At 48.0% G+C, this 71,604-nt stretch overlaps 1 protein-coding gene across 4 annotated transcripts; it reads left to right on the plus strand.

The window, feature by feature from the left end:
- The first annotated feature begins 3,418 nt into the window (after window positions 1-3,418).
- Window positions 3,419-54,286, plus strand: MUC4 (mucin 4, cell surface associated). 4 transcript variants are annotated; one of them, XM_059687524.1, is made up of 25 exons: window positions 3,419-3,610; window positions 26,847-26,975; window positions 27,236-27,376; window positions 28,664-28,797; window positions 29,656-29,820; window positions 30,615-30,773; window positions 31,829-31,959; window positions 33,573-33,661; window positions 36,144-36,320; window positions 36,501-36,626; window positions 37,690-37,809; window positions 38,202-38,410; window positions 38,909-38,978; window positions 39,411-39,578; window positions 40,147-40,248; window positions 40,623-40,856; window positions 41,919-42,059; window positions 43,861-44,042; window positions 45,240-45,399; window positions 46,264-46,443; window positions 46,855-46,928; window positions 48,076-48,140; window positions 48,226-48,452; window positions 50,340-50,502; window positions 53,672-54,286. In XM_059687524.1, the coding sequence occupies exons 1-25, from the start codon at window positions 3,529-3,531 to the stop codon at window positions 53,862-53,864; spliced, it is 3,621 nt and encodes a 1,206-aa protein (XP_059543507.1). In that variant the 5' UTR covers window positions 3,419-3,528; the 3' UTR covers window positions 53,865-54,286. The 4 variants fall into 4 exon arrangements, with proteins under 4 accessions (XP_059543507.1, XP_059543505.1, XP_059543506.1 ...); XM_059687522.1 differs by lacking the exon at window positions 3,419-3,610 and adding an exon at window positions 25,064-25,807; XM_059687523.1 differs by lacking the exon at window positions 3,419-3,610 and adding an exon at window positions 25,064-25,807 and having other exon boundaries at window positions 48,229-48,452.
- The last annotated feature ends 17,318 nt before the right edge of the window (window positions 54,287-71,604 follow it).

Here is a 71,604-nt window from a genome sequence, read left to right on the forward strand (position 1 = left end):
TTCCCAAAATGAGGGCCTCCCACTTTGGTTAGCTTAGAAAAGAAATCTCCCTTTAAGATCTTGACTTTGCTGTCCAGAACTCAAGCTGTGTCTGTTCAAGCCAAGCCTGTGTCTTCCTTCCATGTGAAAAAGTTACAATCTTATCCTTGCTCCAATTTATTTATATCCCAAGTCTAGACTGAGTTCTCTTGCCCCCACCTATGGAATGTCAACTTAAACCTGGGTGAACCAAGTCACATGCAGGCCTAGGAGGTCTCCCCCAGATGGAACTCAGAGAATCTCCTTGTTTCCTCCCCTCTTCCTCACCCTTCTCTGTCTCCATCAGATGCCTTGGGAGGGGAGAAGGAAGAACAAATAGATAAAGAGAGAGGCATTTATCACAGAGACCTAAAAGCATCTGAACTCTAGAAAAGTTGCAAATTGAGACCAAGCTGGGCTCAAAGGGAAACTAAGGCCCTTGCTGCTTTGGCTCAATGGACAGAGTGTTGGCTTGTGGACTGAAGGGTCCCAGGTTCAATTCTGGTCAAGGGCACATGCCCAGGTTTCAGGCTCAATCCCCAGTAGGGAGTGTGCAGGAGGCAGCCAATCAATGATTCTCTCTCATCATTGATGTTTCTCTCTCTCTCTTTCTCCTTCTCCCTTCCTCTCTGAAATCAATAAAAATATATTTAAAACACTGCTGTGTTACATTCAGTTAAAAAAAAAGTGTGGGGGGGGGGGCTAAGAAGGGAAATGGAGGGGGCGGGGGTAGGAAAACATAAATTAGATTTGTACATGCCAATGTCATAAAACCCAGAGGGGACACAGGGAAGACCCTGGTATGCAGATGGGTCAGGGCATTTTTTTTCAGACTCTGCTTCCTCCTGCTTCCTGGCTTCCCTCGTTGGTTTCTACCTGTCAGGATGAAATGAGGAGCCACATGCCCTCTACATGTGTCTTAACATTTTACCACTTAGCACTTTAACGTTTATGAGCTCTTTCTAGTCTCACAACTTTTTGGGTAGGTGCTATTTGACACAGACTCTTTGCTTGACCAAACTTTAGACAAGCTCCAGCACCTTCTCTGAGGTCCATCTGTGCACTTATTTGTACAATCCAGTTTTAGCAAGAACCCTGCTAAGTCAGTTTAGCAGGAGTGTCCTCTCCTCAATATCTGATCACCCACGTTGTCTGATCAGGGTCCTCATCTTCCCCCATTCCCCAGACAAAGTCTGATTTCTCTGACTTGTCATCAGCAAAAAATCCTGTTAGGTTGGTTTATCCAGAATCCCCTTCCCCCTGATGTTTCTTCCTCTTAGTAATTTTTTATTCACTGGCTCCTACCGTGCCCCTTGGCTATAAATTCCTGCTTGCTCAAGCTGTATTCGGAGTTGAGCCCGGTTCTATACTGAGGTCCCTTTTCTCCTACTGCAATAGTCCTGACTATAATTTCCCCATGATAATAGTCCTGAATAGTTTTTACCACAATGACTACTATCCAGCCCTGGCTTCTTCTTCTTCTTCTTTTTTTTTTAAATATATATTACCCCTATTTTATAAATGAGGAAAGCAAAGCTCAAAAAGGCTGTGACTTGCCCGGCTTGCGTGGCTCAGTGGTTGAGTGTTGACCTATAAACCAGGAGGTCATCGTTCAATTCCTGGTCAGGGCACATGCCCGATTTGTGGGCTCAATCCCAGTGTGGGGCATGCAGGAGGCAGCTGACCAATGATTCTCGCTCATCATTGATGTTTCTATTTCTCTCCCCCTCTCCCTTCCTCTCTGAAATCAATAAAAATATATTTTAAAAAAAGAGGTTGTGACTTGCCTTGGGTGGTGGAGCCCACGTATCCTGGGTTGGAGTCTTGGCCACCACAATAGCCTCTGGAGAACGCTCTGTGCCTCTGGCCTTCCTTGCATTGAAAAGTGGGAGGTTATCTGTGCTGGGTCAATAAGATGTCTCACTCTCTTACTTTAGTTTAACCTGAGATGCTTTCTTCCTCCTCTTCTGTAGACAGGAAACTCTAGTGCAGAGAGTGCCACCGAACAAAACACACAGCAACTTAATAGAACTCATGAGCAAGAGCTGACAAATATATATATTAAGAAGGCCAAGTTGGGCCTTGGCGTCTCTGAAAGTTCTCTTCAGTGATATCCTCCTATGTTGTCCAGGTGCCTAAAATCCCTCTTTACCTTTGTGAGTTTCCTGCTCCCAGGAAAGAAAAGATCAGCTCGTCCATGCAGAGGCGGAGGGACTGCTGGGGGAGGACCATGCTCCTTCTCTGTAGTATCTGCTTTATAGCTGCAAGGTCCAGCCTTTGGGCCTCAGCTGTCCTTGGACTTCTAGCTTCAGAAAGCAAGTAGCCAACAGGGTGGGGTCTTCATGGGTCCTCTGCGATGGCACCACAGTGTCAGGCATCTACCTCTCCTTGGGCAAGGCTAGTTTTGCCTGGGAATGTGGAAACGTTGATTCCTCTTCCTGGACTGCATGGTGTCTGAGAGCCTGAGCTCCCTGCTCTGGGACCAATCACTCACAGACCCCACACGCAGAATCAAGTCCGGCGGAACCAGAAGCTTCTCACTGGGCAAAGGGTGGGGGAAGGCCTCGGTTGTTTTCCTTTGCAGAGCTACACCACCTGCCTTCTCTCACCTTCAGAACTCTGTTCGGCACACCCTGTCTGGGGTTCTATCCCTGCTTGGTGCCTGTGAATCCCAAAAGGTCAAAATGAGGTGACCTGAGCTTCAACATCTCCATTAGTACCCTCACTTCCTCATGGGGTTACAATTCCTTCTTCCCAGTTCTAACCTCCACCCCACTACCCATCCCAGACGCCTCAAGCTACTCCCCCAAGTTGCCACGGGCTCTCCAGACCCTGTCTCTTCTTATCTCAAAAAATCCACTATCTGGCCAAGGTCTACCATATTCTTGGCACTGAGCAGATATTCTAAGCCCAACACTCCTTCCCCCAAGTCTCATACAGGGTATTTCTGAGTCCTACCTCTCACCTCGATTTGTTCCCCCCACTCCCCATGTTCCTTAGGGTCTCCTCAAATCTCACTCTTTCTGTTTCTCATGCAGCCCTGAACTCACCCCTGCTTGGCCCCTTTCTTTCTCATTCTCCCCTGCCTTCTCCTGGGATGACCCAGCTCCGGCAGTACAGGGGCAGCCCCTGGGGAGGCAGGAGAGAGCCCAGGATCTCAGGCCAGAGGGGGGCCATTCATTTCCAGTGTTCCCTGGTTTCTAGTCCCTCCCACCCCCTCCCATCCCTCCTCCTACTTGGCTCAGGCTGACGAGGAGAAGAGCAATCACTGTATAGCGTGTTTTTTTTTTCCTGGTGGGGGAAGGGAGTGGAGATTGAGGACAGAAAAGACTGGGCAAGGATGATTGGCGTGGCCCCACCTTCTTTTGTTCTCTTTCCCGGGTACTCTGGCCCCTCCGGGAAATACACCTGTTTCAGGCAGGCAGCCAGTGGGGACAGGTTCACCTCTGCTTCTCACAGCATTGCTCCACGCTTAGTCCCCGGGGAGCCCGAAGGACTTTCTCTGGAGCCATGAGGGGGACTCATTGGAGGAGGGTCCCCTGGGTATTCCTGAGCTGCTTATGTTCCTGCCTCCTTTGGCCAGTGGTCATGGGTAAGTGATGCACCTGGGGCAGCATTCTGGGGGCTGACGGGTCACCAGGGAAGCCGGAGCATGTCATGGGGTGGAGGAGAGAGAGAGAGAGAGAGAGAGAGAGAGAGAGAGAGAGAGAGAGAGAGAGGTGTAAATGCTAGAGAGACAGAGAAAAGAGAAGATAAACACAGAGAGAAGGAAGATATCTAAGGGTCAGGAGTTCCCTGGTTTGGGGAAACCCATTGGGAGAACTGGCACTTATTTTGTGGAGAGAAAAAGACAGGTAGGCAGAACTATAGAAAGATGAAGAGAGAGTTGAAGAGAGAGATTGACAGAGAAAAAAAACCCACATGAGAACTAGGTGACAGAATCAGAAGAAAAATTTCTATAATTATGTAGAGACAGATGAAAAGACAGATGAGAAACAAATGAATCAAAACAGACACACAGAGGGGAGAAACATCAGAGGAGAGAGGCAGAACTGAACGGCAGAGGCAGGCTGGCGGGAGAAACAAGCGGGAACGGGAGGGCAGCTGACATGAGGGCACTCAGCCTTTTGCCTCTGACCTTGGCTTTAAACGCCTCTTCCTGGGCTAATGTCCTCAGGGGAGGGCTTTCGCCCTGGTGCTGGCCTTGGCCTCCCCCACGGCCCCTCTGTATATGGAGCTGGCGTCGGGTGGAAGCAAGGCCTGTTGATGATGTTCCCTGACCTCTCCCCACCACCTTCCAAGCTGCCCCGTCTGCCCTAGGACCAGGCTTTATTCTGTATCTCTGGATGTCTGAGTCTTCTGAGAGGATCTGGGGCCCAGGAGATTGTGAGGGGCCAGGAACCCAAACCAAAGAGAGGATCACAGCGCCTTCTCCTGCTCAATAAGGCTGGGGAGGCTCTCACCAAGAAATCCTTTCATGGGTAGTGGGTTGGAAGGAACAGGCTCTCTTACAGATAACAAGAGACACAATGCTGGTGAAGGGAATGGTCTGCCTTCTTCACAATGTTTAAAGGCTTGGCTAAGAGGGAATGAAACAACCACCACCCCCCCAACCCCTCCCCAACCAGGGCTCCCTTCCCCCGACTCATCACACAAGAAGGAACCTTTAGAGCCAGGCCACTTGGCTTGTCCTGGGTCTTGTCCTGGGAATAAGATAGAGGGATGTGAAGAAGGCGTGTCCATGGGGGTCCTGACCGTGGGCAATGGGGAGAAGTTGGCTTGGAGTTAGGCATTTGGGGGCCTAGATTTGGTTTTGCCACGAACTGATCTGGTCCCTGTGACTAGGTCCTAGTGTGTCTCTCTCCAGGTCTCAGTTCCTCTATATAAAAAGTGGAGTGGTGAATGGCATGGCCTGCAGATTCCTAAGCTCTTAAGTTTTGATTTTCTGTGATTTAAAGTCAGTACAAAACGTGTTTGGTACCAGCTCCACACATGGCCCTGTGTTAGAGTCCTCAAGCTCAGGAAGAGCCAGGAAGTCTGTGGAGAGGAGCCTAAAGGGGCAAGAACTGGGATGGGAGTGGAGAGGGAAAGCGAGGCGGGGAGCGATGGGCTGTGAGGGATTGAAGGACCATGAAGGTGAAAGGGAGTCCCTGTGATAACCCTGGAGAAGGGCAGGGATGCCCTGGAGCCCTGAGTCCTGTGCTTTATCGAGGGGACAGAATGGAGAAGGGCCAGGAAAGGTGGTGGCTGTGGGTTGGGAGGTGGCCTCCCAAGCATCTGACTGGGAATCAGGAGGACTTTGGAGGAGAAAGTAGTCTCCACAGAATGGGCAGTTAGCCTCCCATATCTTCTCGTGGGAGCTTCTGGGAGAGTGGAAACTGGTTGGTACCATTTTCTTGGATGCCCGAGGAGGCTCATGAGTGACCTGCCTATATCTGAATCTAGGGTCTGTTTCCACACTTGCTTGCTGCCAACACCCTTGTCCAGCCACCCCTGGAGCAGGCATCAGAGCCTCTGCCCAGGCCAGAGGGAGAAACCACAAAGGCGTCACAGTGGTAAGGGCTTCCTTAAGGAAAAGCCCCGGCTCTTGAATGTGAAGGAGGAAAGGAGGTGAAAAAGGTGGGCTAGGCAGGGGGCCAACTGGAATTCAGTGGCTCCTGGTAGGAATGCTCAGAAGGAAGCCTGGCAGCCCTGATTCCATGCCCTGCAGTAAAAAAATGGGGTCAAAATAAGCCTCAGGCTATGAGTGGTCCAGTAACCAAGGGGCTACCACCCTGTGGGGGCCACAGGGATGTTATGGGACTGTAGCAAGGGCAGGACAGGGGACATCCCTGATCACAGAGGGCCCCAGAGGGAAGGGTCTCCTGCTCTGCCTCTCAGAGGACCTCCAATCTGTTTGTTGGTCTGGGAGAGACCTACCCAACTTGCCACCAAGGGAACCAAAACCCTCCACAGGCCGTCTTCCCCTTCATCTACTCCCTCCCCTCCAGAAGCTCTCACTGGTCTTGGGGACATCCAAAAGGAGTGAGTTTCTGAACAAGAGGTCCTGTCAAGAAAATCAATCCAATTTAGGCCAATTGTTCAGCAAAATGTACAGTGAAAAGCAGGAATTTCAAATCAGAAGGCCCCATGTCAGGGTTGCCACTTAGCAGCCCAGGGAACATGAGAAAAGTCCCTTCAATTCAGTGTTTGCATTGGCAAGATGAGTCAAATGGGAAGAGGCTATTTCACTGGCTCGTGGAGAGGATAAAATGAGGTAGTATTTGGTGTAAATGGAAGAGCCATGAAATCTTGTTTGAGACAGGAACCGCTCCGTTCTAGAGTTGGGAGATTGGGGGTGAGGAGGGTGATGGAGCCGGGAACAGAATGGGCACCTGTGTTGGCTCAGAGGCATTTTCTTTCGTCCAAGAATCCTTGAACCTTTGAAAACAAACCCTGTCCTTCCTGTGGGGTTGCCAGGGCCAGCGTGGTTTGTCCAGAAGGTGGCTTATCTTACGCTCGGACTGAATGCCAGCTCTGCCACCAGTCAGAGGCCCCGCTCTGGCTGACACGGTGCCTCATGGTTCCTTGGCTGGCAATCTCCTCCACGCCCTTGGTTTCTGGGCACAGCTCCGGAGGCAGAGGCTGTGCTGGCGGTGTTTTACAGGCGAGCGATATCTATCTTCATTGCCAAGGGAGGCCAAGAAGCGGTTAGCCTTTTATGTGCTCAAACAAGTGGTTTGCTTCTGTGCCCTCTGGTTTCGTGAAACTGCGGAACATTCCAGATAGGCACGTAATGTAGCTCTTAGAGCCGCTTCCTCCGAGGACCAGGACTGAAGACGTTGTAGGCTGTCTCTCTTCCTAGTTCCAGACTTTTGCCTCTATAGTTCATCTTCCTTCCTACTAAGCTGGACTCATGGAAAGCAGATACTTAGTCATCGTTGTATCGCCCCCCACACCCCAGCACAGCGCTGCGGACTGGATTTGATGTGAACTCAGGTTATTGGCTCTTCATAGAAGCTGAAATACTAAAGATTTTCTGTGAGACTCTAACCAGGCCCCGGAGCTGGGCACCTGTGCTTGTGCCTGTGGCCTCTGTAGCCTTGGCCTTGCTCGCGCAGAGGGCACTGGCTTGGGCTGCAGGCAGCTCCCTTCTCCACGTGTGCATTTTAAAGGTCTACACAGACACCTGCTCTCTACATAGATACCCCAACTCAAGTTGCAGCTTGAGTTCTAAAAGTGCTGTTGATAGTGGGTTTGGAGGAATTCAGAATAGGGAAGCGTTTGGAGGTATTTACTTGCTGAACTTCTACTTGTGCCAAGCGTTTTGGACACAAAGATGAGTAAGTCATGGTTCCTACCTCCAAAGCTTGTTTAAGGTCACACAGCCCATAAAAAGGGCACCTGGGACTACAACCCAGTGTTCTCATTCCTCATTCCCTGGGTTTGCACTGCAGCTCACAACCCTTGACAAACACACCTCCACAGCAGCCCAGCCCATCCGTGAACAGAAGCATGCACCACCCCTGCTGAGATATTCATCCATCATTCATTCATCCATGCACTTGCTAATTAAACTACTGCTGAAGCAGTGCCTACCATGTAGCTGGCATTGTGCTAGGGCAGCACTGCGTGTGCCCAGTGAGGAATGGGACAGGGCCCAGCCTCTTGTAGCTAAGCTCTAGCATACAGTGCGACATAAAATAATGACAGAAAAATTCCCAGCTACAAATGTAGTGTGATAAGTATTATGATAGTGTTATAAGTATTGAATGAATACTATGGTGAGAGTAAAATAAGGAGACTTTGTTTAGATGAGTGAGTCTAGGAAGGCCTCTCTGAGGAAGTGTGGTGCATATGAGCTCAGTCCTGAAGGCTGAGTAGGAAGCCAGGGGGAGGGGTGGGCATGGGGGGCGGGAAAGCCTGAGCCAGGCAGGGGAAGAGAGGCTGAGTCCAAAATGAAGCTGACCCTTTAGAGGACCTGAAAGAGGTCGGCAGGTGCTAGATCCTGCAGGGCCTTGTAAGCCATGGGATGGGTGGTGGATTTTAAGGAACTAAAATGGGCAGTGATGGGCTTTAGGTAAAGGAGTCTCATGACTGGATTTGAACCTTGGAATAATCGCTTTGGATCCTGTTGGGAAAACAGATTGGAAGAGGGCCAGGGTGATATGGGAGACCAGATAGGAGACGGCTGCAGGAATTCGGACAGAAGATGCTGTGGTTTGGCCTGGTGGTAGCAGTGGGGATCTGCAAAGGGAAGGGATGAGTGTGAAAACAATAGTAAATGGAAACTCTGTCCTCATAAGGACACAGTCACAAGGATTGCTGCCTTTGCCAGGATTCCTGAAGTTTGTAGAGACCAAGGTAATAGGCAGCACAGAGTGCCATTTATTGAGCTTAGGTATCTAGCTAAGCACTTTGCATACATTACCCAATTGGTATTGGCATTATCTACCATCATCCCACTTTTTATAAAGACCCCAAGCTCAGAGAGATCACATAACTGGCCCAGTCACACAGCTAATGTTGGTCAGTTTGACTCTAGAACCCATGCCCTTAACCACTCCATGGTCTGTTAATTGTCCATCTCAAGCTCAGAAAGGGCCTCGTTAGGGGGTGTCAGAAGAACCACATGTGTCGGGAATCACCAAACCACAACAGTTACTACAACATAGCTTTCCTGCTTCATTCCCTTCTCCCCAAGTCAAAGTCCAGCTGAGCTATGTTCTGAGGAAACTGGGGTATCAGAAAAGTCACTGACATCGTTACAGCTTTCTCACGTATCCCTTATTAGTAAATGGAGCCACCTCCTTTGAGCTGCCCTCAAAAATTTAGGTCAATAACATTGAGGAAAACAATTTAGAATCCACCCTGCACAGTTGGCGCCAAGGCAAGAACCTTATCCCTTTTTGCCAACTACATCACTGAAGTCACACTTCAAACAATGCCTCCTGACCAGACATTGCTTTACCTTTGATATCACCACAGGTCATTTGACCTAATTTCTCCCAGCATGTGGTGTGATAAGCACCACGGTTGCCCCTGGTGATAACCCTGGAAGCTCCAGAACCAAGCCAACAACATCAAAACCCAGCTTTGATTATATGCTCACCAGCACAGGTCCAACTTTCTTTTCCCCCAATGCCTTCCTCTCCTCAAAAGTTCAATCTCCAGCCTCCACCATCTTGGTTTTGGAGCTCATCTCTCCCTGGCTCCATCCAAGGCAGGCACACACCCTCCTAGCCTAGAGTTGCCCCCAGGAGTTTGGCGATTCTGCAGCAGTGCTGGTCACACCTCCCAGGCTCCAACCATCATGTTGGGTTCCTCCTAGCTCCAGTACCACTGTGGCAGTCAAAGGAGAAACAGGTGTAACCTCAAACCTCAATCTCACTGGTATTGGCATTATGTACCATCATCAGCTGAAGGAACCAATGACTAGGAGATGGGGACACAAGACTTCATTTATTCAACAGATGTCTGTGAAGTAATTTCTGTGTTTTAGCCACTGTTCCAGGTGCTGGCAATATCATGAGATCAGTTATCCTAAGGCAGTGGTCAACAAACTCATTAGTCAACAGAGCCAAATATCAATAGTACAATGATTGAAATTTCTTTTGAGAGCCAAATTTTTTAAACTTAAACTATATAGGTAGGTACACTGTTACTAACTTAATTAGGGTACTCCTAAGCTGGTCTTTGCTACAAACGTCCTCAGTCTGGTTGAGGTACCTTCACTGAGGTCGACCCCTTCCAACTCTCCCATCCACATTCATCTTGTATACTTGTTTCGTCTATCTCCTTTCGTTCATCCTCTCTATATGTCCAAACCATCTCAACATACCTTTCTCAATCCTCGACACTACATTTTCTTTCACTCCACAACGTTCCCTAAAATTAACTTAATAAACTTTACTTGAAGTTTTAAGTCAACTTCGCAGTGTACGTGCATGCCCGCACATGGTATTTTGTGGAAGAGCCACACTCAAGGGGCCAAAGAGCCACATGTGGCTCGCGAGCTGTAGTTTGCCTACCACTGTCCTAAGGGCATTTTGAGGTAGCATTTTTCCTCTTCTTGAGTTCTAAGAACAATGGAGGAAAAATACCCAGTAGTCACAGCGCTGGTCAGTTTCTGTTTCCTCTAAGATGGGAACACAAACCCTGACCACAGAGGGGCAGAATCCTGAAACCACCCACAGCCCAGGAACCTCTCAGACATGTCAGTCTTAGGACACCAAGAGTTTCTGAGGTAATGACAGAATCTTCATCCTTGATCCTGGGAAGTGAAGATTTGTATGTGAGCAACAGTTTGCACAACCTGCTTCCTCCTCCATGAGAGGGGCTGAGATCGCATCCCGACATGATGAGGGGGGGTGGCTTGTGTGTGGGGGTTGGCTGTGCCAATCCTGAAGCTGAGACACACAAATGGCTCAGGGCTCTCTACACAGGGCAGCGAGGCTGGTGGTTCTGCCTCCCCCTCCAACTTCACACCTTTCAGGACACCTGCTGAAGAGTCCATGTTCTCTTCAAAGCTATCCTTGCAGTTAGGTGCTTTCCTTGGCTCTATACTGCCCTAGGCACAGCCTGGCAAAGAGCCTCACCAATCAGGAAATAACAGCAGAAAAGTGAAACTTTGTGGGTGATGTGGCTAATGGGTACCTGGAATAGCTCAAGACAAACAGACCAGGCACTAAGAACAAGCCTCTGCCCACAACATAATCGTGCATGACACAGGCTTTGTTTTCTCTGCAGGGAGTGACTGTACCACTCTGTGGCAATGTTATCTCCCCCATCATCACCATTTCTGCCACCACTCCTTTATCTAAGTCAACAACACACCCACTGTCTCCTCATACCTGTGGAGTCACCAGAGGGCCACACAGGAGACATGCTGCCTATTGGCACCATCACCCTTGTCATCCTGCAGCCGTGAGAGCATTAGGACAACTGTTGGACATCTCCCACCAGACACAGTTCAAGGGATAAGAGCTGAGTGACTTCAGTGGTAGCAGAGAAATCCACGGAGGACCCCAGGGCTCAGAGTGAGGAATGCCACGTCTCAGTGCCAGCTCCGGGGCCCTCACTGTCCCTGAGAGAACTTCTTAAAAACTACCCATCTTAGGTGATGTCACACATGTCTGCTGACAATATTCTTATCACTCCAAGGGGTCAACACCCATCACAACTCACTCTGATATCATCACAGAAAGGAAGACACTAAGAAAATTGGCAGAAATAGCCTGGTGTCACATCGTTTGATCCTGAAAATGTGCCCCCAGACTCAGACCACTGAGCATGTGGCAGGCCAAGAACCCAGGGCAGGTCAGTCACTATTTCTCCATTTCTTACGTCAGCTCTTTTGAGGTAGGGTTAGAAGAGCCCAGCTGTGGAGAGGCCATGCATTCGATGACTGTCCCACAGCTGAGCCACAGCTCACAACTTCCAAGTCTTTACTCTTGCCTTTGAGCCCCAGCCCTGTCATTTATAAGCTATGTAATGTTGGACAAGTCACTTAACCTCTTCAAATCTCAGTTTTCCACACCTGTTCAATGGGGGTACTATTAACTAAGAGAAACTACAGCAACCTATACAAATATGTGTTATCAATATTTGTATGTACCTAGTGAGAGAAGTACAAAGAAACCTGTATTCTCAACTGTATGAGCCATTAATCACAAGTCAATTGATATAAAAGAACTCAAAGTGAAGATTACGTCTTCCACAGAAACTGCCTATGGGGTAGAAGTGCCTTGATAATGAGCATTCCTCATTATAGAAATGTCCTACAGTGCAAACAGACCTATTGACGAGACTCTTACACACTTCTCAGCCACAACCAGAGGAAGGTGAGCCTGCTCAAATGGCCTCCCTCCGAGGACACATGCTTCAGGACTCTGGTTTTCTTATCACAGTTGTGAGAGGATTACAGGAACAGTTCCAGTCATCATTCTCTATGGCTCTAGTAAGGCAACTAGATCCATGCCCTAAGGATCCAAGCCTCTGTATTCCAGGGCAGCCAATAGGCATTTTCTACAGCAATCTCTGCTAAGGAGGTGATATACGAAACTCTTTTTCCTGGTTCCATAGCTAAAGAACAATTCAGCAGTGGTGTGTTGGAAGCTAAGAATCAAGGTAGAGAATGGGGAAGTCAGGAGGAGCAGTTAAGAGGCTGTGGCAATAGTTAGAGTAATGAGCCCTGGCCAGTGTGGCTCAGTAGGTTGTAGCATTGTCCCATACACTGAAAGGTTGTGGGTTTGGCCCCTGGTTAGGACACATACCTGGGGTTCAATCCCAGGTCGAGGTTCGTGCAGGAGGCAACCATTCGATGCTTCTCTCTATTTCTCTCCCTTCCTCTCTCTCAAATCAATAAGCATGTCAACAAAAAGTTAGAGTAATGAGGGTAACACAAGAGCCCAAGAGACCATGATGGGAGAAATAATTTGGAGGAATAATAGTTGCTGCCAAACTATGATGTTGGGGACAAGGAAGAGGAAGGAATCAATGATGACTTAGGGGTTTCTGGCCCTAATACCTGGGGGACTGACATTACCAGTTAGGAAATCACTCGAAAGGTGAGTCTGGAAAATGAGTGCGAAGTCAGGGTAATATTACAGATTTGTAAGGCATGAAAGTAGATGTAATTTAACCAGAAAAAAAGGTGTAGAAGGAGAGGGAAAGGACTGGAGATGGTACCCAGAAGACTGACTTCATCTGTGGGATGAGAAGAAAAGAGAAGTGGCAAAGAAACAGGAGGAAAAGGGAAGGTGTTGGGTGGAGAATTGTCCAGCTCTAGTGGGGGCAAGACTGTGCAAATATCAAGGAATACTGTTCAAGGAAAGAATATTGAGGTAGTTGCTCAATAAATATTTGCTGAATGAATGAATGAATGAATGAATGATGCCAAGTTTCAGAGCTACTAATGGGAACTGAGAAGAAAATTGTTTTTGGTGATTAGGAAGACATTTTTTTGGTAACTTTTGAGGCAAGTGTTTTCAGTGAGGTGCAGGTACATTTTGCGGGTACATTTTGAGAAGTAGAAGATGAAAAAGGGGATGCTCATGGTTGAAACAAAGATGGGGATAAGGAGGACACAAGACAGATGAAAAGGCTTTTATTTTAGGTTAAGAAAGACCTAAATGTGATTTCCAGTGGAAGAGAAGGAACAATGCAAAAAGAGACTCATTGACAGAGAGAAATGATGGACTACACCATCCAAGGATGGGGGAGGACGGGGGAGGGAATCAGACAGGACACTGTGTGTGTGTGTGTGTGTGTGTGTGTGTGTGTGTACAGCCTTTCAGTGGAGACTGAGCCTCTCTTTTGGTGTGGGATAGGGGGCCTGGTGAAGGCAGAGACATTTCCTGATATAGAAGATTCTAGGACATCAAAGGAAATGAAGTAAGGTGGCTTTGGTCTTTTCAGTGAAGTAGAAGTTGAAGTATCATAGAGAAAGGAGAGAGAAGAGAAGAGAATCTGTTTCTCTCAGATATCAATTTGTCACAGTCAAAAGCTTAGCTCTCTGTTCTGCAAATATGTTATGAATTTGGCCAAGGGGAGATCAACAAGCATTGGCTATCTAACACTGATGGAAACTGGGTAGCCTGGCTTGCATTTTGGTAAACGATGAAGTCAGTTTGTTCCAGAAAAGCTGGAGCCCCCTCCCTCCATGGTTTACTGGCCTATGAATAACCTAGTCAAGCTTAGTAGAGTGGGTTAACTGCGAACTGTTTCCATAAATAGCCGAACAATCTGTTGAAGGAGTGGCTTGAGAGGTATTATTTAAGTGGTGATGAAAGACAAATACAACGCTGTAGTTTTGCTGTAACTAACACTAATCTCTTCCCTCTAGCAACAATCCCAACAGATTTAGAGACTTGTTAAGACTGCACCTACTCCCCTTCTTACACAATAAAACTGTCATAGACAGGAAGTGGCCCACCTTGCTATTCCCTAGAGAAGCATCTAATCAACTCAGCCCAGGACTAGCAAGTTCTTTAAATAAAGATTCAAAAGACAGACACAGCCTTGTTTGACGAGATTTAAGATTTGTATTACCAAGCAAATATTTTTCAAAGGGGAAGGATCTTTGGAACAGGTATATTCTCATATAATGCTAATGGGATTGTAGACTGGCATGACATTTCTGCAAAGAAATTTAGCAATGTGTATTAAGGGCATGAAAATTTTTATAACAGCATTAACCAGAATTCTACTTATGTTAAGAAAATGAGCTGAACTAATAAAAACCAAACAAAATCTTATACACAAAGGTAGTCATCAAAGCTTCTCGTATAATAGAGACACATTGAAAATAGTAAGTTAATTATAGGCTATTCTTATGATGAATATTATTTAATGTATAAAGGTGATGTCCAATGTTCCAGAAGGGGCATGGGTGCATCCGTGCGCGTGCAGGCACACACACTCACACACACACACACACACACACACATCACAAGCATACTAGCAACACAATAGGACAAGTATAAAGTAAATTTTATTAAAGAAAGGCAAGCAAAGAAGCAGTATAGTGCACAATCCCCAAGCTCTCATTAGGCCACAGAGAGGTGATTACAGTTGGAAACACTCAGGGAAGTGCTTCAGGACCGAGACCTGTGCTGCTGGGGCATGGGAATGGCAACAATGAAAGGATTCGGGTGGAGGACATGGCTTTGCTGGAAAGGGGGCCCTCCAGAGCCCAGCAAGGGGAGTTATTTACATGCAACACCCAAGATCTTGCTGTTGGGCTTAGCTGGTCCAGTCCCCTGGACCCAGCTCCTCCATGTGTCCAAAAAGGGAAAGAGACAAAAAACTACCATCCAAGAGTTGTCTATCCTCAGGCTATGTTTACAAAAAATAAAAACATGAAGAAATGCTCATGATATCAGGTAAAATTTAAAAACAGGGTATTAAGTTATAAATACTGGGTAAGTTAAACTATCTATATTTTTAAAGCATAGAAAAAATCCTAGAAAGACATAAAAACAGTGTAGTTGTCTGGGTAGGGAGATTACACGTTTGGCCTCTCAATTATCTATTTTGCAATTTGTATTTAATGAGTATGTCTTCCTTAATATATTTCATGGCATATAATCTTTTTAATATGCTGCAGAACCTGATTTGTTGCGGTTTTATTGAGGACTTTTGCATTAATTCATAAGGAATGTTGGTCATAGTGGAAAGTATACTACTAGTGGGGTTGTTGTTTGTTTTATAGTGTCTTTGCCTGGATTTGGTATCAGGATATTGCTGGCCTAAGAAAATGAGTTAGGAGGTGTTTCTTCCTCTTCAATTTATTGGGGAAGTATGAGAAGAATGGTGTTAGCTCTTGTTAAAATGTTTGGTAGAATTCACCAGTGAATTCATTAGGTTCAGGGCTTTTCTTTGTTGGGAATATTTTGATTGCCGATTCAATCTCTTTACAAGTTATAGGTTTATTCAGACTTTCTATTTCTTCTTGATTTAGTCTTAATAGGTTTTGTGTTTCTAAAACAAACATTGACCATTTTATCTAGATTATCCAATTTGTTGGTGTATAATTGTTCAGAGTACTATCTTATAATCCTTTATATTTCTGTAGAATTGTTAGTATGTCTCCTTTCATTTCTGATTTTAGTAATTTGGGTCTTCTCTCTTTTTTTTCTTATTTCATCTAGCTAAAATTTTGTCTTTTTGTTGATATTTTTTTTAAAAAAATAGGACTAGCTGGTTTTGCTCAGTGGATAGAGCATTGACCTGCGAACTGAAGGGTCCCAGGTTCGATTCTGGTCAAGGGCACATGCCTGAGTTGTGGGCTCAATCCCCAGTGGGGGGCATGCAGGAGGCAGTTGATCAACGATTCTCTCTCATCATTGATGTTTTTCTCTCTCTCTCCCTCTTCCTCTCTGAACTCAATAAAAATATATTTTTAAAAAATAACTTTTGGTTTCATTGATTTTCTCTATTGCTTTTCTATTCTCTATTTCATTTATCTCTGCTCTAATCTTTATTATTTCCTTCCTTCTGCTTGCTTTAAGTTTAGTTTGTTCTTTTTCTAGTTCCTTAAGTTGTAAAGTTAGGTTAATTATTAATATTTCCTTCCTTCTTCTTCTTTTTTTAATCTTCACCTGAGGGTATGTTTTATTGATATATATTGATATTTTTTAAGAGAGAGGGGTAAGGAGAGAGAGCAAGTGAGAGAGAGAGAGAGAGAGAGAGAGAGAGAGAGATGGATTGGTTGCTTCCATTATGCGCCCCAACTGGTGATCGAACCTGTAACCTAGGCATGTGCCCTGACCAGGAATGGAACCCACGATCTTTTGGTGTATGGGACTACACTTCAACCAAGTCACACCAGCCACAGCCTTCCTTCTTTTCTTTTCTTTTTCTTTTTTTTCTTAATTAACCTTGCCAGGGGATTGTCTATTTTTTCTTTAAAAAAAACAATTTTTGACTTTACTGACTTTATTTTCAATTGTTTCTGTATCATTAAATTCTTTCCTTTTCTTAATCATACTAGAGGCCCAGTGCACAAAATTCGTGCACAGGTAGAGTCCCTAGGACTGGCCAGCGATCAGGGCCGATCCGGGCCTTCAGCTGCCGGCCGGGGCCTCCCTTCCCCAGTTGCCAGCGGCTAGCTGGGGCCTTCCTTCAATCTGCGCTGCCCCTGGTGGTCAGCACATGTCATAGTGAGTGATCAAACTCTGGTCTCCTGGTCAAACTCGCAAGGGGACAATTTACACATTAGGCTTTTATATATATAGATCCTTCATTCATCTTTCTTTTCCTTATTTCTTCCTGATGTTTCTAGTTCACCTTTTCACTGAGGGTTCCAGCTTTATGCAGAAAATATTCAATTTACAGTGTCCTGATTTAAGATCACTGTCTTCTTTCCCCATACAGGGTTAAAACTCAAAACACTAGATGTCAGAAAACTGCAAATTTCATAAACGCACTAACTTACCATCTTAGTTTTCAATTCCTTCAGCCCAGAGTGTTGCCCTTCCCTTCTTCTGATCTCAGCTCTGCATTTAGAAAACATGTATTGCACATTATCTGGCATTTGCAGGTTTTGTAGTTAAAGGCTTATCTCTTCTGCCACATTGCTGGAAATGGAGCTGTATTACTTTTATAAACAAACAAACAAACAAACAAAATCTTTACTTACAAAATTGGACTGGGCTCTCAAGAAACTTTTTGCTGCTGATGTTGATTTTTACAGAGGTGATGCAGGCTCTGAAAGATGCTAACTGCCAAGAACCTGTAATAAGTTTAGTAAGTTTGGCTTGTCAGTAGCTTCTGTCTGGTGACTCAAAGGCAGATGAAGGATGAATGCGCTTGTTTATGCTTGAGAAGATGAAATAAGGTTAATAATAATTGCAGAGTTATTATTGAATGTTTTTCAATCCAAACTTTATCTGGAGAAACCAAGTTTTGGAACTTTATTGAGGAGAGAGCAGGCACAAGATTTGCTGTCCTGTAAACAAATCTACTCATAATTTCAAATAAAGGAAGTGCCTTTTAAAGTTGAAGCACAGTCATTTCGGATTAAATAGGGATCCAAGTTTCTCCTAGCACACTCTGAAGCTCAGTCCATGCATTCATGCACACCAGCTGAGAAGTGTATCACCTGTAATTAGTAACTATTTAAGTATAGATGTTTGCAAGTGAGTCACTTATTTTTAATAAATTAGAGCTGGCTGAGGCTTTGTCTGTAGCTAGTGTGAGTGCAATAAAATATTTCAAACCAAACAGCTTGGTATTTAAATATTATGCATAGCAAATAAATTGAAAACAACAACACTGGACATGATCAATTAAATTAACATAATGTTATGATGTGACCAGGGCTAGGGTATGCGCACTTACATAAGTTTTTGCTAGATTTGGACAAATGTAAAAAATGTAAAAAAAGGAGCCCTAGCCAGTTTGGCTCACTGGATAGAGCAGTGATGGCGAACCTATGACACGCATGTCAGAGGTGACACGCGAACTCATTTTTTTGGTTGATTTTTCTTTGTTAAATGGCATTTAAATATATAACATAAATATCAAAAATATAAATCTTTGTTTTACTATGGTTGCAAATATCAAAAAATTTCTATATGTGACACGGCACCAGAGTTAAGTTAGGGTTTTTCAAAATGCTGACACGCCGAGCTCAAAAGGTTCGCCATCACTGGGATAGAGCATCAGCCTGCAGACTGAAGGGTCCCGGGTTCAATTCCAGACAAGGGCATGTACCTCAGTTGCAGGCTCCTGGTCCCTGGTCAGGCATGTGCAGGAGGCAACCAATTGATGTGTTTCTCCCATATCGATATTTCTCCCTATCTTTCCCTCTCTCTTCCACTCTCTCTAAAAATCAATGGAAAAATATCCTCAGGAGAGGATTAAGAAAAAGAAAAGAAAGGAGTAGAAACTTAATTTGCTTTTTAAAAATTGCTATAATTCACATTGAAAGAGTTAATACTCTCTCCAACCATGGAGTTTTAAATGGTCTGATTACCCTTGTAGTCTAACGTTGCCTTCTTCCTCATAAGCAAGACAGCCGTGAGTTGTTATATTCCTGAGGTGTTTTTATTGTTTTTACTTAAAGATTCTTCAAGTGGCACGATTTTGACGTCAGGTGCTCCTCAGACAACATCCCATTCAGGTGAGACAACAACTTCATCCCAATCTAGTGTCAGCAGCCCACCTCTGACAACCTCAGGAATCGTGTCAGCACCAAGCTCACCAGAGACCACTGTGGGAACAACGAAGGACATCACAGTCCCTGGAACTGCAACTTCCACTGAAGCCACCTCAGAATTCCCACAGACAACTCAAGTAGGTGGACCAACAACAGCGCCCTTTTTGAGCACCTCACCTCAGGAAACATCAGCATCTTCAGAGAGCGACCACACTGAGAGCACTGGCACCACCAAACCACCACCCGCCAGCACCATCACAGAAATGAGCACATCAACCCCTTCATCTTCTTCAAGTGGCACGATTTTGACGTCAGGTGCTCCTCAGACAACATCCCATTCAGGTGAGACAACAACTTCATCCCAATCTAGTGTCAGCAGCCCACCTCTGACAACCTCAGGAATCGTGTCAGCACCAAGCTCACCAGAGACCACTGTGGGAACAACGAAGGACATCACAGTCCCTGGAACTGCAACTTCCACTGAAGCCACCTCAGAATTCCCACAGACAACTCAAGTAGGTGGACCAACAACAGCGCCCTTTCTGAGCACCTCACCTCAGGAAACATCAGCATCTTCAGAGAGCGACCACACTGAGAGCACTGGCACCACCAAACCACCACCCGCCAGCACCATCACAGAAATGAGCACATCAACCCCTTCATCTTCTTCAAGTGGCAAGATTTTGACGTCAGGTGCTCCTCAGACAACATCCCATTCAGGTGAGACAACAACTTCATCCCAATCTAGTGTCAGCAGCCCACCTCTGACAACCTCAGGAATCGTGTCAGCACCAAGCTCACCAGAGACCACTGTGGGAACAACGAAGGACATCGCAGTCCCTGGAACTGCAACTTCCACTGAAGCCACCTCAGAATTCCCACAGACAACTCAAGTAGGTGGACCAACAACAGCTCCCTTTTTGAGCACCTCAATTCAGGAAACATCAGCATCTTCAGAGAGCGACCACACTGAGAGCACTGGCACCACCAAACCACCACCCGCCAGCTCCATCACAGAAGTGAGCACATCAACCCCTTCATCTTCTTCAAGTGGCACGATTTTGACGTCAGGTGCTCCTCAGACAACATCCCATTCAGGTGAGACAACAACTTCATCCCAATCTAGTGTCAGCAGCCCACCTCTGACAACCTCAGGAATCGTGTCAGCACCAAGCTCACCAGAGACCACTGTGGGAACAACGAAGGACATCGCAGTCCCTGGAACTGCAACTTCCACTGAAGCCACCTCAGAATTCCCACAGACAACTCAAGTAGGTGGACCAACAACAGCGCCCTTTTTGAGCACCTCACCTCAGGAAACATCAGCATCTTCAGAGAGCGACCACACTGAGAGCACTGGCACAACCAAACCACCACCCGCCAGCACCATCACAGAAGTGAGCACATCAACCCCTTCATCTTCTTCAAGTGGCACGATTTTGACGTCAGGTGCTCCTCAGACAACATCCCATTCAGGTGAGACAACAACTTCATCCCAATCTAGTGTCAGCAGCCCACCTCTGACAACCTCAGGAATCGTGTCAGCACCAAGCTCACCAGAGACCACTGTGGGAACAACGAAGGACATCGCAGTCCCTGTAACTGCAACTTCCACTGAAGCCACCTCAGAATTTCCACAGACAACTCAAGTAGGTGGACCAACAACAGCGCCCTTTCTGAGCACCTCACCTCAGGAAACATCAGCATCTTCAGAGAGCGACCATACTGAGAGCACTGGCACCACCAAACCACCACCCGCCAGCACCATCACAGAAGTGAGCACATCAACCCCTTCATCTTCTTCAAGTGGCACGATTTTGATGTCAGGTGCTCCTCAGACAACATCCCATTCAGGTGAGACAACAACTTCATCCCAATCTAGTGTCAGCAGCCCACCTCTGACAACCTCAGGAATCGTGTCAGCACCAAGCTCACCAGAGACCACTGTGGGAACAACGAAGGACATCGCAGTCCCTGGAACTGCAACTTCCACTGAAGCCACCTCAGAATTCCCACAGACAACTGAAGTAGGTGGACCAACAACAGCGCCCTTTTTGAGCACCTCACCTCAGGAAACATCAGCATCTTCAGAGAGCGACCACACTGAGAGCACTGGCACAACCAAACCACCACCCGCCAGCACCATCACAGAAGTGAGCACATCAACCCCTTCATCTTCTTCAAGTGGCACGATTTTGACGTCAGGTGCTCCTCAGACAACATCCCATTCAGGTGAGACAACAACTTCATCCCAATCTAGTGTCAGCAGCCCACCTCTGACAACCTCAGGAATCGTGTCAGCACCAAGCTCACCAGAGACCACTGTGGGAACAACGAAGGACATCGCAGTCCCTGTAACTGCAACTTCCACTGAAGCCACCTCAGAATTTCCACAGACAACTCAAGTAGGTGGACCAACAACAGCGCCCTTTCTGAGCACCTCACCTCAGGAAACATCAGCATCTTCAGAGAGCGACCACACTGAGAGCACTGGATCCACCAAACCACCACCCGCCAGCACCATCACAGAAATGAGCACATCAACCCCTTCATCTTCTTCAAGTGGCACGATTTTGACATCAGGTGCTCCTCAGACAACATCCCATTCAGGTGAGACAACAACTTCATCCCAATCTAGTGTCAGCAGCCCACCTCTGACAACCTCAGGAATCGTGTCAGCACCAAGCTCACCAGAGACCACTGTGGGAACAACGAAGGACATCGCAGTCCCTGTAACTGCAACTTCCACTGAAGCCACCTCAGAATTCCCACAGACAACTCAAGTAGGTGGACCAACAACAGCGCCCTTTTTGAGCACCTCAACTCAGGAAACATCAGCATCTTCACAGAGCGACCACACTGAGAGAACTGGCACCACCAAACCACCACCCGCCAGCACCATCACAGAAATGAGCACATCAACCCCTTCATCTTCTTCAAGTGGCACGATTTTGACGTCAGGTGCTCCTCAGACAACATCCCATTCAGGTGAGACAACAACTTCATCCCAATCTAGTGTCAGCAGCCCACCTCTGACAACCTCAGGAATCGTGTCAGCACCAGGCTCACCAGAGATCACTGTGGGAACAACGAAGCACATCACAGTCCCTGTAACTGCAACTTCGACTGTAGTCACCTCAGAATTCCCACAGACAACTCAAGTAGGTGGACCAACAACAGCGCCCTTTCTGAGCACCTCACCTCAGGAAACATCAGCATCTTCAGAGAGCCACCACACTGAGAGCACTGGCACAACCAAACCACCACCCGCCAGCACCATCACAGAAATGAGCACATCAACCCCTTCATCTTCTTCAAGTGGCACGATTTTGACGTCAGGTGCTCCTCAGACAACATCCCATTCAGGTGAGACAACAACTTCATCCCAATCTAGTGTCAGCAGCCCACCTCTGACAACCTCAGGAATCGTGTCAGCACCAAGCTCACCAGAGACCACTGTGGGAACAACGAAGGACATCGCAGTCCCTGTAACTGCAACTTCCACTGAAGCCACCTCAGAGTTCCCACAGACAACTCAAGTAGGTGGACCAACAACAGCGCCCTTTTTGAGCACCTCACCTCAGGAAACATCAGCATCTTCAGAGAGCGACCACACTGAGAGCACTGGCACCACCAAACCACCACCCGCCAGCACCATCACAGAAATGAGCACATCAACCCCTTCGTCTTCTTCAAGTGGCACGATTTTGACGTCAGGTGCTCCTCAGACAACATCCCATTCAGGTGAGACAACAACTTCATCCCAATCTAGTGTCAGCAGCCCACCTCTGACAACCTCAGGAATCGTGTCAGCACCAAGCTCACCAGAGACCACTGTGGGAACAACGAAGGACATCGCAGTCCCTGTAACTGCAACTTCCACTGAAGCCACCTCAGAATTCCCACAGACAACTCAAGTAGGTGGACCAACAACAGCGCCCTTTTTGAGTACCTCAACTCAGGAAACATCAGCATCTTCACAGAGCGACCACACTGAGAGCACTGGCACCACCAAACCACCACCCGCCAGCACCATCACAGAAATGAGCACATCAACCCCTTCATCTTCTTCAAGTGGCACGATTTTGACGTCAGGTGCTCCTCAGACAACATCCCATTCAGGTGAGACAACAACTTCATCCCAATCTAGTGTCAGCAGCCCACCTCTGACAACCTCAGGAATCGTGTCAGCACCAAGCTCACCAGAGACCACTGTGGGAACAACGAAGGACATCGCAGTCCCTGTAACTGCAACTTCCACTGAAGCCACCTCAGAGTTCCCACAGACAACTCAAGTGGGTGGACCAACAACAGCGCCCTTTTTGAGCACCTCACCTCAGGAAACATCAGCATCTTCAGAGAGCGACCACACTGAGAGCACTGGCACCACCAAACCACCACCCGCCAGCACCATCACAGAAATGAGCACATCAACCCCTTCATCTTCTTCAAGTGGCACGATTTTGACGTCAGGTGCTCCTCAGACAACATCCCATTCAGGTGAGACAACAACTTCATCCCAATCTAGTGTCAGCAGCCCACCTCTGACAACCTCAGGAATCGTGTCAGCACCAAGCTCACCAGAGACCACTGTGGGAACAACGAAGGACATCACAGTCCCTGTAACTGCAACTTCCACTGAAGCCACCTCAGAGTTCCCACAGACAACTCAAGTAGGTGGACCAACAACAGCGCCCTTTTTGAGCACCTCACCTCAGGAAACATCAGCATCTTCAGAGAGCGACCACACTGAGAGCACTGGCACCACCAAACCACCACCCGCCAGCACCATCACAGAAATGAGCACATCAACCCCTTCGTCTTCTTCAAGTGGCACGATTTTGACGTCAGGTGCTCCTCAGACAACATCCCATTCAGGTGAGACAACAACTTCATCCCAATCTAGTGTCAGTAGCCCACCTCTGACAACCTCAGGAATCGTGTCAGCACCAAGCTCACCAGAGACCACTGTGGGAACAACGAAGGACATCGCAGTCCCTGTAACTGCAACTTCCACTGAAGCCACCTCAGAATTCCCACAGACAACTCAAGTAGGTGGACCAACAACAGCGCCCTTTTTGAGTACCTCAACTCAGGAAACATCAGCATCTTCACAGAGCGACCACACTGAGAGCACTGGCACCACCAAACCACCACCCGCCAGCACCATCACAGAAATGAGCACATCAACCCCTTCATCTTCTTCAAGTGGCACGATTTTGACGTCAGGTGCTCCTCAGACAACATCCCATTCAGGTGAGACAACAACTTCATCCCAATCTAGTGTCAGCAGCCCACCTCTGACAACCTCAGGAATCGTGTCAGCACCAAGCTCACCAGAGACCACTGTGGGAACAACGAAGGACATCGCAGTCCCTGTAACTGCAACTTCCACTGAAGCCACCTCAGAGTTCCCACAGACAACTCAAGTAGGTGGACCAACAACAGCGCCCTTTTTGAGCACCTCACCTCAGGAAACATCAGCATCTTCAGAGAGCGACCACACTGAGAGCACTGGCACCACCAAACCACCACCCGCCAGCACCATCACAGAAATGAGCACATCAACCCCTTCGTCTTCTTCAAGTGGCACGATTTTGACGTCAGGTGCTCCTCAGACAACATCCCATTCAGGTGAGACAACAACTTCATCCCAATCTAGTGTCAGTAGCCCACCTCTGACAACCTCAGGAATCGTGTCAGCACCAAGCTCACCAGAGACCACTGTGGGAACAACGAAGGACATCGCAGTCCCTGTAACTGCAACTTCCACTGAAGCCACCTCAGAATTCCCACAGACAACTCAAGTAGGTGGACCAACAACAGCGCCCTTTTTGAGTACCTCAACTCAGGAAACATCAGCATCTTCAGAGAGCGACCACACTGAGAGCACTGGCACCACCAAACCACCACCCGCCAGCACCATCACAGAAATGAGCACATCAACCCCTTCATCTTCTTCAAGTGGCACGATTTTGACGTCAGGTGCTCCTCAGACAACATCCCATTCAGGTGAGACAACAACTTCATCCCAATCTAGTGTCAGCAGCCCACCTCTGACAACCTCAGGAATCGTGTCAGCACCAAGCTCACCAGAGACCACTGTGGGAACAACGAAGGACATCGCAGTCCCTGTAACTGCAACTTCCACTGAAGCCACCTCAGAATTCCCACAGACAACTCAAGTAGGTGGACCAACAACAGCGCCCTTTTTGAGCACCTCACCTCAGGAAACATCAGCATCTTCAGAGAGCGACCACACTGAGAGCACTGGCACCACCAAACCACCTCCCGCCAGCACCATCACAGAAATTAGCACATCAACCCCTTCATCTTCTTCAAGTGGCACGATTTTGACGTCAGGTGCTCCTCAGACAACATCCCATTCAGGTGAGACAACAACTTCATCCCAATCTAGTGTCAGCAGCCCACCTCTGACAACCTCAGGAATCGTGTCAGCACCAAGCTCACCAGAGACCACTGTGGGAACAACGAAGGACATCGCAGTCCCTGTAACTGCAACTTCCACTGAAGTCACCTCAGAATTCCCACAGACAACTCAAGTGGGTGGACCAACAACAGCGCCCTTTTTGCGCACCTCACCTCAGGAAACATCAGCATCTTCACAGAGCGACCACACTGAGAGCACTGGCACCACCAAACCACCACCCGCCAGCACCATCACAGAAATGCGCACATCAGCCCCTACATCTTTTTCAAGTGGCACTATTTTGACTTCAAATGCTCCTCAGACAACATCCCATTCAGATGAGGCAACAACTTCATCCCAATCTAATGCCAGTAGTACACTTCTGACAACCTCAAGAACCATGCCAGCACCAACTATGGCAGACACTTCTCTGGGAACTACAATTGGCATGACATTCTCTGTAACTACTAGTCCTTCTTCAGTCACCTCTGTAGCCTTACGTACAACTGAAGTAGGTGGACATACGTCAGCACCCTCTTTGAGCACCTCTACCAAGGGAACATCAGCATCATCACAGAACTACACCTCTGTGATCACTGAGATCACCAAATCTTCACAAACCAGCGTCATCACAGACATGAGCACATCAACCCTTTCACCTTCACCAAGTACAAATGTCCCCACATCAGCCTTTCCTCAGAAGACATCCCATTCAGGTGAGACAACCGATTCCCCTCATTCTATTGTCATGCCCAATTTCTCACGAAGAAAAAAATGATGCCAGCACCAACCTCAACAGACTCCACTGTATGAAAAACAAGGACATTTCTCTCTATTACCACAGCTTCTGTGTCACTCACCTCATTTGTGTTTGTTACAACCTAAGTAGACAACCAACAGCCCTGTATTCCAACATCTCTACTAAGGAAACTTCAACCTTCTTTAAGAACCACGGGACAGAGGGCACTGAGTTTGCCAGACTCTCACCAACCTGCATCATTATAGCAATTAACTCATCATCTTTCTTATTCTTACCAATTGGGCACAATCCTGTAGCATTTGTTTTTGAGGAGACATCTCCTTTAGGTAAAACATCACTTCAGTTTCTTCCTGTGTCAGCCACACTCTTCTGATGTCAGAAATTATGACAATACCTTTCTTAAAAGAAACCACTGTAGGAAAATCAGAGCCTATGTCACTGTCTGTAACTGCAACTTCTACTTCTGTCACCTTTCTTTCTCCTTTTACTACCTTGTCCACAAGTGGAGAAGTCCTGGCAACACCCTCAAGCTCAGTCATTCATGAAATCATGACTGCATAGGTCATTCCCACTGTAATTTCTGTCAGTAACTCTCTGAGAAATATCATGCAAGTCCCAAGAGCCTCGTAAGCAAGTCAAGCACACTCACCCTTGAGCATCCTGTAATGTTTAAAGGGTAGCCGCTACTACCAACCCTATTATAAGGCCAACATATATGAGTTCTACAAATATTTGTAACAGTGTATCTGGATCCACACTGAAATTTTCTCCTTTTTTTTCCACACTGATTTTTTCATTTCCATCTATAACCTACCCTTTGATCAAGACCACTCATACTTCTTCAGCACCTAAGTATTCCATGAGTATATTGCTTATACCACAGCCATCAGTAGGCTCTGCTTTCTCTGATTCTATTTCTTCTGGTAATATATGCAAAGTTCAGGCCATATTGAGTTTCTATACTTCAACTGGTAATTCTTCATTCTCTCAATCAGCCCCTGACCCTGCAGTCACCTGGAGCTCCACCACCATATTCACAAGTCATCCCACACCTTTGTCTGGTACCGGTACTTTCCCACCATCCACAGCATTCTCACGCTCCACTGTGAAGACTGATACATCAGGTAGGTGGAGACTAAAGTGGTCTCTTACAGTGGCTGCATTGGCTCAATTTGGCCTAGAGGAGCACTTGAGAGAGAATGGTGAGTTAACATTACCAGTCTAGGATTGAGGTCAGGTCCACAAGAGAGTCATTTGGGTATGACCAGAAGAGAGATAAGATGGTTTCTAGTTGTCTCTTCCAGCTCCTAAAGTCTGTGACTTTTTTTGACTCTGCTTTGTCTGACTGTAAGACCCACTCCAGTCTTCTCTTCCTGCATGCCAGGAACAATCACAGCTTCACTGACGACAGACAGTCAGAGAAACACAGCAACATCACTACTCTCAACAACTATCCAGAGCCTTACAACTTCAACTCCCAGCACACGCTCAACAACTACCCCAGTCCCTATGAAGCCTGAGAAAGGTAAGTTATGCCATAGATCTGGGACCTTTCCACCCTGGGATGGAGAGGGTTGAGCTAGATGTGGAGCTTGTAGTTGTGGCAGATGGACTGGATCTACCAATAAGGGCCCTTGTGGTTATTTCTGTGGACATCTCCACTGCCCCTTCTGGGCCATGGGAAGTTGAGCTCCTCCCCATATCTCCTTTAAATGGTGATGTGACTGAATGCTTAGTCTTAGCCTGCTTGCTCACAGACTGCTCTTTCATGTCAGAAGGGCCTTATGAGGGAAAATGAGACAGCATCAGAGTTGGGTGCTGAGGGTTGGCTTTGTACATGGCACTGTATTAGGAAGTGAAGACAAAAATGATCAAGGTGCTGTGCAGCAAGAGACAGATATGCTGCCTCAGTAGGTGCAATTAGAGGAATAAACCCAGGGTATTAGGCACACGCATGAAAGGCCCCTAAGGAATGTGTATGTGTGTGAGGGAGTGAGGAGGGACGGGGGTGGGTTTCAAGGTGAAGAGAAGGTCTCTAGAAAGAATTAGTAGGAACTGGGGAAAAGTCAGCAGGAAGGTATTGGAATAAAGATGTAGACATGAGAAGTAGTCTCAGTATAGCAAGGGGAGGAGATCCCCAAAACATTTGGGATTTGCTGGAAGGTGAAGAGTGTTGAGAGGTGAGGCTGTGATGTAAGGGAAGCTTGTATATAACAGGAACCAGGGAGGAGGTGGCTAAATTTGCATTTATGGATGGTGGCTGGGGTGGAGGCTGAATTTGCAGGAGGCCAGGAGAGCAGTGTAGAGACTGCTGTGTATTCCAAGCAAGACAGAGTAAGTATGGAAAGAAGGAGACCCATTTGAGAAATGTTTAGGACAAAGTTTCTCAAACTACCCAAGGACCTCTAAGGAGTCCTAGGACAAATTCTAGGGGGTCTTCAAGTTTATCTAGAGAAATACCATCTTAGGAAATAAGTCTCATTCTATGAAATGGTCTTTCAATTATTCATCTTCACTGCCTTGGAGGAGTTTTTGTCTTTTCACCCTTAAAAGAATTATGAGTGCCATAACAAATGCAGAATAATGTGTTGGTATGCTGACAGCAGCATACCAAACTGGGGAAGGATGACCGTATCAGTTTAAGTGGTAAAATGAGGAGATGGGTTAAACACAAGTGGATAGGGGGAGAGGGGAGGATTTGATGACTCCCAGTTAGGGGAACAAAGGACAGGGTAGAGGATCAGCTGGGGAAATTCTCTGGGGATCCCTGTCAGTCCATGAGAACTTCCTGCTCTTCTTTGTTCTGGCCCAGGTGTTTCCCTCTTCCCCTATGGGCCACATGTTCAAGACCAGGAGTTTGTCAGGAGGAGGGTGGACTTCACCTCGCCGCTCTTCAAGCCCCAGATTGGCTTCCCTTTTGGCTCCTCTCTCCGAGATTTCCTCTACGTGAGTCCCAGGCTGCAGCCCAAATGACCTGTGTTCTCAAGGCCCTGCTTCCCCTTCCAGGGCTCCGAGATGGCCCAGTGACTGTGACCGTGATCCTGATTGAAAATAAGGGAAAATGAAAGCAACACTGTTAGGCTCCTACTGAATTCCTGCCTCTGGCTTAGTTTGCATTCACAATCTTTACTGTCAGAGAGTTAGCCAAGGTAGACATGAATCTAGGCAAGGCTCGCCCTCCCACATGAACAAAAGTGTCCATCTCAGTAAAGAGATCCCGGGGCCCAGTAAGCTTTCTTCTGTTTTTACAGGGCCCTTTATATGAGCAGGAAGCTCTACTTGGGAAACAACTGATGCATTTTACATTTTCTGTAATTATTTTCTGGTTCCCTGGTCCAGGTACCCATGAGTCCTGGAAGAGAGTTGGAACGACAGTCATGGCCCCTGTGGCTTTCAGTGAGAGGGACTAAGTCAGGACACAGTGTGTGATGTAGTGATGGGGTGAGGGTTTCGGTCTTTTTAGCCCCATCTGATGTGGCACCAGCTTCAGGATGGAGCCTCAGGGATTTCCCCAGAGGGGTCTGCTCTGTGACAGGCTGGCCCATAGACGGGGCCTGATGCTAAGCAGGACAAAACTTACCACCTTAGGAAGGACTTAGGACTAGAAGAATGTCCTGCGGGTAGACTATTTATGTGAGAATTAAGTAAAGGGGCTCTCCCGGCAGCCAGGGAGATGGATGACATGACCTTCCAGAGGTTGTTGACCCTCTAAAGTTCTACCCAGAGAGGCCTTTGAGGGTCACACTTCTGAGGAGCTGTCCCAAGGCTGCTTTGAATGTTAACCGAAAGAACTTTTATGCTCAGTTCACAGATAATGGTCAGATCATTTTCCCGGAGTCAGAGTATCAGATTTTCTCCCACCCCCACCCTCCTCTTGGTGGCTTCACAGGCAGGGACGGTCTGGCTGTGGTGGCTCCATTCTGGGATGATGCTGATTTCTCCAGCCACAAGGGAACCATATTTTACCAGGTGGGTCTTTCAAAGTTTGGCATTCAGGATCCTCCAGAAACCAACAAGGAGAGACAAAGAGCCGGGCAGGGAGGTGCACGTGTTACTGCTGTCAGAGCCAGGCTCCGTGTGGACAGGCATTGGTGCTTAAATATGAGGGTGGGAGGAAGCAGATTAGGACTATTACATAAACCCAGGAATACCCTGACACAACCATGAGAAGACTTGCAGGTGACAGGGATGGGGGTTGGCAATCCAGAGTTTTAGTTTAGAAAAAGGCTGTAGGGGGTCTTTCTTAATAAGCCTGAGTCAAGCCGGACCGCTGCGTGTGCTCCTGGATTGGGTTAATGATTCCAGTCAGTGAGAGCACATAATGAAAGCTCCTGCAGGCGAATGTGGACTGTGCCCCTGCCATGGACAAGGTACTATAGAGGGTCGAAAGATGGAAAAACACATGCTTGTCCTCAAGGAGTTTTGATGGGACATGGGGAAGTTCAAATGGGCAGAGGTCGCTATGCTATCCAGTGAGAGGGACTAAGTCATTTTGTGCTAAGAGATGCATGAGTTCAAGTCCAGAAGACTTGGGTCTCTGGGCCTTGACTCTCCACTCCACACACCCTAGGCCTCCCTGCTGCTGAATTTGAATTAATTTTGAGATCCAAGGAACAGACTGAAAATGTAGGTCTGGGAGAGGGAAGGATGTCGGACGTGGGTAGACTAAAAATGATCAGGATTACCATGCAGAAAGTGGGGTCTCTTAAGGGTGTTGAGCTAAGACCCTCATTTCCTTGTCCTTAACTGTCTTCCTTTCCTAGGAATATGAGATGCTCTACGATGACAACAAACCACTTGTAGTCCAGCAGGTGGAGTCTTGGATTGAAAACTTTACAAACACCTGGAACTACAAAGCCAGGTGGACCCTAAAGGTCACATGGATCAATGCCCCTGCCTATCCCGCCCAGCGGACCTCCGGGGTGAGTGACCCATGGACAGCTCCCCGCGAACCATCTGGAAGTCAGACTTCCTAGAATCCTAGGCAGGGGCCAATCTTCTAAAATCTTCTCTGACTCCAGGCCAGATGGCTGATTATAGCACTCCTGCCCCCACCCCGATGCTGAGCACTCACTGTGCACCAGGATGCCCCAACCCCTTACGTTCACAACCTCAGCAGCCCAGAGCACTGGGTATTAGGAGGTTGAAATTTAGGAAACAGAATTTTTGTAAGTCAAATGGCTGGCTATTGGCAATTTTATATGGTTCAACCTGATAATATTATCCACATTTTAGAGATGAGAAAGATGATGGTTAGAGAGGTTAAGCAACTTGCTCAAGGTCACCCTGCTAACAAATGACAATTCCAGGCCTGGAACTGAGGTTTTTCTAACTTCAAATGCCGGCTCTCAACTGTAATGCCTTCCAGTGGAAATGGGCACAACACACAGTCTCCCTGGTCTTCCCTCTGGGGACTCACAGCTCCTACAGTCAGAAGTCCTCCCTTGTGGCTGTTCTAAAGTCACTTGTCTCTTCGTTGGTTCAACAAGTTCACTGATTACCTACTTTGTACAAGCGTAGTGCTTGCCATTCTCCTTTAGAGAACCTCCAGTCTCGCCTGCTATGGTCCTCCCCACTGTTCAGGTTGAGGAGACATTTGGACAATGTCCTTAAATATCCCTGAGGAACCTACATAGGCCCCTCCCAGCTCTCTGGTGTCTTGGCTAATCTCTCAGGTTTCTGATTCTTTCTTACACAAACTGTCTTCCAACTGGTTTCTAACCCAGAGCCTTTTATCACCCTCCCTGGAAAGAAGTCAGAAAGAAGGCAAATCTACCATGCTAGGTGCTTGACACCATAGGTGAAAGGTGCCCTACACACTCCCAAACTTGTCAGCATGTTAAGCCCATGCCTTTTCTCCAGGTAGGCCAGGAAAAGATGATGTGTGCATCGAGGCAGGGGTGAATGATGGGACATCAGGGAGGACACTCCAGATTTCTCACAGGCATCTCCATGTTTGTCTCCATCCAACCCCCAGACCAACACCTACCAAGCCATCCTCTCCACAGATGGGAGCAGATCCTTCGCCCTGTTTCTCTACCAAAGTGGTGGGATGCAGTGGGATGTGACCCAGCACCTAGACAACTGGGCCCTCATGGGCTTCTCCAGGTAGGATGGGGAGGGGCTGCCAACTCTGAGCAGGTGATAGGAAGTAGTGCAGAGCAGTGTTTTCACTGCACACACACTCCCCCACCTCAGGACCAGGCTGAGTCCCCCTTGCCGATGCTTCTGACTCACACTGGTGCCAGTTCCCATTAAAAGATGCTATTTCTTGCTGATTCACATTAAAAGATCACTCTTCATTGCCACTCTCTTTTTCTCCCCCCAGAACCTGTGCAATGTAATCATTCCCAGAACTTTGACTTCTCTGATTTCCACTCACATTAGCTGACCTTTCTTGACTTCTCAAATAGCATCATCATAATGGCCAATATTTACTATACTAACTACTTAATATGCATTATTTCATTTCATTATTACAACAAACCCATGAAGGAGAAACTATTTATTTCCCATTCTACAGATAAGGAAATTGAGGTACAAATAGATAAGTAATTGCCCAAAGTCACAGAGCTGGGAAGTGGCAAAGCAGGAATTTGAACTCAGACATCTAAGGCTGAAATCTGCCTTCCCGACTTCTGGTGTCCCTGGGCTGGGACCTCACCCCTCACCCAGGGCCACCAGCAGCTTGTGGGGGGTCACTGGGAAAGACTGAGAGCAGAGGGATGGGGCTGTAGAGGGTGACACTGGTTCCTATGTGTGAAGGTGGCTCGGTCTCTGAGCAACAGTTCTCGACCCTGGTATTTCCTGGTGCTGGTATGTGTCATCACCGTGAAAGTCACTTGTCATTTGTTACTGGAAATTGCTGCAAATGATGTTCTCTTATAGGGTGCCTCTATAATTACACTGCTTTCACTTGCTTTTTAATGTGCAGTGAAAGAGAAAGGATTGAAATTATCTCACTACCTAGGAATTTCACACCATCCAGAGTTTGCCTGCCCACCTCCACCCCAGGTGTCACACCTGTGTGTGTCACCCATCCTGTGTCAGAGGAGGGACCATCAGGAGTCACAGCTCTGAAGCATGCACCCAGAGAGGCTGCAGGCACCAGTCCAGGATTTTCTCCTTCCTGGAGCAGGGCTTTGAACCCCATCACGGGGGTGGGACTGGGGTGCACCCATCACATCAGGTCCTCACTCAGTTCTGAGAGCTTTACAAATGTTTACTACATTTCATCCTCACAGTGCTATGAGATAGATGCTATGTAATCTTTTTTACATGGCTGTGAAAACAGAATCAAAAAGGTTAAGCAACTTGCCCATGGTTACCAAGCTGCTAAGTGCTGGAATCAGGAGCTGAATTCCTGTCTGCCTAACTTCAGAGACTGACTCTTAACCATCCCTGCATACTGTCCCCACCAATCCCTAGCTGCAGGGAAACATACCAGAAGGAGGCCTGGATTCTGTTGTCTTCACACCAGCCTCATGACCAGTGTCTGGCCCTTATTGATCAGATGTGGAATAGATTAGTCTCCCCACCCAACTCTCCCCCTTTCCTGCTTAATGGTGGGAGTCAGTGATTCTGGCTGGCTGGCTGACCAACTGATAAGTAAAGACTAACTGGACTGAGTGAGTGAGTGACTGGCAGGATGAATAACTTGCCGGCTGAGAGGAAAGACCCTGAGTGTGACAGAGGCCTTTCATTCTTTCCTTTGCCCGCAGTGGAGATGGGTATTATGAAAACAGCCCGCTGACATCCCAGCCAGTGTGGCAGAAGTATCGTCCAGACCAATTCCTGAATTCCAACTCAGGTAAAAGTGTCATCTAATCACACTTGGGCTGGACTTAAGTCCTCTTTTATCCTCCACTTTGTGGGCCATGACAGTACCAGAGGGGCAGCTCTCGAGCATCTATCTCCATCATCCTGAAGGAAGTCCCAGCACAAACTGACCTCCCACAGATGCAATAGGGACTTGACACTGCCCATGGAGCAGTCGGTACCTTCTGTACCTTCTGTGCTCTCGCACAGTGCAGTCTTCTAGATAGTCTTCCTTGGGGCTCTGTCTCCTGCCTGGGATGAGCCAAACCAAAGGGCTCTCTCAGTGGGGGCCCAGATCCTGGAAGTAAGAACAGGGGTGTGGCTGGGTATAGGAATATGAATGGGTAGTTAGGGCAATACTTCAAGTGTCCTGTTCCATAAAGGGAATGTGAATCCAGATGAGATCCCTTAAAGCAGTAGTTCTCAACCTTCCTAATGCCGTGACCCTTTAATACAGTTCCTCATGTTGTGGTGACCCTCATTTTCATTGTTACAAATTGAACATAATTAAAGCATAGTGATTAATCACAAAAACAATATGTAATTATACATGTGTTTTCCGATGGTCTTAGGCGACCCCTGTGAAAGGGTCGTTTGACCCACAAAGGGGTCGCAACCTACAGGTTGAGAACCGCTGCCTTAAAGGAATCTACCAAGGGGAGTTCTAGAGATCTGACATTCATTTGGTCATTATTTATTGAGCACCTGCTACATGCTGGACACTGTGCTAAGAACCAGGAATGTGAAATAAAAGGCAAAAGCCTGACTAAGTTTGCTCTCAAAGAGCTGTCACTCTAGCAAGAAGGCGGGTGCTTCAGTGTCAGGAAGAAGTCTATGGGGCCTCCTCCATGACTCAGTGTACTGTTGGGGAGCCCCAAAGGGAAAGAAATGATCTTTTCCAAAATGTGATAGAACAAAGGACAGTTTAGCATTTGAAATCAGTCATGTAAATTGTGAAGCATGAATCCAGTTCTATTTGTTCTGTGGCAGGAACTTTCGGTAAACAGAAGCTAAGTCAAATCATGGGTGCCATCTTGTGGAGAATGCTGCCCACTCATTAGGATCCTCTGTCAAGATGCTTCGACTTGGACCTAGGGGGTGCAATACAATAGATAGATAGATAGATAGATAGATAGATAGATAGATAGATAGTATTTGGAGGGAGAGTATTTGATATGTTTCCCTTGATACCAGGTCATTGTGGAGAAGATACACAAACAGATAATCATAAATAATGATTATCCTTCTCAAAACCTTAAAAATTGTAGTTTTCTTGACAATTACTTTTTTGTTGGGGAACAGGATCAAATCAAATGTCCTATTATATCTTACTAGAGGCCCGGTACATGAAATTCATGCACGGGGTGGGGGGGGGGAGGGAGGAGGGTGTCCCTCAGCCTGGCCTGCACCTCTCACAGTCCAGAAGCCTTTGGGGGATGTCCGACTGCTGACTTAGGCCCACTCACCGCAGGAAGTGGGCCTAAACTGGCAATCAGACATCCTTAGCGCTGCCACAGAGGCAGGAGAGGCTCCCGCCTCCACCGCTGCACTCGCCAGCCATGAGCCCAGCTGATGGCTGAGCAGCACTCCCCCTATGGGAGCTCACTGACCACCAAGGGTCAGCTCCTGTGTTGAGCGTCTGCCCCCTGGTGGTCAGTGCACATCATAGCCACCGGTCGTTCCACCATTTGGTTGTTTTGCATATTAGCCTTTTATTATATAGGATTGGACTCTGGAGCCCCCCTTCTCACTCATGGCAGTTGGTGGGCAGTATGCAACTTACAATTAATTGAAGGTCTATTTAAAGTTCAAACCCCCCATCAGGGTCTCTACTCCCACTTACTTCAACCTTCCTAAGATGGTGTCTGGGCGCAGAGGATGCTTCCTCAGCCTTGTGGTAATGGAGCAAGTCCCAGCTTCACATGCCAACTTTTCTGTGGCTTCCCAGCTGGCCTCTGAGCATCAGCCTCTGCCCTGGCTGCTTTGGCCACTGACATGTCTGGTGGGAGAGCTGGGGTCAAGGATGAAAGCAAGTGTCTGAGTAGGTGGCTAGTGGGTGGTGGCATCATTCACTTAGATAGAGGGTGCATGTGGAGGAACTGATTTGGGGTTTGGGGAGATGGGAAGGCACTGGAGCTTAGAGTGACAGACAAAAGGGTAGAGTGAGCTGAAGCTCAGGGCCAGGGTTTGGCTCTGAGTTGTGTGTAGGTGAGGCCTTCTTGCCTAGCCCTTGTCCCAAGGTTTCACACTAAGATCCACGTTTTGAGGGCTTTTGGAGGTCACATCAAAGGGGTCTTTGGGGGAGGAATTGCTGCCAATCTGAGTTGGGTCTCATTTATGGGAGAGCTGTCCAGAGGGGGAAAGAGGCATACAGAGGTTACATTTCTGAGTCTTGATGTTCCCTAAAGCTACTAGTAAAGCAGAACCCGTGGCCCCAGGCCCTCAGATAACCCCTGCTTCCTTTGCTCCTCCAGGCCTCAGGGGGCTGCAGATCTATCAGCTGCACAGGACAGAAAGAACCAACTACCGTCTCAGGTGCTTGCAGTGGTTGAGACAACCTCAGTGGCCCAGCTGGAACTGGAACCACATCTCCTGCCCTTGCTCCTGGCAGCAGGGACTATGGGACTTACGATTCCAGCCCATCCACATAGGTGACTTCTCCTTCCTGTCTCTTGGGGCATCTCCATTGTCCCACAAGCCCACCCACCATCTCTCCAGTCCCCCCTAACCTGTCCCTTTCAAGGCATCCTCAGCCCCTCCCCAGAAACACCACACCCCAATCCTGCCCCCGCCACAGGCATCGGGCCTGAGTGTGCGTGGACTTGTTGCAGGCTGGTGGGGCCTCGGCAGCAGGCAGCTATGCAGCTTCACTTCCTGGCGTGGGGGCGTGTGTTGCAGCTACGGGCCATGGGGAGAGCTTCTGCAAGGCTGGAGAGTGCAGAGCCCTTGGCAGCTTGGTATGTGTGTCCACAGAGATCTCAACCCCCCTTCCTCTGGAGCTCTCTGCTCTTCCCCATCAGAGACCATCCCTGGGCTCCATTCCAAGCAGTGGGACCCATGGATCAAAGCCTTTTGTCCCCACTCCTTTCCAGTTCCTTCCCCTCTCCGGCCCTCAATTTCCTGATCTTGTAACCTTAGGCAGCTCCCAACATCCCTTCCAGCTGACATCTTAGGGGTTTATGAGTGAGTGCCTCTTGACCATCTCCACTTGGCTTCATAGCCCCAGCCTAGAGTGGAGGCATCTTTCTAGGGAAGCGGAGAGGTCCTAGTCTAACCCTGTTCCTCTGGACCCATAGTAGCAGGCTGTCTCGGGAAGACATAGTGTCATCTCCATCACTCTTCAAAGGAACTAGAGAGCTCAGGTGTGTGTGGGGGAAAGACAGGTAACATGTGTCCTCCCCCTCTTTCCTATAATCCAAGCAGCCTCCATAGTTCCAGACCATCACCCATGCCCGCCCCCACACAGCATTTTAAGAATAGTGGGACACAGCACCCCACCTTTTAAGAAAGGAGGTTCTTGCCCTAGCCAGTTTGGCTCAATGGATAGAGCATCAGCCTGCGAATTGAAAGGTCCCAGGTTCGATTCTGGTCAAGGGCACATGCCCGGGTTGTGGGCTTGATCCCCAGTGGGGGACGTGCAGGAGGCAGCCAATCCATGATTCTCTCTCTTCATGGATGTTTCTATCTCTCTCTCCCTCTTCCTTCCTCTCTGAAATCAATAAAAATATATTTTAAGAAAAAGGAAAAGAAAAAAAAGAAAAGAAAGGAGGTTCTTTATATTTGACCTTGTGCTGGCCCACCTGGGAGCCCAGCTGCAATAAGCTTGCAAGGGAGACAACAACTAGTCCCTGGCTTAAGGTCATTGGGCAGGGTGGGATCTGAACTGAGGTATGCCTGATTCCCAAACCATGGCCTTGCCACACATATCATCCTGCCCCATGAACCTTCCAGCTGGGTTCTGCAGGTCTTCCATGTCCCACTCCCCGCACACATCCCTCAACGCACTGCTCTTCTCCACAGAGCAAGAACTGGAGCCGCAGGACTGGTGCTGCCGCTGGAATGACCAGCCCTCCTTCTGCACCCTGTACCAACAAAGGCGGCCCCGCATCACCTGTGCTGGGTACTGGCCCCCAAGGCCTGGTGAGGCTGCTGGGGCCTGCCCTGAAGCAGACCCAAAGCAAAGGATCTGGGGGTGGGGCAGCCTCTTGGGGCCTGGACAAGGCAGCACTAAATTCCTGGGCGGGACTGTGGCCATAAGGGAAGGTGGAGAGGGTTCTGGCATTCGGTGCATGGCAAACAGAGGAGCTTTGTACCTGCTATTGGGAAAGGGGTAGGACTGGGGGATGGGAGATAATGAGCAGACATGGGTGTGGTGGGGGCACAAAATGCAAGAGGATTTCCAGGGAAGATTCTACAAGCCATGAACAACTCCCAGGCTTGTGTCTACCTGGGTAAATGCCCACCTGTGGGCGGTGGGGAATCTCAGACCTTTCCCTCCTCTGCCATGCCAATGTGGTATCTCCCTTTTCCAGCCTGGATGTTCGGGGACCCCCACATCACCACCTTAGATGATGCCACTTACATCTTCAATGGGCTGGGGGACTTCCTGCTGGTCAGAGCCAGAGACGGAAACTCATCCTTCCTGCTGCAGGGCCGCACTGCCCAGACCGGCTCTGCCCAGGCCACCAACTTCATTGCGTTTGCCGCTCAGTACAACTCCAGCAGCCTGGACCCCATCACAGTGAGTGAGGCAGGGCCTCTAGACATCCTCGCTCCCCTCACAGAGAGCCCTCAGGGACCTTCAGCTGGAAATCGGGGCCCAGGAGGAGAATGAGAAGAAGGGAAGGGGGCAAGAAGGAGGGAAAAAGTTTCCTGCTGGTGTAGTTTGGGAGTCAACCCTGGGGACACAAGATTAGGATCCAGGCTCCAAAAGTTAGGTGGAAGAGATGACTAAACTTCCAGTGCCTTAGTTTTCTTACAGGAAAATGGCGATAATAATATTACCTACCCCACAGGGCTAATGTGAGATTGTAATGATGTCACCTAAGAAATGTGCCTAATTCTGAGCCTAGCCCATTCTAAGCACTCCATAGGTGTTAGGTAGAAAAACCTCACCGTCACACTCTCCATCACCTTCATCTTTGTCCAGGGCTCAGGTTCTAAGCTCTTTGCAGCCTCCTTTCTCGGCCTCCGGGCCCACCTGCAGGTCAGCCTTAGTCCTCCTCCAATTTCCTTCCAGGTTCAGTGGCTCCTTGAGCCCAATGACACAATCCACGTGTGGCTCAATAACCAGACTGTGACATTTGAAGGTAGGCTGGGGAAGCCGTGAGGGTTCAGAGGGTGCCCTGCGATTGGGAGCAGGGTGGTGGGGTATGGAGGTGGCAGCGCTGGGGCAGAGGAGAGTGGTGGCCACCCCTGCTGTCCCTTCAGCAGCTGTGCCGAGCAGCTCCTTCACCCAGGAGCCAGGCATTAAACGTTCCCTCCTCACTTCCCTCCTTCCTCCAGGGCTGTGACAGCCTTCCTGTGGCAGCCCCTGTCTTCAGTCCCCAGGTAGAAGTGGGTGGTGTGGCCTTGAGGGGTACCCTGTGAGTTTGGTTTTGAGGCCACTGGAGAAGACGCCTGCAGGACATCCCAGAGCTGCTTCCAGTGTCCCTCTGCTTTTTGAACACTCATTACGGCCAAGTCTTAGGCCTGCAAGGACCAATGCTGATTTCTTCCTCATCTGTCTCCCAACATTCTAGACCAGGAAATCTTCAACACCACTGGAGTCATAATGACCCGCAATGGCTCCCTGGTGACAGCCAGCTTAGATGGCACAGTGATCATATCAGTGACAGCTCTCTCCAACATCCTCCACGCCTCCTGCAGCCTCCCAGAGGAGTACCGAGACCGCACAGAGGGCCTCCTGGGTAAGAAACAGGCAGGGCCCTGACTCTGAGGCAGTGGCCACAACAGGAGCTCAGATCCTACCCCCACTCCTGGTGGTTCCCTACCCATTGGCCTATGGACATCCCAGGCTGCATTTCCCTTTCTCAGCCTCCATGGAACAGAACCCTGGGGCCACAGAGGGGCAGGGAAGGACAGGGACCTCTTCAGCTACCTTTGAGTCTCACTTCCTGTCCTCCTAAAGCTCCACTTCCGGGGCAGCCAAGGGAGCATCCAGGAGGGACTCTGAGGAGGGTGGGTCAGCAGCCACCTTCTCCTCCTACACCTCACACTTTCCTACCTCTCCCTCCATTGCCTCCATTCCCTCCTCTTTCTCTCCTCCTCCCTCCCTGAAGCAGAAAGGTGGGCTTTGAGGTTATGGTCCATCCTCTACCCTCCTCCTAGAGGCCTGAACCAAGAACAGATGCAACAGAGAGAGGCTTCCTGGGCCCCTGCTCCTCCTCATATCTTGAGTGTGCCCCGTTGGATGCTTCCCAGGGAATGGGGAGAAGCACAGTCACAGGGTGGCTAACCTCCTACTCTGTCCCTCAGGGGTCTGGAACAATAATCCAGAAGATGACTTCAAGATGCCCAATGGCACCACCATTCCCCAAGAGAGCAATGAAGAGATGCTTTTTCGCTATGGAATGACCTGTGAGTCTGGACTTCAGAGTGCTGGGGGTAGATGGGACAGGGCTGGGATGTCTCCCTCAGGCCTGTGGGCACCAGACCTCTGTCCTTCGTGAGGGAGGGGTGGAAAATTTAGGAGGATTCTGGTGCCACCCCAGACTTGTTTCCTCCATCCCACTCCCACCCATGTCTCTCTACCTGGAAGAGAAGATGAGGGAAGGAGGTGGCCCTCAGCCACTAGAGCAGGGATTTTCATACTCAGAAGCCAGAAGTCAACCTGGCCTTTTATACCGCACCTACCTCAAGCCATATAAAGTGAGAGTAAGGGGTGGACACTGCAGAAACATAGCTGGAGTCCCACCCCTGATACCACCACCATCGAACTTCGTGTGTTCTAGGGGCAATCAATGGAACAAGCCTTCTTGGCAAGAGGGATGACCATCTGCCTTCAAACTTCACCCCTGTCTTCCTTTCCCAACTGTGGAAAAACAACTCCTTGGATAAAAATTCAACCTTCAAGTGTAATGGAGATAAACAATGCATCTATGACACCCTGGCCACAGGAAACACAAAGACTGGACTGGACACTAGGATGCTCTTTAGAAGATACCAGCAGATGAACAACACCCTCCGTAAGTGGCATGAGGCCCAGGGCGACATTTTCAGAGTTAGGGGGCAGATGATGAGCCCCCTTCCATAACATCCCTTTAAGCTACACATTAAATTTACCAGGTTCTTTGACTCATGTTATTCCACTGCTCAAACCCTCCCATGATTCCCCAGCCCACTCTGTTCTTATGATGACCTTCAAAGCCTTATCCAATTTGCCTCTTGAAATCTCCTAGTACTCCCACTTTGCTCCCTCCACTCCAGCCCAACTGGCTTCTTTGTGTCCTTCGAACACGCCAGGCTCACTCTCAACTCTGAGACTCCACACAGGCTGTTCTCTTTGCCTGAAGTGCCCTTCCCCTTGACAGCCATAGGCTTGCCCCTCACCTCCTTCAAGTCTCTAATTAAATGCCACCTTTCTTGGCTAGCCTGTCTAACATCTCACATTCACCCACACTCCCTACTCATTTTCCCTGCTTTATTTTTTACTCCTTAGCATTTATAACTATCAAACATATTTTCTAATTTTCATTGGTATCTTTTGTATTCTTTGTTCACTGCTGTGTCCTCACTACCTAGAATAGTGCCAGCCATATAGTAGGTGCACAATAAATACTTAAATGACTGATTGAATGAATGAATGAATGAATGAATGAAGAAAAAATGAAATGGAAATAGCAAGTCTCCAAAAAGCAGAGACCAGTAAAAAGGTTTAACTCCCTATTTCCTGAAAAATGCAATGCCACTTAGATATTACCCTCACGGTTTTCAGTCCTCTTCCAAAGTTAAAACTCTGTGATGGTCTAAACAATCTGTTTTTGGATTCACTTCGTACCAAGCTCAGCATAGCAGGAAAGAACTTGAAATGAATCCCATTTTGGGAAAAGACAAAGAGAGAATAAATATTTGGCTAGGTGGGCAGTACAATCCCAACCTGCTCTGCATAGGTCCGAGAGCAGATACTTCCAGAGGTGGGTCACAGTCCTGTGAATGCCTCACACAAGCCAGGAGACTGGAGAGAGAGGAGACCCACACGGCAAGAGATTGTCCTTCCTTGGGCTCCAAATCCCCTCTTTGTGTTCCAGATCAGTACCCACCTACTATTGATGGTCCCCAAATGGTGAAAGCCTACAAGGGGGAGACCAAGCTGATTCAATACAAAGGCAGCTCTAAGGACGTCACATTCACTCTCAGAAACAGCTACACTAAGGACTTCAAGCTTTTTGGTAAGAATGTTTGGCTGGGGACATGGGGGATGAGTTCAGAGACAAGGTTTGGGTAATTTTTCATTATTATACCCTTTGCAACTTCATGTCACTTTTCTATTGGAATATCCAAGACCAACATTTCTTAGGCATAATCCCTATAATTCAAACAGGTGCTCACCCCCATGGTGAATAGTGATGGGCTTACGGAGATTTGGCCAACTAGCTAGACTGACTTTGGGCATGTACAACTGATTCAAAGATAATTCATCTCAATCTAATCTATACTAATAAAAGGTTGATATGCTAATTAGACTGGATGTCCTTCTGGACAAAGCCACTGTGGTAGGGGCCAAGGCAGAAGTGGTTAGGGGTGATCAGGCCAGCAGGGGAGGGAAGTTAGGGGCAATTAGGCTGGCAGGGGAGGGCAGTTAGGGGTGATCAGGCTGGCAGGCAGAGGCAGTTAGGGATGATCAGGCAGGCAGGCAGGTGAGCTGTTAGGAGCCAGCGGTCCCAGATTGTGAGAGGGATATCTGACTGCCAATTGTGCAGGGTTCAGGCCTAAACTGGCAGTTGGACATCCCCCAGATTGGAGAGGGTGCAGGCCGGGCTGAAGGACCCCCCTCCCCATGCACAAATTTTGTGCACCGGGTGTCTAGCAATATATAATCACCTTTAACCATCTTTGTGTAACCACTGAATTAATAGAATAAAGCATAACAAAGAAATGCTAATTTAAAATACTTTCATATCTACTTTTTAAAAGGACATAACGTGGAACAAGATTTAAAGAAACACAAATACCTTTGTTTGGAACGTTTGTCACTATTTTTGTTTGTCAACCATGTTTATCTAACTTCGTCTCTCCTTGTCTGCTGTTCTGAGCTGGGACAAAGCAAAGCTTCATCGCTCTTTCTCAGTGATGCTGTGGAGTCCCCTAGGCCTGCAACATGGTCTGGGTCCAAGAGCCAAAGCCTACAGGATGCAGCTTGTCTTATGTTCCCAGCACTGATATGCTGGTGACTGCTCTTTGCCAAACCAAGGTCTCCAGGAACCTTATTCTGAGCTCTGAGCACCTCTCTGCCTGATTTTCTTTCTCTGTGCATCAGGAGGGACTGCTTTGTCTGTACCCTTTGCTCCATGTGGCATCCTGCCAGGGGCTAGGAGACAATGGCATCAGGAGATTTCTCCTCCACTGTACTTTTCTCCTGAAGAGTGAATGGCCTGGAAGTTACTCTTGTCTCCTCCTACTATCAGCTCCTCTTAACCTGCTTTTTAAAGGAGATTTTCCTATTTTCTTCAGTAACATAAGACTGGTTTGATTGGAGGAGTCCTGTAATATGTAGCACTGTTTCACTGCAATCTGGTGTCTGAAGGGGTGGCTGGCCAAAGGTCCAGGAAGTGAGAGGGTGGGCAAGAAATCAGGGCAAGGGATGGGGCTGCTGTGAAGGTGAGGCCAGTGTGACCTACAGTGTAGCGTGGGGATGTGTCGGGAGGATCTGGCCTTCACCCTCCATACCCCGTGGATGTCCTGTCCTGGTGCAGGCCTAGGCAGGCTGCTTTTTGAGGGTTTCTTCAGGATCAACTGCCTTCCCCTCTTTGGAGTTCCACCCTACACTCAGTTAGTTGGGCTCCAGCTTAGAGCGTGACCACCCCAGGAAACCAGCCTTGCCTGAGGAAATGCCTGGTGAGGTTTGAGGGGTGGTCTGAGGGAGATGGAGGATTCCAGCCTTAGCTCTTAGGGTGTTAAATGCCAAGACATGTCAGATGGCAGAGAAATCAAGGCTTCCACCTCTCAATGACCTCATTTTCCTTGGGGCAGAGAATGGGACACTGCTCTGGACACCAAACTCGCTGGAACCATTCACTCTGGAGATTCTAGCAAGAAATGTCAAGGACAACTTATCATCTCTACTCCAGCCAAAGACCGTGGTCTGTGCTTGCAAGGGAAAGGAACAGTGTTTATACAACAAGACCAGCCGGGTGGGCAATTCCTCCCTGGAGGTGAGTGCTGGGACGAGGGTGAGAAGGAGGTTTCCATTTTGGAGGGGAAAGCAAGTGGAATTTGAAAAGATATCAAAGCCCCTCTGTGGTCATATGTGTTGGGAGGTGGGTGGAACTGAGGTAGGTGAGTAGAGCAGATACCATCTCAGGCCACAAACTTATTCGTGTGAGAAATAGAACTTTCTTTACTGCTTATAGCTCAATTGAATTTTTATCTCCCGGCTCCCATTCTGCCAGGCTGGCAGGGAACTTCCAGCTCAGGCTTTCCTAGCATCCCCCCTGGTCCCCAGCTCCATTTTTCTGAAACTAGGCACTGAGGTGTGGGGTGGGAAAGTGTGGTCCCTGAGTATGAGTCTACACTGATCCCAAGCTCCACACTCTCCCCTCTTCAGACCCAGGAAGTGCTCTGTGGCTCTGTGCCTTGCTCAGACACAGGCAGTCTTTACTAAGGTGGCTTAATGTCCAACACAGCCATTTCCCTCTGGGGTCTCATCACCATGGTGCTGGGAGGAGAGGTGGGGAGTCCAGGGGCTGGAAAAGGGGAAAAACATAGAGAGTGGGAAAACAGAGTCAATATATTATTCTAGAGATCCCAGAATTCCCAGTCTTAGAAGTAAAAGTGTTGGAGAGTTGCATTTCAGGGAGATTTCCAGGGTCCTCTCAGAGGATGGGTCAGAAAAGAGAGACCAGGGAGCTTGATGAGGTTCCCAAACCTCGACCTTCCCTGTACCGTTGTTCTGCTTACCGTGTTCTCATGGTGCTGAGCAGTGAGACGCTGTCTTCTTGCTTTGGGAGTCAACAAGGGGACGATGAGCAGGAAACTGCAGCTTTCAGGGGGTCCCATTTTCAAGGGATAGTAGAATATTTATTTAGCTCTGTCTTACTCTAAAAAGGATTTCGGGCAAAGAGACATGGTGTAAGAAGGAAGAGACAGAGCATCTGGGGTAGAAGCCAGGCACAAAGAGGGATGGGGGAAAGAAGGGCCCAGGGAGACGAGTGGGCTAGAGACCATGTGCCTCTGGGCGGGACCCTGCAGGCCCAGGGCCTGGTCAAGAAAGTGCTCAATAAATACTGGCAGAAATAAGACAAGGTCTCAGGTCCCATGGGTTCGCAGACTGGAGGAGTCAGTACTGAAACACCTAGATGCCCTTAATGGTTCAGCCTCCTGGCTGCCCAGTGATCAGCAACCCATTCCAGGTGGCCAGCTGCAAGTGTGACACCACCACCTTCGGCCAGTACTGTGAGCGTTCCAAGGACCTCTGTGATGAGCAGTGCTTCCCGAATGTGAAGTGTATTCCTGGGCAGGGCTGTGATCCTTGCCCCCCAAACCTAACTGGGGATGGGCGTCACTGTACAGGTAAGCTTGGAACAGGGCCCAGGTAGGAAAAGTTTCTGGGGACAGGTGATACCTAGGGGTTCTAGGACAGCCATGAGCAAACCATTTCTCTCCCTTTTCTAGCAAGTATTTAGAATGCTCAACATAGTGTGTGCAGTAAGGAGGTAAAGTTTGCATGGTAGGGTGTGAGGCTGAAGGAGAAGAGATTATATAGGCATGGGGGAGAGGCCAGGGCAGAACAGGCCGGGGACACTGATTGGGAAAACCCAGGGCAAAAGATTGAATGTGGCCTGGAGAAGAGAGGGGACTTCTAGCAGAGACAGGGAACCAAAGGCAAACTGGGGTTTTCAGAGATGTAAGTCTCCACATCCCCCGTCAGGACATTCGGAGGGGCTGTCATGGGCATCTGGTGGCAAGTGTGCCTCATTTTCCCTTTTAGTCCTGCTGCCACTATCTGTTCCTTGACTTCTAAGTGATTGGGGTCATGATGAGGGAAATAAATCACAGTGAGGCCTTTATTAAGCTCAACTGAAATCCAAGCAGAGGCCAGAGTGGGTAGAACCGCAGCCTTATAAAGGCAGAAAAGGGAATAGAAGTGAGGAAAGCCTTCTGGGTCCTTTCCTGATGTGGAGAGACTGATAAACACCTCTTCCCTCAGCAGAAGTGGGCGAATATCTACCTGGTAGAGGAAAAGGGTTTTCCAGTAGAGAAGTGCCTGGAAAAGGGAGAAGGATAGTTTGGGGTTCAGAGTGGCCCACAAGCAGAACATAGATTGAGTGGACTTTGGGGGAAAGCAACCAGGCTGTCCTGGAAACAGCTCTCCATGGGCTGGGGGCTCCCCACTGCTGTCGGGCCTGGTGTTGCTGACCTCTGCTCTCTCCACAGGTCTGGAGGACTCTGAACACTGTCAGAACAAGTCTTGCCCTGTGAATTACTGCTACAACCAGGGCCACTGCTACATCTCCCAGACTCTGGGCTGCCAGCCCACCTGCACTTGCCCCCCAGCCTTCACAGACAATCGTTGCTTCCTGGCTGGGAACAACTTCACTCCAACTATTGACCCAGGTCTCACCAGATGCCCCCACCACCCTCACCACCATTCTTCTCTCTCTTGGGAGAAGAAGGGGACCTCCGGGGGCCAGGGAAGAGTTTCTTAAACTCACAGGACAGAACTTCATATTTCTTTTGGGTGGTGGTAAGTTGTAGGCTATGGGAGCTGGTGGGGGCAGCATGAAAAACAGGCTTGAGTGGTCTTATGATAAAAGACTAAAGGTGGCCTTATGGCTCAGTTAGATGAGAGTCAGGGAATCCCTGATCATAGTCAAATGAGCTCTAGGGTGAGGGTCAGCAGACTCAGCCACTTCTCCTGATCTATCACTAGAATCGGGCAGTCTCCCTAGACTGGCCCAATGGTCTCAGTGGGTAAATCTGGGTAAACCCAGGAAGTGAATATAAATCTGCTTCTCCCATCTCCAGAGTTCCCTTTAAGAACCATCCAGCTCATTCTCAGTGAGGAAGAAAACGCCACTGAAGCAGAGGTCAACGCTTCGGTTAGTACTGCAGGTGGCTCTGAGTGGGAAGGAGGATCCTGGCAGGTTTAGGGCAGGGTCTTAGCCATCACTTGTGCGTTCTGCATCCTCATCATCCATCTAGATGCAGTTGCCAGGGAAGACGGGAGCCTTCTGCCTCAGAAAAGGCTCGGGGTGAGGAAGGCAGGAAGCCACAGAACAGAGCCTTCTGAGGGGGTTGAAATGGCCAAGTTGACATGAACAGAGTCTGGGGTGGCTGAGTCACTGCTGCCTCTCCTTCTGAGAGTCCTTTGAGACCTGCACTTGGGTATTATATGGAAGAAACACAAGAAGGTCTTTCATCACCAGGAAGCCTTCTCTGAATTCCCACATGGACCTGGGGGCTCCCTCTTTTTGGGCCCCATCCATCCCCTTTCCATTCCTCAATCACAGGCAAAGTAACACAATGGTTGAGTTATGGAGGCTCTAGAATCCTATATACCTGGGTTCAAATCCAGGCTCTACCACCCATTAGACCAGGTATAATAATCAGACAAATTATTTGATGTCTCGTCTATAAAAATAGAAGTGACAATCATACCTATGTCAACAGGTTGTGTCAAGGTCTAAATAATAATGTATGTGAAGTACTTAACATGGTACCTGAAACATATATTCAAAAATTTGAATAATAATTACTATTACTACTACTATCACCACCACCATAGCACTGTACACTCTGGTAAAAATCTGTGGGCATTTGTCTACTACACCAGACTACAGACCTTTGAGTATGGACGGTTCCTGAATCATGTTGACATCCCCTAGGTCTGCCTAAACATAATCCATATTCAGTATACATGTGGGGAGAGAATGAGTGGGTGCATCAGGGATCAGAAACAAAGTGGGAGCCATTCATTTCAGGTTCTCCCCTTGTAATAGGAGGCTGGGGTTGGGGGGCGATATGTAAAGTCCTTCACTCACCAGCAAACTTTTATTAAGCAGGAACTCATGCCAGTCATGGAGCTAGGCTGGGGTGTGGGGATGCAGAAATGGATGAGATGGGGTCCTGGGACTCACATTCTAAGATGGTAACAGACAGGGAAGAATAAATGCATTAAAGTGGAAGGGTCTCCTCTCTGGACTGGGTCTCACCCCTACCCCGATTGCCCCCAACCATCTGCCCTAGGTGGCCTACAGGCTGAAGAACCTGGATGTGCGGGCCTTTCTCAGGAATAGCAAAGTGCAAAAAATGTAAGTGGAATTGTTCCTGCCTGCTCCCCAAATCCTCCCTCTTACTCCTCACCCCTAAGCCCCTCACTCTGCTCCTCCCCCATAGCAGCTCTCCAGCAAGCGGCTCCCTGCAACAATGGCTTGTCATCTCGGAGTTCCAGTACCGCCCGCGGGGTCCTGTCATCCACTTCCTGAACACCCGGCTGCTGGACGCAGTGGTGGAGGCATTTTTACTGCAGGCCCCACAGGGGACATGGAAGAAAAGTGAGGAGCCCAGGAACGACGTGGTCTTCCACCCTATCTCCAGGAGAGACGTGCGCAGTTTGACGGCTTGTGAGTCACTATCTTGGGGACAGTCCCAGGGAGAGCTGAGGGAGGAGGTAAACTGAGGAAGCCTGGTCCAGAAATTTAGCCCACACAAACCCATGGTGGAAAAAAAGAGTATTTTTGTTTATAATTTCTGAGAAGGAAATTATAAACATTTTACCTACCAGCTTTCTAGATCCAAGAACAGATCCAACATGGTAAGTCCATTGTTCAGTTTCATAGAACAAGTATCCCAACTTCTGCTTCCCTAACCACTGCTGCTGATAGTTTACTTTCTTTTCATAAAACTGTTAGTGATTTTGTTAAAATACTGTTGTACTTGCTATACATAAACACAGACATCCTTTGCCTTTGCCCTCCAGCTGGAGGACATTACGTTAAAGGCTGAAGACCCAGCGCGGGGCCAGAGATATCCTCTCCCCAAAAGGGTGTGATCCTTTGCAAACGCCATTTCCAGCCCAGGCCTCAACACCTTCATCTAGAAAATGAGATGGGATTTCTGAGGTCCCCTTCAGCTCTGACAGCCCCTGACTCTCCTGCAACGGGAATGAGATAGGTGGACGAGCCTGTCAGAGAAGGAAAGGAGTAGCCCACCCTATTTGGGGAGTGAGACAGAGAACAGGGCAGTGACCATGCCAAGCCCATTAGAAGCTGTTGTGCTACTTGGGTCCAGAACCAAGCAAGAGCTTCTTCTAGAACAGCCGTGGGCAAACTACGGCCCGCGGGCCGGATCCGGCCCGTTTGAAATGAATAAAACTAAAAAAAAAAAAAAAGACCGTACCCTTTTATGTAATGATGTTTACTTTGAATTTATATTAGTTCACACAAACACTCCATCCATGCTTTTGTTCTGGCCCTCCGGTCCAGTTTAAGAACCCATTGTGGCCCTCGAGTCAAAAAGTTTGCCCACCCCTGTTCTAGAATGCAGGTTAACCCTCTTCCCTCCTGGGGGGCAACCAGTGTGAAATCCTCCACCTACTATGTGCACGTGTGGTAGGGGGGTAGGGGTAGAGATAAGGGAACAAGTACCCTAGATAGACCATGCCTTCTGTTTAAAAACAAAACACAGATTTTTAAAAACCCAGAGTTTTTATTATACAAGTAAAATGTGTTTATTGTATAAACTTTAGGAAACAAACATTAACAAAAAGAAGAGAAAAAAATCACCTGTAATTCCAATCTCCAGAGACAAATCCATTTTGCACACATCCTTCTGATTTTTCTTTTATGCATAGGCACCTTTGCACATATCGAATTTTTTTTACAATAAAGGGATTAAATTATACCTAATATTTGATCACCTTATTAAACAATTGTGAACAGATTACCTTATATATTGTGTGCATAGTCCCATTTTATATATTATTTTGTAATATATTTTAATATAGTGTGGTATAATATATTTTAAATAGAATGTTATACTAATAGTGACCATTAATTTAGTGCTTATTGTGTCAGGCGCTATACTGAATATTCATATATATTATCTCATTTAAACTTCATCGCAAGGTAGGTGCTATTATCATTTTCTTTTAAAGATAAGAAAACTGAGGCTGGAAGAATTAAGAAATTTCCCCAAATCACACAACTAGTTAGTAGTAGAGTTTGAATTTCAACACAGGTCTGGCTGACTTCAAAGCACATTCTCTTAACCAATGCATTTTCCATACCATGGTGCTTACTGGTTGCACAATATCCCTTACTTAATAAAACTTCTGTTAAATGTTGTTACTATTTAAAACATGCTGCTCTGGACTTCCATGAACATATGTATTTGCACAGTCTTCCCATTATTTCTAAGGATAAATGCCTAAAATTGAATCCTTGATCGAAAAGGAATAGATCTGGTGTTAATCAGTTGTTCTTGCTGTTCATCTGTGTCCTACCTGACAGCAAACGTGAGCATGCTGCAGACTCACTTAAAATGCAATGGCTACAAAGGCTACAAACTGGTCTACAGCACGCAGGGCGGCTTCACTTGCGTGTCCCCTTGCAGTGAGGGCTACTGTGAGCACGGAGGCCAGTGTCAGCACCTGCCGGATGGGCCCCGCTGCAGGTGAGTGGGACAGGGGGCAGGGGCGGGAGGTAGAGAGGGCAGTGCTAGGAAATCCAAGCTGGGAAAAGACACTGCTAGGGGTCCAGAATGGATGTCTGCAAATTAGCGGTGGCTCCCTGTGTAATTAAGAGAACTGGGATCAGAGAAAAAATGGATAATGGAAAATAAAACGTGTGAGTGCCCCCTCCGTGTGGAGAATAAAGGTGCCATATTACCTCAAAGGAGCTACTAGGTAGGTATTTTTTTAAAGATGAGAAAACTGGAACCAAGATGGCAGCATAGGTTAACGCCGGAGTTTGCTGCTTTGAAAAACTACTTCAAAAGTGAAACTAAAAGACGGAATGGACATCACCCAGAACCACAAGAACGCTGGCTGAGTGGAAGTCCTACAACTAGGAGGAAAGAGAAACGCATACGGACACTCAGAGGAGGCACAGTGCTGAAGTCAAATTCTGAGGTGCGGAGTGCGCGGAGCGGGCTGGCGGCGGAGGGCTCGGTTGGCGTTTTCAATCGGGAGGGAGTCGCAGACTCTGAGCTCCAGATACAGGCGAGTCTTTAGGGACCCAGACTCAAACGGGAGAAGCGGGACTGTCTGGCTTCGGTCAGAGCCAGTGCAGCTTTCTCTCCCAGCTTTGCAGCGGGTGCTGGGACTCAGAGAGGCAGAGCCCCTGGAGACAGGACTGAGAGCCGCCATAACTGCTCTCTCAGGCCCACCCTGTTGATCCTGTTCGACCCGCCCCGCCCAAGCCCTGCACAGAGGCATTTGCCGGATAGCCTCAGGCAAAGGCTAGATTAGCACCTCCCTAGAGGACAGAAGTTCTCTCACTGCTGACACAGCTGATTCTCATAGCCACTTGGCCTGGAGGTCAAACCCTCCCTGGTATTAGCTAGAACAATCAAGGTTTAACTATAAGACTGCGAACAAAGACCACTAGGGGGTGCACCAAGGAAGCATAACAAAATGTGGAGACAAAGAAACAGGACAAAACTGTCAATGGAAGATATAGAGTTCAGAACCACACTTTTAAGGTCTCTCAAGAACTGTTTAGAAGCCGCCGATAAACTTAATGAGATTTACAAGAAAACTAATGAGACCCTCAATGTTATATTGGGGAACCAACTAGAAATTAAGCATACACGGACTGAAATAACGAATATTATACAGACTCCCGACAGCAGACCAGAAGAGCGCAAGAATCAAGTCAATGATTTGAAATGCGAGGAAGCAAAAAACACCCAACCGGAGGGGCGGTATGAAAAACGAATCCAAAAATCCGAGGATAGTGTAAGGAGCCTCTGGGACAGCTTCAAGTGTACCAACATCAGAATTATAGGGGTGCCAGAAGATGAGAGAGACCAAGATATTGAAAACCTATTTGAAGAAATCATGACAGAAAACTTCCCCCACCTGGTGAAAGAAATGGACTTACAGGTCCAAGAAGCGCGGAGAACCCCAAACAAAAGGAATCCAAAGAGGACCACACCAAGACACATCATAATTAAAATGCCAAGAGCAAAAGATAAAGAGAGAATCTTAAAAACAGCAAGAGAAAGAAACTCAGTTAGCTACAAGGGAATACCCATATGACTGTCAGCTGATTTCTCAACAGAAACTTTGCAGGCCAGAAGGGAGTGGCAAGAAATATTCAAAGTGATGAATACCAAGAACCTACAACCAAGATTATTTTATCCAGCAAAGCTATCATTCAGAATTGAAGGTCAGATAAAGAGCTTCACAGATAAGGAAAAGCTAAAGGAGTTCATCACCACCAAACCAGGATTATATGAAATGCTGAAAGGTATCCTTTAAGAAGAGGAAGAGGAAGAAAAAGGTAAAGATACAAATTATGAACAACAAATATGCATCTATCAACAAGTGAATCTAAGAATCAAGTGAATAAATAATCTGATGAACAGAATGAACTGGTGATTATAATAGAATCAGGGACATAGAAAGGGAATGGACTGACTATTCTTGGGGGGGAAAGGGGTGTGGGAGATGTGGGAAGAGACTGGACAAAAATCGTGCACCTATGGATGAGGACAGTGGGTGGTGAGTGAGGGCGGAGGGTGGGGCGGGAACTGGGAGGAGGGGAGTTATGGGGGGGAAAAAAAAAGGAACAAATGTAATAATCTGAACAATAAAGATTTAATTTAAAAAAATAAAAAAAATTAAAAAAATAAAAATAAAAGAAAACTGCAGCTCAGAGATGATAAGGACCCTGCCCAAGGTACCCAGTACGTTAAGTAGTAGGATATGGGTTCCAAGGTCAAACTCTTACATCTGCTTTTGCTTCTTGGGTGGACACCCTGCTGTGTCATTGTGGGGGAAAAGGAACCCTTTGTCTTGAGTCTAGGCCGGGTTTTGCCCTTTCTTAAGAGTACCAGGCAGGGAGGCCCTCTCAAACTGGCACCTTGTGTCCCCTTGGTTCATCAACAGTCTGAGGGGCCCCGGGGAGTGGGATGCACTAAGTCTGCATGCCTGCCAAGGAGGAGAAGGTCCGTGCCCTCCGGGCCCCATCGTCACCGCAGGGCCCTCCGTCTATCAGTGGTTCTCAACCTTCTGGCCCTTTAAATACAGTTCCTCATGTTGTGACCCAACCATAAAATTATTTTCGTGGCTACTTCATAACTGTCATGTTGCTACTGTTATGAATTGTAATGTAAATATCTGATATGCAGGATGGTCTTAGGCGACCCCTGTGAAAGGGTCGTTCGACTGCCAAAGGGGTCGGGACCCACAGGTTGAGAACCTCTGGCTCTACCCTCCTCCCCAATGCAGTTCCAGACCCGCCTAGCCCTCCCTTCCCAGGGCCAAGGAAGAGGTGGTGGAGCCGAGGGCGGGACCCAACTCCAGGCAAGGGGTTGGGCCGTGACAGCGCAGGCTCACCTGCCCCCGGCCTGCCTTTCCCACCCCCAACCCCACCCCCGCTGCTCAGATGAAGCCGACCTGTCACACACCACGTGGTTTCGTTTGCCAGGCGCCCTCTCTCCAGCATCAGCTCAGGGCTGACTCGGCCTCTTTCCCTAAAGGGAAGCCCTACTTGTCCTGGAAAACCTCCTCTGGCCCCGCCGCAAGAGGGGATGGAGCGGCTGAGCGCAGGCCCCCACTACCCCCATCCCCACCCCGCCTCCCCGCTCTTGACGTGTCCCCTCTCTTTGTTCCCAGCTGTATGTCCTTCTCCATCTACACGCCCTGGGGCGAGCGCTGTGAGCATCTGAGCATGAAACTCGGCGCTTTCTTCGGGATTCTCTTTGGGGCCCTGGGCGCCCTCTTGCTGCTCGGGGCCATAGTATTTGCGGTCCATCGCTTCTGGTGCACCAAGACCCGATTCTCCTACCCCCTGGACTCCGAAAGCTGAGGCCTCCACCCAAGGCGGGAGCTGTGGCCTAAGATACCTCAAGACCCACCCCAGACACACCCACCTCCGTCCAGGAGCTTTGGGGGAGATTAGGAAAAGGAAGATGACTGACGGTGACTCGGGATTCTTCCAGGAGAATGACTAACAGGAATGAATAATGATAAAGACAAGAGCACAACTTATCAGTTTACATTGAGGTGGCCTGGAAGAGACCATGAAGATCTACTACATAAAGGGATGGATTCTCACACAGACACACTCACAAGGAGGACACCAGAATGTACACACACACACACACACACACACACACACACACACACCAGATTTAATAATGGGGTGATGGTTCTAACTAAAAACCAAAATGCATTTGTATGTAAAACTCTCCAGTTTACTTCTAATTAAAGTCTATTTAGATGAAATCTCTCTGATTTTTGTGTTTGCAGAGCCATGGGTTCCATTTGTCATTTTTCTCTGTTGGCTGAAGGGCTAGGCACGGGGTGGAGGAGCAAAGGTGCATTAGCCACAGCCCTGTTTCAGCCCTCAGTACTCCATGCTGGGAAGCTCAGTTGCTCCAGCTCAGACATGGATCCTTGCTTCTGCCTCCACATCACTTTCTTCCTCTCACCCCAACATAAGCCAAGGCCTGGCCCTCTTAGGAGAAGGGTACAGATACCTCTCACACGTTCTCTGTCCTTTCCTGGGCCCCAGGCAGTGTCTTCTGAGCCTCTCCAGCCTACCGTCCTTCAGCCCCACTCTTTCTACTTGTTTCCAGCAACCAGATCAGTTTCCACCTTATCCTTCTCTCTTAGCAGGCAGAACTTTGCACCTCTCTCCTGTAACAGCTCCTGCAACTGGTCCACAACTCCTGTGTCCTGGGCACCTCAATTCCAGCTCTATGCAGAAACTGGGTAACAGCTTCTTGGTCCTAACTGCCAAATCCCTAAAAAGATAATCTGATTGGTCCAGTTGTCCATCTCTGATTCAATCAAGTGTGGCCACAGGGTAGGAAAGGAGGTCACATGATACAAACCTGGGGCTCAGGCTCACTCTTGTAAGTGCGTGAGTCGTGGTGTTGGAGGAAGTTCCCATGGAAACATGAACTTTCAACTGAGCAGAGATTCCTAACTGTCTGCTTTACATAGAGAAACATCTCCCAGCAGGTGAAGCCCCTCTCATATGTACACTCAGATACCCCAAAATACCCCCAAATGTAATCATGTATCCATATAAAGCCATATTCATTTCATTCCAATGTTCATTTATCAAGAATTAAGCACAGCCCTAGCCAGTTTTGCTCAGTGGATAGAGCATTGGCCTGCAGACTGAAGGGTCCTGGGTTTGATTCCAGCCAAGGGCACGTACCTTGGTTGCAGGCTCCTCCCCGGCCAAGGCCCTGGACCAGGCTCATGCAGAGACAACCAATCAATGTGTTTCTCTCACATCAATATTTCTCTCTGTCTTTCCCTCTCTCTTCCACTCTCTAAAAATCAATGAAAAAATATCCTCGGGTGAGGATTAAAAAATTAAGCACATAGTCCAAATGGGTTCCCTGGTGAATTCTACCAAACATTTCAGGAATCAATTCTAAGAATTCTCTATAATCTCTTTCAGAAGATTGAAGCAGAGGGAATATTTCCTAAGTCATTTTATAAAGCCAACTTTACCCTAATACCAAACAAGAACAAGATACCTTAAGAAAAGGAAACTATTCACCAATAGCTCTCATGAAGACAGGTGCAAAAAATCCTCAACAAAATATTGGCTATTGAATCCAACAATGAATAGAAAGAATTATACATCACAACCAAGTAGTGTTTATCCCAGGTATGCAAGCCTGGTTCAACATGTAAAATCAGCTGATGTAATCTATCACATCAACAGTCTAAAGTAGAAAAATCATATGATCATTTCAATAGATGCAAAAAAAAAGCATTTAACAGCCCTAGCCGGTTTGGCTCAGTGGATAGAGCATCGGCCTGTAGACCAAAGGCTTCTGGGTTCAATTCTGGTCAAGGGCACATACCTTGGTTGCAGGTTCCTCCTCGGCCAAGGCCCTGGTCAGGGCTCATCCAGGAGGCAACCAATAGATGTGTTTCTCTCACATCAATGTTTCTCTCTGTCTTTTCCTCTCTCTTCCACTCTCCCTAAATATCAATGGAAAAATATCCTCAGATGAGGATTAACAAAAGAAAAAACAAACATAAAAAGAATTTAACAAAATCAAATATCCATTTATGATCAAAACTCTCAGCAATCTAGGAATCAAAAGGATCTTCCTCAGGTTGATAAAAAAAAATCTGTGTGGTGTTAGATGGGTACTAGACTTATGGGGTGATCACTTTGTAAGTCATATAAATGTCTAATTATTATGTTATACACCTGAAGCTAATATATTGTATGTCAAATGTAATTGAACATTTTTTAAGCGTTTTAAAAATCTACAAAAACCTACAGCTATTATCATATTGAGTGGTGAGAAACTTAAAGCTTTTCAGCTAAGATCAGGAACAAAGCAAAGATGCCCCCACTCACCACTGCTTTCCAACATCATACTGGGATTCCTAGCTAATTCAAATACAAAAACAAAAAGGAAATAAAAGATACATATTGGCAGATTGGGAAGGGAGAAATAAAACTGTCATTTTTCACAGATGACATGATCACTAATTTTATTTTTTAAATAATAGCCCTGGCCAGTATTTCCAAGTGGCTAGAGCATTGGCCTGTGCATCGAAGGGGTCCTGGGTTTGATTCTGTCAAGGGCACCTAACTGGGTTGGAGGTTCAATCCCCACCCCCGCACACTACGGTGTGATTCATTGTTATTAAAGGGCTTGGTCCCTGGGTGCTGGAGCCTGTGTTGAGTAAGACAACTTTGTGAGCCATGAGTCCAAGTGGACTGACTTTGCAGGAGCTCTCATGCTTATGCCCTGGGCACTGCTGGGAGCAGGATGGGAGGGGAAGGTGCTTTTACCCCATTTGTCATCTACATTTACAAGGAAGAAGGAGATAGAAATGGGAAGACCAGTGCCATGTGGCAGCCACAGAACTGGGATGGCCCTAACTGATTTCCTCTGATGGCCCACTTGAGGCAAGCCAGCCCCAGAAGCTGTACGGGGCAGCTATAGGGTTAAGCCTCGGATTGACCTGTTGGCAAAGCCACAAACAAGTTCCAGTGTCATACATACTTAAGGGGACACACTGCCATATGCATACTCTTTTTTTTTAATATATTTTATTGATTTTTTACAGAGAGGAAGGGAGAGGGATAGAGAGTTAGAAACATTGATGAGAGAGAAACATCAATCAGCTGCTTCCTGCACACTCCCTACTGGGGATGTGCCCACAACCAAGGTATATGCCCTTGACCAGAATCGAACCTGGGACCCTTGAGTCTGCAGACCGATGCTCTATCCACTGAGCCAAACTGGTTAGGGCTGTATGCATACTCTTTATCAATAATAGTGAAATCCAGGGTCCTTATGACTTTGATTAAATTCAGCTTTAAATCCTAGCTCTAGAAATCGTATCTCTCACCATATATCTACACCCCAAAGACCTAGCCTGTCTCCATAAGCAGCAACCCCCAGGCAGCAGAAGCCAGTTGCCTGGACCTGACTATTGGTCACAAAGCCTGACCTCTGGCAGGCTACAGATAACATCTTGATCTAAGTTATGTTTCTGTTCCTGAGCTGTAAGGAGGAACCACCTCCTGGCTATTTTCCCATGAGACCAGACAGAGAGACACCAGAACAGACTTCAGAGCTGTCCTCAAGACTTGAAGAAATAATTTATTACCCTCACCTCTGACCAATCAGCTCACAGCTTGACCTGAGGCCCCCTAACACACGGTGCCTTAAGATTTTGCCCCCTATATTCTGTAACCTACTTAACATCAGGGAGTTCAGACTTTGAGCATAGCTTCCAGTTCCTCTGGAGGGCACCATCCTATATAATAAAGAGGTAATATGCAAATTGACCATCATGTCCTCGCATATGATGGCTGCTCCCATGTGGTCAAAGATGGCTGCCCCCATTTGGTCACAAGATGGTCACCACAAGTAGGCCTGCAGGGGAGGGCAGTTGGGGGTGACCATGCCTGCAGGGGAGGGCAGTTGGGGGTGACCATGCCTGCAGGGGAGGGCAGTTGGGGGTTACCAGGCCAGCACGGGGGGCAGTGAGAGGCAACCAGGCTGGTGGGGGGGGGGGAGTTAGGGGTGACCAGGTCTGCACTGGGGGGCAGTTTGAAGTGACCAGCCTGTCGGGGGCAGTTGGGGGCAACCAGGCCAGCAGGGGGGGGGGCCGTAAGAGGAGGGGCAGAATGGTGACCAGGCCACAGGGGAGGGCAGTTGGGGGTAACCACGCCAGCAGAGAGGGGAAGAAAGGTGTGACCAGGCCAGCAGAGGGTGGGGAGGGAGCAGTTAGGAGTGACAAGGCCAGCAGGGAGGGGGCAGTTGGGGTGACCTGGCCAGCAGGGGGAGCAGTTAGGGGCAATCAGGCCAGCATGCAGGGGGTGATCAGGCCAGCAGGGAGGGGCAGTTAGGGGCAACCAGGCCAGCAGGGGTGGCAGTAAGCGGTGACCAGTCCAGCAGGGTGGGAGGGCAGTTAGGGGTGACCAGGCAGGCAGGCAGGTGAGCGGTTAGGAGCCAGCGGTCCAGGATTGTGAGAGGGATGTCTGACTGCCGGTTTAGGCCCGATAATCGGGATCAGGCCTAAAGCAGCAAACATCCCCCAAGGGGTCCCAGATTGAAGAGGATGCAGGCTGGGCTGAGGGGACACACAACCCTGTGCATAAATTTCATGCACCAGGCCTCTAGTTAATCAATATCTTTATGCACTGAGATTCTAGCGTTTGGCTTGGCTAGCACTGAGTGGACAGTCTATCCATAACAAAAGTAATACCTCACATTTAACTTTATGGCTAATTTTAATTAGCCCAAGAGAGCTACTTTCACTCACAAAGGCTGCCGGGACAAAAACACACACCCAGAGCGCTGCCAGGAGAGAAGCCCACAGGACTCTCCTGCCCTCTTACCAGCAGAGCTCCCAGGGGCCCCAGCCTCCCAGCAGCAGAAGAAAAGGGGCAGAGCCAGGGCCCAGAGAGAGCCCATCCTAGCTGGGACTCCAGCCACCCCTGCTCAGCAGATCTTCCCACTGCCTCTCACAGCCACCTGTTCCTGCTTCCTCTACCCAGAGAGGAGGGGCCAGCCACCTGCCCAGGTGTGACCTGGTAGTTTCCAGACTGCGGCCAGCTGATCACCCATGCACAGACTGAGCACTGGCAGCAAGATAACCCTCTGTCCCCTTGCCCAGTGACCTCTCCTCTCTGCAGTTTCATTTGAAAACATGGAATCATTTTCACAGTGATACTCACCCTTGGGTCCTGCAGCCCAGGAGGTCATGGAAGACGGTGCTTCACACACCTTTCCCTGTCTCCTGCCCTTCACCCCTCTCCACCTCCTTATGCCTTGGAATGGGTTTTTACTTAGACAGACTTGGATCTCATTCCTAATCCTAGACTTCATTAGTATACTAGTAATCTAGGGCAAATTAGAGAAACTTTCTGAACCTCAACTTTCTAGCTGTTAAATGGGCATATTGATACCTCGCTGGACTGTTTGTGAAAATTAGATAAGAGAGTCAACTCTTGCACAGTGCCTGCTGCCACACACTTGGTGCTCACCAAAAACATGTCTCTCCGGTGCTCAATAAATGAGCGAGAGTCCTGATGTCTGCCCTGACCCTCAAGCAGTAGAGAGAAGGGACAGCCCTGAGGTCTGCAGGAGAGAGCTCTCCAGTGTGGGGCAGGCAGGACTCTGATTCTAACATTCCATTGTCACATCCTGTGACTCCGCATCCCAGCCGGAGCCAGGACCATGCCCTGCTGCCAGCCTGGAGGTTCAGGGAGGAGAAGGCACTAGCTGGGAGAAGGAAAAGGGTACATGTGCTAGTCACAGTCACAGGGTCTGGGAGGAGGGAAGTGTGAGGGTGATGACTTAGGGAAACTTAGGGGATTTGGCCACAAAAAAGGAAATAAAGCTGCTGGGCATAAACCCAAGTGCCTGGAGAAGAACCCCAACCCCACATGGGGCCAATGAGCTGGTCGAACAAGGTACCTTGGGAATTTTAGGACAAGAGCTTTATGATGAAAGCAGCTGTAGAAAGGAGGAAAGATGCTGGATCAGCATCAAGAAATCACAAGCTCTCAGGACTAGAAGGAACTTTAAAGTGGGATCTAAAGGTCTGGGTTCTATTTTCTGCTTCTTCCTTAACGGTGGCCCATCAGCCACGTGATCTTGGACAAGTCATTTGTCTTCTCTGGGCTTTGGTCAACAAGAGCTCCGCCATCTTCTTGGCCATGCAGTCTGAGGTTGTGCACTGGGTCTGTGACTGTCTTCCAGAACCTAACCCTGCCCTGGATAAAGGGCTCTGCTGCTGGAGAAAGTCAATTCCAGGGCATGTGGTGAAGGGATGCTATATGAGAATAAGCTGAGGGGCTCCATCTGGGGTACAGCCCAGCACTTGGGGTCAAGGATCTTAGATTCCAGGTCCAACTACACCATTAATCTGTAGACTACTCCTGACAGGCTGAGCCCTCCCCTTCAACCCCAGTGCTTGGCTTTATAAAATGGGATGGTGGATTTTCCCTTCAGGGGTTTCATGTGGGGAGAAGGGGCCCAGGGCTAGAGCAGTGACTGAATTCTGCTGGACCCTGTCCAATAGTGTGTGATGTAGTGTGAGGCTTCCTCCTAGCGAAGACAGGAGAAATCCATCAAGAATGCAGCTCCTTTCTGCCACCTCCCTTCCCTGCTGGGCTGCCTCTGTCCCACCCCAGCCAGGAAAGGGACTGCCTCATTCCAGCAGCCAGTGGCTTAATCTACAGAGGAATTCCAGGTGCCCTTTCACCACCACCACACATCCCCACTCTCCAATTCTTCTTCTTTTTTTCATCATATCAATGATCCACAAACCAGCTCAGCCATGGCAATTAAGGAGGTGAGGAATCCTCCAGGAGGGAAGCTGGCTAAATGGAGGGAAGTTTGCTGAATTTGTCTGGTCAATCTTCCTCTGTTTCTGGGGGAATTTCCAAGCCTGTGCACATGACTATTAGTTTCAGGGCCATAATAATCAGACAGTACCTGGACCCCCATTTCAGCCAAACTCAGCTCTCACCCAGAATCAACATAGGCCATTTCATTAACTTAATAAACATATTTAGAGCACTTACTGAATGCCACACATTGTTCTAGGCACTTGGAACATTGGATAAGACTGAAGAAACCCAAGCAATGCTTAGAGAAATGGAGTTACACAGCTTTATTACGCCGACGGTCTCAGCAGAGTCACCTCCAAAATCTGAGCAAGCCAATATGGTGGAAGCTTTCCCTTTATACCCTTTTGGTGTCTTTGTCACCCAAACATGGGTTACACTTCCAGACCTTTCGCGGGCTTTGCAAAAGCCCCAGGCGTTGGGGGTCTTGAGACCATACCTAAGGGCTTGGCCAGGCGCCAGCACTGATAACCCCGCCTCCGGAGGCTGTGTCATGGTTTATGGCCTCTGTAAAATGTGAGCATTTAGGTAACAGGTCTTGCAAGACCTTTTTGTGGAGAAAGGGGCAATGACTTAATTATAGTTTATCATTAGATTGCTAGCACAGATTCAGATTGTTAGCCCCCCAAATATCAGGGTTACATTGGAATTAGCCTTTTAGCCTTCTCAGGAATATATCGCTTAGTGAGACAGATCCCTGCCAGGACTTTCCAAAGTGGAACTAAGTTAGTGGAACTAACTTCCTAGTGAGGAAATGGCAAATAATAAACACAATAAAGAAGTGAATTATATAGAGAAAAATACTATTTAGAAAAATAAAAAAAAATAGGTCCAGTGGTTGGAGACCTGCAAAGCAACTGAGAACAGATTAACAGGAACAAAGACAGTTTATTTACATGTACACCAGGAAGTTGCTCAGTAGTGAGTAACTCACTAAATAAAGGTGTATTTGCCAAATTCAACAAGGGGATGGGCATGGGGGAGGGGCTCTGGGGCTTCCACGGGGAAATTTGGGAGGTTCTGTGGGCTGTCTGTCTCCATGAAAGGTGGATTCGCTAGAAAACCCCTCTTAAGGGAAATCATGGCAACTGAATTTTTGGAAAGTCCTGCTTTAGTCAGATAAAGGAAATTTAGATAACATTGCTTTCTGTATCTTCTTTATTCCACTTTAAAATAATCTTTATACCACCTCTGGGAGTCTGAGTAGGTCTCCACAGGCTCAAAACGTTGAGTGTGCATAGACTGCATAGGTGAGCTACAGGAGAAGTGGTGAGAATCATCTAAGAGTGCAAGGCCCTGAGAGTGGGTCCCCCAGCCCCTGTTTCCTTGGGTAGTAGCATAGGAAACTCCAGCAAGCCCTCTGTTCATTTGTCCATTCATTTCTTTTATTCACGTGTAACCTACATACAGTAAACTATATCAACCTTAAGTGGTATATAGCCTGATGAATTTTTATTTATGTATACACCCAGGATGTATCTACCACTCAAATCACAAGACATTTTTAGTGCCTCAACAGGCTTCCCTGTGTTCTCTTCCAGTCAATATCTCCCCCCACAACCTCCAAAAAACACCATTCTTACCTATATCACCGTAGATTAGCTTACCTATTTTTGAACTTCATATAAATAGAATTATGCATTTATACTCTTTTGTGTCTGGCTTCTTTCTCTTAACAGTATGCCTGCAAAACTCACCCATGTTGTTGTGTGTAACAGGACTTCATTCTTTTGTTGTTGTTGTGGAGGATTCCATTCAATAAATATGCCTCAATTTATTTATGCATTTTTCCTTCAGATGGATATTTGGATTGTTTCCAGTTTTTCACTATTCTAAATAGAGCTGCTATGAACATTCTTGTACACATCTTGAGCATATATATCAAGGAGTAGTAGTATTGCTAGGCCTGTGGGTGGACACGTGTTCTCTTTAATATATAGCATCGAACAGTTTTCCAAACTGATTGTGCCCACTTATACCACACCAGCAAAGTATGAGAGTTCCAGACGCTCCACAGTCTCAACAATTGGCATCATTGGTCCTTTTCACCGTAGACATTCTTGGGGATGTGTGTTTCTCACTGGATTTAACGTGCATTGCAGGGAGCCCTCTGTTTTCCCAGGTGGCGTTCTGCTGCCAGGGAAATGCCTTTCACAGGGGAGGTATTTGGAGGACACAGGAGGGAGGAGGGGCTGGGTAGAAATAAAATTCGCTTGCAGGTGTGCACACACATGCACACTCCACTACAGAGGAAGCTATGCGGGGACTGGAATATATCAGAACTGGGGGATAAACAGGGACCCAGGCTGGGGTAGATGGATGACCAAGCTGGGACAGAAGGAAGAGGAGATATGATATCTGAGCATTGGAAGGAGAACGAGCATAAAGTCAAGAGGAGAACAAGGAGCCCACAAATAAGCATTTTGAGGCTCTCTATGAGGCCCATAGGATGATGCATCCCAAGCAGAGAGGCCATGTCTCATTGAGTCTCACCTGAAAAAAACTCTTCCCAGCAAGGAAGGGAGAACTCAGGCTCTGGCAATATGAGTGGGGCTCACCCAATGAGAGCCCAGGGCTCTCTCCCCTCCAGGCTCCTCTGTCCTTGGGCAGGAGGGAAACCTGTGGCTGGAAGAGTTGAAGGGAAGAAACATGTGTTCTGGAAGCCCACAGTGGGATATCTTTTGTGCCCCACCTCAAGTCCTCTCTGCCCCCCTTTCTACTCCAGCCACTGTGCATAGGCCACTTTCCCAGGAGCAACCAGGCGATGTCCTGCCACGTGCCATTTGCTCTCTGCCCCGGGGATGCTTCTGGGAGCTATCCAGAAACACTGGGCTGGGATAGTCAGTCACTTATAGAGCAACCCATAAACCGTGGGGATGGGAGCTGACCGTTCTCAGATATTCCATAAGGCTTCTCTGAAGGTCCCACAGGATCAAGCCACCAGTCAGCCATAACAGGGGCCAAGTGGATAAGGCATCTTGGTATTTTGAGTCCCTTCTTCCCTGACCTACTGCCCCTTTCTCTCACCCCTGTTCATTGGATTGTGTTCCTAAATAAATTATTCAGGTTTGGCTTTCAGGGAAACTGAGCTAAAACAGATTGGCAAAGATGTAGAGAGAGGCTTGGGTGGGGGTAATTGGTCACTCCATTCAGTTGTAATATAGGAGTGGGGAAGGAACCATCAGCAGGAGGTAAGGCCACAGTGTGCCTTGGGGTCATGTGGTGGAGAACATTTCCTGCCATGAGTGGGAGGTTAGCCTTTATTCTAGAGACCATAGGAAGCCAGTGATGGTTTTTGAGTAGGGAACTGGCAACACTAGAGCTATTCAGGTGTTCTGATTCTTCCTGACTCAGTTTTAGAAGACTGTATTTTTCTAGGAATTTGTTCATTTAACACAGGTTCTACAATTTTTTGGCATATAGTTGTCCATAGTGTTTTCTAACATTCCTTTATATTTCTGTGATGTCAGTTCTTACTTGTTGTGTGTTTCCTTCCCACGTCCCGCGTGGGTCAGGGTTCAGGAACTGGAAGCAGAGCCGCACACAAATGAATATGAAAAGACAAGAGATAATTTGGGAATATTGGGGGGCCAGGCAGGCAAGTCCAACTCAAGGGGAAGGACTTCCTCCCATGCTCAGGCCTCACCAAGCTTTTATTGCTCTGGGATGGACCCATAGCATAGCCCTTAGGCAGGTGACCCCTGGCAACAGGCAGACTAGCCCATCAGCAAGGATTTACATAATAATAAATGGGGGGAGTAGTTTCAGCTACCACTGTCTGGACAAACAGAGGTGGCACCTAGCTGACCTCTGCTAGGGCTTCAAGGCACCCAGCCTTGGGGGGTGGGGGGGGGTTCTCTGTCTATGCTTATCAGATAGTGAACACAATAAACTGTTTCCCACATCTCCCCCTTATTTTTTCCTTAAAAATCTTATATCTGCAGACCAGAAATAAACATATAAGAACAAGTCCCAATTTCAATGTACAACAGTTCTGAGTCCAAGTTTCAATGTCCGACAGTTCATGTGTACATGCCAGCAATGAAATGCTGGTTCTGGATGGCGGACAAATGCAGGTCCGGTCCTCTCTGGTTTGGTCCTGGGCACCCTGCAGGGCTGCACAGCTACTGACTGCTAGCATGGCAAGGCGTCTTCACCATCTCCATCTCTGAACTGTCTCTCCTGTCTTTGTGGCTGGAGCAATCTGGTCAGTTTCTCTCTGGGATCCGTTGTTGCAGGAATCCAGATGGTCTTGAAATTGTTCTCTGAAAATATACAAACGTATTCTCGACCAAAGGTTAATATAGGAAATTTTACTTGGGGGATCCTTTTTATATTTGCCTAAATGATTTTCCTTTGGCTTATTTTGACACCACATATGTTTTTCATGGGTGTCTTGCTGTTAGCATTACAAAATGAAAGAAAAAAAATTTTTTCTAGATGTAATTTAGTTATAGGATATTTTTCCTTACATGGTATTCTTCCACTATCCCCCTTTTTTATTTAATTAGGAGGCTTATGGAAATTTTTTAATGCAGTCTAGATAACTTTAAATTTTTATTTTTTCTGCACAAAACTATGACTGCTTTAGGTTCATTGCATGTTAAGCAATTTTACCATGAAATGAAAATTTTGGTTAATACTATTTGAATAATTACTTATTTCAAGTTAGCCAAATTTAATTAATTTGAAAACTTGACAACTATTTTACTGTCAAATTTAATATTCTAACAATAATCTTAATTTACACTGTAAATATTAATTGAAAGGATCACTTTCCGTCCTTGAGGAGGCTTAAGCATTCCTGTTTGTTAAGCTAGATTTAAATTTAGAGTCTGTTAGCCAAGCCTCCACTTATCTGGATTCTGATTTCAGCTGGACCAAATCTCTTTTGTTATTTGGTTCCTCATCTGGGCTGGGCATGGGAAGCGCAGCAGCCATGGGGACAGGAGACCTTCCTCAGAAGGGGCAAGTGTTCAAGCCCCTGCACCATTGTGGGGGGTGAGGATCTGTGCAACCACCTCTGTTGAACCCCAAGTTTTCTCCTACTGGCCCCCGGCTGTGCCTGTCTTAGGTTGCCCCACCCTGTGGGGTCTTACCCGTCTTTGACTACCAACCATCTCTGGGCCTAGTAGGGTGATGTGAGGTTCAGTTCTGTCTCCTTGTTAACCTATGTCCCTCTGGCCTCCATGCCCAGCAACTGCCTTTGGATCCCCTCGCCTGCTGGCGGGGCCCTGGCATTGATCATAGGGAACCCAGGTTTCTTCTTCAGAGAGAGCCCAGCTTACACCATTGGGCAAGAGACAGATCCATGGTACCAGCTTTTCATGATCCCAGCTTGAACAGAGAGCTCAGATAACAGCTGTAGACAATTGGAATCCTCTTGGCAAAAAAAGTCAAGAGAGGTGAATACAGAATGTTTAAGTGCCTTCCCAGGAGGGAATAAATCCCTTTATGTCCTTAAAACATTCAAAGAATTAATTTGTAAGTTTGTTTGGGATAAATGCACAATATACTGTTGTAAAATATCAAAAATTATGAATGAAACTTGTAGAATAATACCATGTAAGAATATTCTTTGTTCTAGGTCATGACAACTTAATTTTAAACTGGCTGTCTCAAGGTTTGGAATAAGGAACCTAGTTAGCAAAAAAAAAAGCAATTTACAGAAGCAGAGACAGCATGCTATCCAAATTACAGTTTGGGGTAAACACATTATCTAGAGTCCTTGGGTAACCTAGGTAAAATTTAGGCATGTTATCTAAATTACAGTTTTGGGTCTCCAGAACACTGAGTTGACACGCTAACTGGAGCCCCCTGACCTTGGGATAGTTGTGCTGTCCGTCCCAGGTAAAGGAAAAATGTGTCTTCTAAGACATGAAACTTATAGTTTTTACCTGAATTAATTGTTACCATACTTCACTTTACCGTGCCCCAGGTGGTCTCTGGGCTGTTGGTTGTCTGGTTTGTCTTCTTCCTGCTGGACTACACTTGGAGAACTTTAATTTAAAAAAAGAAAAATCTTTCTTTTTTACACCAAGTAACTTATAGGGTTACTTCCTGGATGTTGACTGATAGTGCCACAAGGCCATGTATTTCAAGTCAAAGTCATTAAACATTTATGGTGACCGTACTTATTTTCAGATTTGGTATTTTAACAGCAAATCATTAGATTATCCTGTAAATATTAGTGGAAGATATTTCAAAATATTAAAATTTCTCCTTTTATTAAATGTAAAATAATATTTTTAAACAGCATTCCCTTTCGGCTTATTTGCATATACAGAGGGATCATGGGAAGCCTTCAGTAACTTTTTAGAAGAATTTTACTTTACTAGGATTCAATTGCTTACAAAGATTAGTAAATTTAGTAGTTTTATGTCTGATACACGAGGTACAAACACTGCTTCGCCTCCAGCCTAATTTAAAATGCAGCGGTGAGGAGCTTTTGTTAGTTTAAATAAAGACACTGCTACTAATAAATCAATTTTTCTTTTATTTGGCAGAAATTCCTTATGCAACCAAGCATATTATATTTTAAAATATTGTACTTGGGAAAAACTTCCAAATACATATCTAATTAAAAAAATTTTCAACACTTAAAAACAGTTCTCAACATAATAGGATCTAGTCTTGACCATGGAATTAATTACTCTTAATTTGTTTATGATATATGTATAACTGTGGTTCTACTGAGAATTTAAGATATCTTTTAAAAATGTCTCAAGTCTTGAACTTGAGAACCAAGATGGCGGCATAGGTTATTGCCGGAAATTGCTGCCTCGAACAACCAACTCAACAATACACCTAAAAGCCAGAATGGACATCATCCAGAACCACAGGAAGGCTGGCTGAGTGGAAATTCTACAACTAGGAGGAAAGAGAATATCATACCCAGACTCAGAGGAGGCACAGTGCTGAAGTGAAATACTCAGGTGCGGAGTGCGTGCGGAGCGGGCTGGCGGCGGAGGGCACAGTTGTTGTTTTCAATCAGGAGGGAGTTTCAGACTCTGAGCTCCAGATCCGGGCAAGTCTCTAGGGACCCAGATTCAAATGGGAGAAGCGGGACTGTCTGGCTTCGGTCAGAACTCGAAGGCAGCTTTCTCTCCGAGGTTTGCAGCGGTTGCTGGGACTCTGTGAGGCAGAGCACCTAGGGACGGAACTGAGAGCAGCCATAACTGCTCCCTTCGCCCGGCTGGGACCCGCCCCGCCCAAGCCCTGCGCAGAGCCATTTGCCAGATAGTCTCAGGCAAACGCTAGATTAGCACTGCCCTAGAGATCCAGCACAGAAGCTCTCCCACTGCAGACACAGCTGATTCTCACAGCCAGCTGGCCTGGAGGTCAAATCCCCCTAGTATTAACTACAACAATCAAGGCTTAACTACAACAAGACTGCGCACAAAGACCACTAGGGGGTGCACCAAGAAAGCATAAAAAATGCGGAGACAAAGAAACAGGACAAAACTGTCAATGGAGGATATTGAGAGTTCAGAACCACACTTTTAAGATCTCTCAAGAACTGTCTAGAAGCCGCTGATAAACTTAATGAGATCCTCAAAAAATCTAATGAGACCCTCAATATTGTGATAAAGAACCAACTAGAAATTAAGCATACACCTACTGAAATAAAGAATATTATACAGACTCCCAACAGCAGACCAGAGGAGCGCAAGAATCAAGTCAATGATTTGAAATGCGAAGAAGCAAAAAACACCCAACTGGAAAAGCAAAATGAAAAAAGAATCCGAAAATACGAAGATGGTGTAAGGAGCCTCTGGGACAGCTTCAAGCATACCAACATCAGAATTATAGGGGTGCCAGAAGATGAGAGAGGGCAAGATATTGAAAACCTATTTGAAGAAATAATGACAGAAAACTTCCCCTACCTGGTGAAAGAAATAGACTTACAAGTCCAGGAAGCGCAGAGAACCCCAAACAAAAGGAATCCAAAGAGGACCACACCAAGACACATCATAATTAAAATGCCAAGAGCAAAAGACAAAGAGAGAATCTTAAGAGCAGCAAGAGAAAGAAACTCAGTTACCTACAAGGGAATACCCATACGACTGTCAGCTGATTTCTCAACAGAAACTTTGCAGGCCAGAAGAGAGTGGCAAGAAATATTCAAAGTGATGAATACCAAGAACCTACAACCAAGATTATTTTATCCAGCAAAGCTATCATTCAGAACGGAAGGTCAGATAAAGAGCTTCACAGATAAGGAAAAGCTAAAGGAGTTCATCACCACCAAACCAGTATTATATGAAACTAGAGACCCGGTGCACAAAAATTTGTGCACTGGCGGGGGGTGGGGGGGTCCCTCAGCCCAGCTTGCCCCCTATCACATACTGGGAGCCCTAGGGGATGTCCTACTACCTGCTCCCTGCTCCCCTTGGGGAGTGGGCCTAAGCCACAGTCTGGCCTCCCTTTGTGGGAGTCAACCAGGCTGATCAGGGGAAGGCCGCAGCCCCATCACCGCACTGTTGCAGCCACTGCCAGTCAGGGCAGCCACCAAGATGTTTTCATCAACACGGACTCCAGTCCCTTTACCATGAAAAAATCCATCCTTCCTTCCTTCCTTCCTTCCTTCCTTCCTTCCTTCCTTCCTTCCTTCCTTCCTTCCTTCTTCCTTCCTTCTCCTCACCTGAGGATATGTTTCCATTGATTTTTAGAGAATGTGGAGGGGAAAGGGAAAGACAGAGAGAAACCTCAAAGTGAGAGGAACACTTTGATTGCCTGCCTCCTGCATGAGCCCTGACCTGGGCCCGGGCCAGGGAGGAACCTGTAACCTAGGTACATGCCCTTGGTCAGAATTGAACCCAGAATCTGTGTTGGGCAGGCCGAGGTATTACCCACTGAGCGAAACCAGCTAGGGCAGGATATGACATTTCTTAACCCTCCAGCAGCAGACCTTCCTTTTTTTCTCCAGGAGTGTAGTAAAAAAACCCTAGATCACCTATTTGGACTCTCATTACCCAAGTTACTAAGAATATTATCAGTGACCACAGGGAGTTTAGCCAATCAGCAGTCAGAAAAGGTGTTTCCTCTGTAGTTCACACCAATTGCCAGTATGGCCCCTGCCGGGCCTAAAGCCTCTGGAGAGTTATTAGCCCTGGGTCGGGTCACCCCCAGCTCCCCACCGCTGCCGCCATCAACGATTGCTGGCTGGCTCCTCCTTGGCCCAAGCTTAAAGCCTCAGGCCGAGGTGTTAGGCCTGGGCCACCATCAATGATTGCTGGCTCAATGATCGCGGGCTGGCTCCTCCCCGGCCCAAACCTAAAGCCTCAGGCCGAGGTTTTAGGCCTGGGCCGGGCACCCCCAGCTCCCCACAGCAGCTGCCACCGCCATCAAGGATCGCTGCTGGCTCCGCCCTGATTTCCCGCGGCTGCAGCCATCAATGACCCCTGGCTGGCTCCCCCCCGGCCCAAGCCTAAAGCCTCTGGTTGAGGTGTTAGGCCTGGGCCTGGGCCGGCGACCCCCGTCCCCCCAGCTCCCTGCCACTGATCGCTGGCTGGCTCCCCCCCGGCCCCAGCCTAAAGCCTCAGGCCGAGGCTTTAGACCTGGACCGGGGCACCCCCAGCTCTCCGCCACCAATCACTGACTGGCTCCGACCCGGTTCCCTGCCAAAGTCACCATGAGGATCACTTGCTGGCTCCCTCACGTTCCAAGCCTAAAGCCTCTGGCTGAGGTGTTAGGCCTGGGCCGGGGACCCTCCCCCCATGCTCCCCACCTTTGCTGCCATGAACGATCGCTGGCTGGCTCCTCCCCGGCCCAAGCCTAAAGCCTCTGGCTGAGGTGTTAGGCCTGGGCCAGACCCCCCCCCCCCCCGCCGCCATGCTCCCCGCCATCAAGATCGCTGGCTGGCTCCTCCCTGGCCCAGGACTAACGTCTCAGGCTGAGGCTTTAGGCCTGGACCTGGGCACCCCCAGCTCCCCACCGCCACCTCTGCCATCAATGATCGCTGGCTGGCTCCGGCCCGGCCCTGGCCTAAAGCCTCAGGCTGAGGGTTTAGGCCTGGGCTGAGGCACCCCCAGCTCCCTGCAGCCGCCTCGGCCATCAAGGATCGCTGGTTCATGATTGCTGGCTGGCTCCTCCCCGGCCCAAGCCTAAAGCCTCAGGCTGAGGCTTTAGGCCTGGACCTGGGCACCACCAGCTCCCCGCCGCCAATCGCTGGCTGGCTCTGCCCCGTTCCCCCGCCAAAGCCGCCATAAACTATTGCTGGCTGGCTCCGCCCCAGTCCAAGCCTAAAGCCTCTGGCTGAGGTGTTAGGCCTGGGCCGGACACTCCCTATGCTCCCTGCCATCAATAATCGCTGGCTGGCTCCTCCCCGGCCCAAGCCTAAAGCCTCTGGCCAAGGCTTTAGGCCTGGACTGGGGCACCCCCAGCTCCCTGCCCCCACTAATCGCTGGCTGGCTCCGCCCCGGTTCCCCGCCAAAGCCGCCATCAATGATCGCTGGCTGGCTCCGCCCCAGTCCAAGCCTAAAGCCTCTGGCTGAGGCGTTAGGCCTGGGCCGGACCACCCCCATGCTCCCCACCATCAACGATCTCTGGCTGGCTCCTCCCTAACCCAGGCCTAACACCTCAGGCTGAGGGTTTAGGCCTGGGCCGGGGCACCCCCAGCTCCCTGCAGCCGCCGCCATCAATAATCGCTGGCTGGCTCCTCCCCGGCCCAAGCCTAAAGCCTCTGGCC

This window comes from Myotis daubentonii, chromosome 3 (genome assembly GCF_963259705.1).
Source record: "Myotis daubentonii chromosome 3, mMyoDau2.1, whole genome shotgun sequence".
Classification (NCBI taxonomy): Eukaryota; Metazoa; Chordata; class Mammalia; order Chiroptera; family Vespertilionidae; genus Myotis; species Myotis daubentonii.

What these genes read in the sequence shown, in the direction of transcription:
- MUC4 (XM_059687522.1), top strand. Translation starts at nt 25,351, where the DNA reads ATGCGCACATCAGCCCCTACATCTTTTTCAAGTGGCACTATTTTGACT. An exon ending in AGGGAACCATATTTTACCAG is followed by an intron (nt 29,821 to 30,614) that starts GTGGGTCTTTCA and finishes TTCCTTTCCTAG; the next exon opens with GAATATGAGATGCTCTACGA. An exon ending in CCGGATGGGCCCCGCTGCAG is followed by an intron (nt 50,503 to 53,671) that starts GTGAGTGGGACA and finishes CTTTGTTCCCAG; the next exon opens with CTGTATGTCCTTCTCCATCT.